At 37.5% G+C, this 72089-nt stretch overlaps 3 protein-coding genes and 1 pseudogene across 4 annotated transcripts; 1 reads left to right on the forward strand and 3 right to left on the reverse strand.

Moving 5' to 3' along the window:
- Positions 1-526: 526 nt before the first annotated feature.
- Positions 527-3438, reverse strand: LOC114276914 (uncharacterized). The gene is made up of 2 exons (XM_082869045.1): positions 2542-3438; positions 527-1335 (listed from the first exon to the last, which is right to left on the reverse strand). Exons 1-2 carry the CDS (start codon positions 3142-3144, stop codon positions 607-609), a joined length of 1332 nt encoding a protein of 443 aa, XP_082725171.1. The 5' UTR covers positions 3145-3438; the 3' UTR covers positions 527-606.
- An 11582-nt stretch (positions 3439-15020) lies between these two features.
- Positions 15021-31140, forward strand: LOC114276910 (vacuolar protein sorting-associated protein 2 homolog 1). Of its 2 annotated transcripts, none has more exons than XM_082869046.1 (5): positions 15021-15322; positions 27988-28118; positions 29473-29577; positions 30532-30792; positions 30889-31140. In XM_082869046.1, the coding sequence occupies exons 1-5, from the start codon at positions 15286-15288 to the stop codon at positions 31024-31026; spliced, it is 672 nt and encodes a 223-aa protein (XP_082725172.1). In that variant the 5' UTR covers positions 15021-15285; the 3' UTR covers positions 31027-31140. The 2 variants fall into 2 exon arrangements, with proteins under 2 accessions (XP_082725172.1, XP_028074551.1); XM_028218750.2 differs by lacking the exon at positions 15021-15322 and adding an exon at positions 24273-24575.
- Positions 31141-48003: 16863 nt separating this feature from the next.
- Positions 48004-50778, reverse strand: LOC145791468 (uncharacterized). The gene is made up of 2 exons (XM_082871820.1): positions 50276-50778; positions 48004-48130 (listed from the first exon to the last, which is right to left on the reverse strand). Exons 1-2 carry the CDS (start codon positions 50776-50778, stop codon positions 48004-48006), a joined length of 630 nt encoding a protein of 209 aa, XP_082727946.1.
- Positions 50779-65209: 14431 nt separating this feature from the next.
- LOC145791469 (UDP-D-apiose/UDP-D-xylose synthase 2 pseudogene) lies at positions 65210-66259 on the reverse strand (annotated as a pseudogene).
- Positions 66260-72089: the final 5830 nt, after the last annotated feature.

Below are 72089 nucleotides of genomic sequence, written 5' to 3' on the forward strand. Positions count from 1 at the left end.
ATAATTATAAAGGATTTGTAATTATAATAGGAATAAAACGCTGGGGTGTTACATAGGAGTGAGGATCCTCTCCTTGCAGCTTCCGTGCTTGCGTCCGTCCTTGCAAGCCTTCGGGTCTACTTTTAGGCCTAATTTTGATAATCCGAACCGTTCATATTTTATGATTTATTCAGTATATTGTACCTGTAAAAAATCAAGTTGATCGGATATCAGAAAGCATATGTTCGGAAAACTGTTGATTAAATTCTTTAAAAAATAGTGTTTAGTTTAATTTTTCAAACACATACTTTCTGATATCCGATCAACTTGATTTTTTACAGGTATGATATACTGAATAAATCATAAAATATAAACGGTTCGGATTATCAAAATTAGATCTAAAAGTAGACCCGAAGGCCTGCAAGGACGGACGCAAGCACAAGCTTGCAAGGAGAGGCTCTTGACTCGTTACATAGTCTCTCCCATCTCACTTGTGGCTGTCCATGTGGAAGTATTTTTCTCCTGGAAAAGACAAAAACTAAGCCGATTGATAGAGATCTGATGGGTTATTTATCTTAATACTAGTATAGTACATACAATATGTAGTAACTAAAAGATGTTGAGATTTCAAACTTGAACTTGCCCTTGTCGGTGACCACCTTCAATCTCATTTGTGTTTCTCCTGTTTATGCATTTGCACACTTTCCTGATGATCCAAATGATGAAGCGACAAATGTGGACAAGGAAAACTATGAAAGTTAGAAACAACCATGCCGACCCTGCCACCACTAATATCCAAATCTTGATACGTTCTGCTGCACTGGCACTCGCCAAAGAAATATAAGTGATTATCAAGGAGGTTATTGTCACCCACATTGCAACCACTAGAATCCACCTCACAATTCTATTCTTCAATGGTAACCCAGTTACAAGCAAAAACATTATGGTCAGAGAAGCAACAAAAGATATTGTGTTTGCAGCCCAAAATAATTCAATATTGGATTTTCCATTTGGTTTAAGATCGTCAGGTGGGGTAAGCCCAGATTGGTAAGCCATTCCTGCAATTACAGTTGCGGATATCAACAAGCCATTACGTTTTCTATTTAACCAATCATCTTTGTTTGTTGGGGGCTTCAACATGCCATTGACCAGCGAGGGTGGCTGTGATACTAATATTTCCCCATGATCACGCAGTTGGTGGCCAATGTGGCCTCCAGCTTGCATAAGCAATTTACTGATTTCCATGGCCTTTAAATCTCTAATTGGCATATGTTCTATGATATCCAAAGCCGTGATACCATTGCCATTCGCAGCATTCACTTCCACCGCAGTTTCTTGCAATAGGTATCTTATGGTCTGCACAAATTAATACAAAGGAATCTATATATGATGTATCTAATTAATTCTAATTATTTTGCTACAAATTATTAGAAGTATTTCTATTGAAATTTTGATTAGAAGTACGTATATAAAGCATGGTGTCTACCGTCATTTGTTAAGTAAGGTGTAATTTGATAAAACTCAAAATTAAAAATTGAAAAACATAAAATTAAAGTTATGAAAATTGAATGTTAAATTTTTTAAGTTGAAATGTTATTTGATAAAAATTTAAGTGATGAATTAAAATAAATTATACTTTTTATATAAAGTAGATACTATTACTATATGCATCCCTTTTGTTACTTATAATACAGGACTGGCCCATGTGTAAGGCCATTAAGATCATTGTCTTGGGTTCGAAAATGAGAAAGCTCTCCAATTTTCAAAAGGTAATTTACACATGGTTCACAGCACAAAATCCGCCAATAACTTTAGCTACATGTAAGAGTAAGTAGTGCCTTCAACCAATCATAAATATCATGACCTCCCATGTTGTTTCCCCACAACCCAACGCATAAATGTAGTTCCCACTCTCTCAACCAATGAGAGAAGAGAAAGGTATCACATGGCACTTACTCTATCTGCACCCAAAAATTTCTCGAGCAAAAAATTCTTGGGTCCTATTGAGCACAATGAACACCCATTTATTACAAAGTTAAAAGAAGTGCAAGTTTATAACTTTACTTGTTAAAAGTAACACAATTTTTCTCTCTTAGCAATTGTGTTGTGTGTTATTTTTTAATTTGTTATTTCTATAATTTCTATGTAAGGAAATAAATAAATAAATACAACGAGGAAACAAAATTACTTTATTTTATATGAATTTGACATTGATTAAATCTTAATTGCACTTGCATTATAAGTAAAGTTTATTTTATTTTATTTATCATATATGTAGCTTTATTTATTTTTATAATGAAATATTTTTATTTTTAATGTGTTAAATTAAGTTATTCTTGATTGTGAACCTATTTTGTATCAGATGATTCACTAATTTGGAGGCAAACAAAGAACAACCATTGTTAAAACTATTTGGACACTTATAAATCAAATTCTAACAAACTAAAAAACTTGGGTGAGGTGTTTTGTAAAGGATGTTTTCATTCAACAATTTTTAATTTTATTTTTTGTGGATCAGAAAATTAAACAAAAATAACAAATAATAATTAAGAAAACTTTTACCTCCACTTGCTTGAGGTTGGTAGCAATATGCAAGATAGTGTTGCCATTATCAAGTTTGTCATTAACCCATGTATCCTCAACTGTCGTAAATCTTATCAATAGCTTCAAAACCTCCAAACGATTATATTCTACACACAAGTGCAGAACAGTTTCACCTCGATCCAACTTGAACTTAGCTACTTCTAGTCGTGCCTGAACCAACTGGCTCACCACATCAACTCGGCCTTTCATGGCAGCCACATGAAGAGGAGTCCTCCCGTCTTCATCTCGCACGAGACAAACACTAGGGTTTGCCATTAACAGCACCTTCACTATCTCGATATACCCATTTGCAGAGGCCAAGTGAAGAGGCGATCGGCCCTTTGAATCTAAATCAGAGACCAAGTCTTTCTTGAGAGTCACAAGAGCTTTTGCAAAATCCAGATGACCTTGCATAGCAGCTATGTGAAGAGGATTCTCATCAAAACAAGTGAGTGAAGATCGGGACAGAGTGAGTCTATCTTCTTCAATCAACTTCTTCAAGGACTCAGTATTCCCACTCACTGATGCTTCATAAAGCATATTCTCTCTCATACCTATCTCAGTCTCATGAGTTCCTTTCATTTGTGGTACTTGCTGCTTTCCTTGGTGATAGGAAGTTGAAAACAGTGTCCTCTCTCTTGTGGCTTTGCTTGCTTGCTGTAGGAATTAGTATACTATATATACAGCGGAAATAAACGGATTTGTCCATACCTTTTATGCTCAAACTAAATTCATGGATTATTTGGGTGAATCACGTGTCTCCATTGATGTTTTTGAATAATTTCCAGCAGTGGAGTTGAACTACTAAAAAACTGCCCACACTATTCACAGTACAAAGGCACAATGGTTTATGGGAAGACACAACGTATAATTTTTGTTGTGTCAAATACAGAACTCAAGTTCTGTTTATATAAGAGAGTTAGGAGACCCATAAGATAGATGCATTATCCCAGATAACATCTATCTCATATCAACAATATCTAATTAATAATTATTATCTAATATATTGACAATTATTCATAGTAAGATTATCCCATATCAAGATTATCTCATATCTTGAAATATAATAAATTATTTTATTTGGATCTCTACTAATCGGGTCATACCACCATGGGTGACCCAATTGGGTCCGGGTTCTAAACCCAACCTAATTTCCAACATCTCCCACTTGAACTTGCGCTGGCATGACACTGCGCCTTTTGTATCTCAATCTATCCAATAAACGCAATCATACTAGCCAATGAATCATGCGATCATTGAGAACACTTGCATGTGGGAGCTCTACACCAGAAACTCAAAAAAAGCCAGCATAGAGACATCAACCCGAAAATAAAAATAGTGTCTAATATACCCTAGACCCATCTAATTACACCAGTCCAAAAAGCATCTCTAAACCCTCAAAAGAGCATGTTTGACCCTTTTAATTCTTGCAATATATTCACACTCAATCCGCTTCTCATACAGAACGATGTGAGTTGCCGGTAGTGAATTTATAACAGTGGTGTAATACTAGATGATATTTCCTTTGCTGTCATGCCATTTAGTTTAGGATTAACCTATTTCCCAATGATGTTCCTTAAGGCTGAATCATACATGATCGCAGGCAACATACCAAAGTAGTAGAACATCAACCCCTTACCTTATGACATAGTCAAAGGGCACAACAGGGTACATAAGTAAAAATCATATCAATAATGATACGTAAGACTCACACGGTGAAGAAATAAGGATCCATTCTCTCACCTCATTACTCGGTCGCCAAACACATGTAGTATGAATACATGCTATAGTGGAGTAATTCTTCCAAAGAGTGACATCATACTCGATACACCGTACAGATCTTAGTCTCGTCGCTTTCTAGCGCCTAACCCGAATCCTCTATTTGCTTGCCTTCCAAGCGCCAAATGAGATCTCACATCTGACTAACATAGAAAGTGAGTACTAGCATCCATGTTGTATCTTTAACATGACCTCATTTTGGTTGCAACCAAGGCGTCATACATAGTGGATAATTTAAGCCTCTCTTGGCTCCAAATAAAATAAACCACTAGTCTCATCCTTATTCGCTCCCAAGCGCCAAGGACGATTGCTCTTGTAAGTGAGTCAATCTTGCCTGCTAACATCATCATCTGCTAATCATTATAACACAAACCATAATTACATCAATATCCCATAATCTCACAAAAAATAAGTGATCGATTGAAAAAACACAACCACAGTCTGCGCAATTCTAGATTTCAAACAGAAGCCCTATCAGCACCTTTTGCGATAAGCATATATAACAAAATCCACCATGTGCGCTTCACATGAAGTGGTTCAAGATCACTACCTCTTGCGATATTACCTCTCTAAATATATTTTAGTGGCCAATTTGCGTTCATTCATGATGCACCCAACAAGCCCATTGAATCTTACAAAGGGCAAATTTATACACTACCAGTAGAGAGTAAACCTAGGCCAACCAAGTTAACTTCTATAAGCTAAGTCAATTTAGAGAGGAAAAAAAAATGCGTATTGGGATTAATTTGATTAGTATAATATAATTTTGCTGTAAAAATCTAAATTAAATAGTGCCAATATTACACAAGTCGCAAGATCAAAAATTCGCTATGCTCGTAATCATCTCTTGCGCCACAAATGGCAATTATCCAAAATTTGATTTAATTCATGCGCAAAATATTAGTTTTCGGGAGTAAATCTATAAAGATTTCTCTCAACCGAACGACCTCCCACTAACTATGGCATGTCTAAAGCATGATAACATATTTAACTCTGCATGATAACATCTCAGTGTAATTCATAAAAGAAAACATGCTAGAATATTTAATTATGAAATTAAAATTCACCAATATAAATAAATCATGCTATTTAAAATAACAACATTCTACAAGTTCTAATAATTTAAAAGAACTTAACATGTTATATACAGTATTTAAATAATGTCATAACATATTTCTATAATTTTTTCAATTTTATGAAATTTTCTAGAATTGCAAGTAACTAATAATTACACAGAAAATCAGAAATAAATATTACAAAATCCAGAAAAATAAAAAAATCATACCAGTAAATAAGATTATATAGCAGCAGTCTACTGTAAAAATTTCAAATCTAGAATCGAAGTCATGCTCCCCAAGAGCAATTTAACGTAAAAATATTGAATTATTCATTAATGAAAAATATTTTATTTTTCATAAAATTCTGAAAATTTAACAAATTGTAGACAAAGTAATTACGAATTCAACAGTATAAGTCATGCTTCAATTAGAATTATATCAAATAATATAGAAATAATTAGCGTAATCTTTAAATTTAAAACAAACAAATAAAGCCTTATACTTTTCGGCTCATGTGTCACCACTTACCTAAGTGGATGATGTCACGGAGATGACATTAGCAAATTCGTCTTTTTCTCTGTTTGTTTAAACTCTCGCCTAAAAATAGGATTTGAGTTTTCTTCTTAACCGTAAGTCGGAATCAAGCCCATAACATACCGTTTCGAATGTCTCGAAACAAGGATTTCAAATATATAATTTTCACAACATGAAAACAAATCATGTAAAACTAGCATGCAGTCAAAGTTATAAAAATCATATATAAATCTTTATTTTTCTCAAAAACCAACCGTCCAATTTTTGTAAAACTTTGCAGATATGGTCTAAATAATATAGACTACAATATATATGAAATTCAGAAAGATCAGTGATGGTTAGAAAAACATCAATTTTATACACAAATCATATCTTTACATATATTCATGCATACGAAAATACCCAACAATGACTCTGACACTAATATAGGAATTAGTATACTATATACATAGCGGAAATAAATGGATTTGGCCATACCTTTTACGCTCAAACCGGATCCAAGGATCATGTGGGTAAATCATGTGTTTCCATTAATGTCTTCAAATAATTCCCAACAGTAGAGTAGAACTACTATAAAACTATTCACACTATTCATAGTACAAAGACATAATGGTTTATGGGAAGAGAGAAGTGTAATTTTTGTTGTGTTAAATACAGAACTCAAGTTTTGTTTATATGGGAGAGTTAGGAGACCCATAAAATAGATGTATTATCTTAAATAATATCTATCTCATATCAATAATATCTAATTAATAATTATTATCTAATATATTGACAATTATCTATATTAAGATTATCTCATATCTTAAAATATAATATATTATTTTATTTAAATCTTTTCTAATCGGATCATGTGACCATAAATTATCCAATTAGATTTGAATTCTAAACCCGACTCAATTTCTAACACTTGCTAAAACATTTTGCACGCAAACTTTACTTTTGTCTCCGTATACCTTCATTCTCCATGTGGGTCCGTCAAATTATATAACCAATTATTTCAGGATTGGATTGCATTTTACACCACTTGTTTATTACCCTACTCGTAAACCACTTGTTTACGGACAACCACTAAACGGCTGCCACATCAGTGATAATATTTACACTGGTATTGATTGAGAAAGATTATTCAATACTCCCTGAATAATTGTCTTTTAAAAGTCTAACATGAAATTGCTAAAATGTTTTGCACGCAAACTTTACTTTTGTCTCTGTATACCTTCATTCTCCATGTGGGTCCGTCAAATTATATAACCAATTATTTTAGGATTGGATTGCATTTTACACCATTTGTTTATTACCCTACTCCTAAACCACTTGTTTACGGACAGCCACTGAATGGCTGCCACATCAGTGATAATATTTACACTAGTATTGATTGAGAAAGATTATTCAATACTCTCTGAATAATTGTCTTTTAAAAGGCTAATATGAAAATGAGTTATGCTAAGAATTTTAAATAAATTATTAAATTTATTATTAAATTTTTTATAAAGGTGTGAGACTCACACATATATAATTTATATAGATCCCATGATTATGTGAAAATTTTAATAATTCATTTGAAGTTCATAATAATTTCTTATAAAAATAATGAGGTTTGCAGTTTAGACGAACAACTATAACACATTGAAACACCACTAGGATTTGTTCAGAGCCTTTCAAATAATTTCTCATTGATTGAATTCAGTCAAATTTGACATCTCATAACGTTCTTATCCCTTATGACCTCTTTTTCTCAGCATCCACCGCCGCCATCCTCTTTTCTCTCCCAAATCCCAATCAATTAAGACTCTGCCACCCCTCGAGTTCCCGAATGGACTGCGGGCAAAAATTCCGATATTACTTAATTCGGTCCACTCAATTAATGATTTGTTTCGGTCTGTTTAAATATTCAATTTGTCTTAGTTTATAAAAGATGATTTAAGATTTTGAATAAAAATCAGTAAGTTAAGCCTGTCCATCAACTCCACCGATAAAAATCTGCGTAAGTCAGTCTAACCCGACTCAAATTATCCTGTTCAAAAATAATAATAAATTGATATTTAACATTTTTTATTTCTTACTTATATTTACCAAAATACCATGATATGTATATGTTAAGGAAAATGTTTGGTAGTTCAAAATTTTGTGGCTCAAATGGCTCAAATCTGTCAAAACGACGTCGTTTTACACTTATTTACACTCAAAACGACGTCGTTTTGAGTTATTTGAGCCATTTGAACCACAAAATTTTGAGGTACCTAGCATTATTGATATGTTAATAACTAGTTTAATTTTTTTTATTGATATTACTGATTCTATAGTAATTTTATTGTTTGATTATTTGTTTTGGTTTTGTTATTATTCTTCTATTTTCAGCATTTCTTTCCTTGTTTTTGTTTGTTGTTTTCTTGTGAAATAAAATGAATAATATTAGGGATCATGAAAAAATTATCATGAAAATTTTTCATTTTTTGATTAGTGTGTGGTGTTTTATTGTATGTGTAATCCAAAGGTGGAGAATCTTTTATGATCATTTTCATGATATTTTTTTTCAAGATTTCTAAAATTACTCAAATAAAATATATGTTACCAAAAAATAAAAATAAATAAGGGGATGCACCAATAAATCCCAAATTAATAACTTATACACTGTTTAGTCTTAAAAATTTTCTTATAGACTGAAAGGTCCCATTACAATGTTTCAAACATCAGATTAATGTTTCGAACATTATTTTTCGAACATCAGATTAATGTTTCGAACATTAGATTGATGTGCAAATGGGACTAAATGGAGCATAAGAAAACTTTTAGGACTAAATGGTTCAACTTTTCAGAAACTAGGACTTATGGGTAAATTTTCCAATAAATAAATAGCATCTTTTGTTTTAGGCTTGATTTAGGAATTTTCGGTTCTAAAGTTTGTGAACGGTTCTAGCCTTGTGTGATGCTGGTCTTTCCTTTTTTGTTCCCACTTGTAAGTGTTATAAGTAAAATTACATTATGTTCCTTGATTGTTTTTTTTTTTTTTAATTACATGAGATGTAAAATAATAATAATAAAAAATATATGAAAAATACTTGAATTATGTTGGAAAGTGAAAAAGAAAAAATAACTATTAAAAAAATGTGTAGAAATTAATAATATAAGTCTAATAAAAAATGTGTAACCCAATTCGGTTTGACTTTGGCCCATAAAATATTGGGTTAATGTAAAATTCAAAATCCCGCCACATTAGACTTTCGGTTAACTTACTGGAACCATTCAGTAGCACCCAACAAAAAAAAAAAAAAATTAAAAATTAAAAATATAAAAAAATATCAAAAGAGAACAAGTCACAATAAAAAAGTAGAAGGAAAAAAAAAAAAAAAAAAAAGAACGAGCCACATTTCTATTTCCCAAGTGTGCATCCAAAAAAAAAAAAAAAAAAAAAATTGAAAACTTTTTTTGATTTTTAGACTTAACCAAACAAAAACTCTAAAATTTTCAAAAAACAAGTTTAGAAAACCAAACATGTTTTCCATTCTAATATAATTCTGAACTATTCTCTCACTAGCCCAATTAAAAAAATAAAATATAAAATCGACAATGCTACGTAGCTCAAATTTTGTGGCTCAAAAGTGGCTCAAATGGCCAAAACAACGACGTTTTGAGTACAGAACAACATAAAAATGGCCAAAACGACGTCGTTTTGGCCATTTGAGCCACTTTTGAGCCACAAAATTTGAGCTACGAGACATTTTCCATATAAAATATCAGCAATTATTGAGGGCCACAATTTTTGTGGCTCAAATGGCTCAAAATTGTCAAAACGACGTCGTTTTGACAATTTCGAGCCATTTGAGCCACAAAAATTGTGGCCCTCAAACATTTTCCATAAAATATATGTATATGTCTTTGGGGCCTATTTTTTTTTTCCTTTTCTTTTTATGGCCCATTTATGTGTTTTTTAGTGGTTTTTCAAATATTTTACGCAATTTTATTTATTTATTTTGTAGATACATCTAATTTAGATACACTTAAAAACAAAAAAAGTTGCCAAATACAAAAAATATGAAAAAAAAAAAAACGAATTGCAAACTCAGATAATTAGTTTTGAAAATTCTAAACCAAACAGGGTTATTTTTATTTTTATTTTTATTTTTTATGAATATCTAAAAGGCCCCGAAAAATTATTTCGCCTTAGCCCCCGAAAACTCAGGATCGGCCTGGTGTGTGGGCAAGGATATGGCAGTGGTTGGGGTTGGGAGAAGGAGATAATAGAAGGAGGAGGCCATGGTAGTAGTGGTCGATTTGTTAAGGGGGAGGAAAGGGAAACAAGGGCAGAATGAAGATTTTCGATTAATATGTTTTCTCATTCAGATTCTTTTGAAATATAATTTTTTACAATAGTATAATTTCAAAAGTCTAATTGATGTGTAGATTTTATTACATTGTGTATTATTTTATACCTTTTGTTTTGATTCTTTTTTCTTGGATTTAAAATTAATAATATTCATGTTGTTAATTATATTATTAGTGTTAAAAGTGTAGAGGGTGAATAAAAATGATGATATAAATTATGCGTTAATACTAAAATGAATAATTCAGATATAAAAAAGTATCAATAAAAATAATGTGTAAATCCCCACCGTACAATAATTAAATTTAGACCACATATTAATTTTGCTTGGTACTTTTTTGTTTCTAATTTCTTGTTCTAAAACATTACTCTTTAGTTATATTCAATTAAAAAAGAGGAATTGGAAACTATTGGGATAAGTAAAAAATCTAAAAAAATTTAAAGGAATAACAAGAAAAATTATTTAGATTTTAAGGGGAGCAAATCAAATTTACTTAGAATTTAAGAATGATATACTAATTCTATTATAAATACTCAAAACTATGTACGGGTATAAATAAAATTTTCTATATTTCTTGGTCCCTTAACATTTTGCCCCTGTAAAAGAGAAGGCGGTGGTCGGCAGTGCATTCAGTGCGTGGAAAGGAGACGATGGCCAGTGCTGGTTGTGGATTTCCGATGACAATGGTTGTTGGTATTTGATAAGAAGAAGAGAAGATATTTAATGAGAGTAATATGGACAGTTGAGGAGTTATTAGTGCATTTAAAAGGTTAACAAGACTTAGGCCTCGTTTGGCAAGAGGCTATTTTAGCCAATTAGTCAAAAAGTTACTAAATTAGTCAAAAAGCCAACAACCCATACCAAAAAGTCAAAGATTCTCTTTTCTCTCTACTTTTTGCACATCTTTTCGTAATTAGCCAAAAAGTCATCCCAAACATACAAGTTTTTTTTTACATACCTTTTTAGCCAAATAGCCAAAAAGTTACTAAATTAGTCTGTTCCAAAACGAGGCCTTAATGATAATTAAGTTCGCTTTATGTGAGTAAAAACCCCTAATAAATTATAAGTTATAATAAACACCATAATAGTGGTGTTTGATAAAATCGAAAACTTAAAAGTAAAGACTGAAAATTAAGTATTGAATTTTTTAATCTAAAAAATTGTTTGAAAAAAATTTAAGTATTTAACTAAAAATAAATTGTTTGATATGTATAAGATCAAATTCGAATTTTATTATTTTCAAATTTTATATTTTAATTTTTATATTGTGATGGTGGTTGTAACAACCACCTCCGTAATTAATTAAGTTAATCATGTGATTTGTAATGATTATGTGATTTGTAATGATTATGTGATTATGTGTTAATTATGTGCCATGTGTTAATTGAATTGTGTTATTATGAACAGATATGTATAGATACGAAATGAACTTGTCTGAATAAGTAATTTAAACAAGTTAGAATTAAATATTTGGAATAGGCAATTAGAGCCTAATTCACATTAGTGTGATTCAATTTAGTTTAATTTAAATTAGATTATGATGTGTAAGATGAGAAATGAATTAATTTAGTTAATAAAACTTATTAGCTAAACTTGTAAGTAACTAAGGCTTAAGACAAAAATTAGTGAATTAAATAATTCCTAACTCTATTCAATTAGTTAAGAAAGAAGAGAAATGTTTGAGAGAGAGTAAGTTTGTTTTGTTAGGGGATATTTTGAGAGAGAGAGAGAGAGAGAGAGAGAGAGAGAACTCAAGAAAGGAAAAGAGGAAGAAAAAGAAGAACAAGAGAGATTTGAAGGGAAATCAAGCAAAACTTCACCAAATTAACCATCTAAGGTAACAATCCTCCTCTAATTTCATGAATCTAAGTTGTATTACTCATAAAACCATTGAATCAAAGTTGGATTAAGGAGTTTTGTTGTTGTAATTGGAGGGTTAGGTTTTGCATGGCTTGATATGAAAGATTTGAAGAAAGTAACTCATAATTTTGACATACATGGCATCATTCATGTTCAAACTTATCTTTCTTGCATGATGTTTGAGAAGCGAGGAGGAAACTCCATGAATTTTGGAAGATTGGAACTCAACATAGGCGTGCTTCTTGATTTTGCTCTTAAATTCAAGGTTGTGATTTTGTAGATAGAAAATTGAGTTTTGTTTTGAAGTTATAAGTTTTGTTGAAGTTAGGGATGTGAAATTCAAGATGTGTTTAAGGGTTTTGAGCCTTGTTTTGCATAAAATTGAAGCTGGATTTTGAAAATAATGAATTTCCATTCAAAAGCAAATTTTCGGACAGATTTTGACCCAGAACCACACGAACACAGAGCTCAGCAAGTCAAACATTGTGCTTTAATTGCACATGCGGAGCACAAGTGCGGTGACAGTACTGCACATGCGGCCAGTGCCCCCACGCGTGTGGTTTTCAGAGCAGTCTCGGATTCATTTTCTTTCCGTTTTTCCAACTTCCGGACCTTCGTTTGCATGGTTTTCACATGTATTTTACATTCATATACACTTCATGAACACGAAAGAAAGTAAAGAAAGAATACGAATAATCGAACGTACAAGTAACGAATGAACCAAATAGGTTTAAGAACCGATTAAATGAATGAAATGTATTTTAAGATGTTATGCTTGAATGTGTTGTGTAGGTCGCTCGCATGAAGAGTATCATCCGGCCAAGCACTGTGAGTAATGTCTTTGTAAAAATATTTTCGTATATGAGTTACTTTGAAAATGACTATGTTATTCGATAATTTGTGGAACCTATGTTTTGTTATGAAATGTTGATACAATAAGCTTGTGAACAAGAACTTTGGAACTCTAAAGTTAAGCGGTGAAACTCTGAATTGTGTATGATGCGATATGTGACAATCTGGAAAATGTACTTTGAGCTTCGGTAACTTCTGTTCTGTCTTTGATTCGTCATGGACGTTTTGTAAGCTATGTTGTGTTCACAAAATGTCCAATATGGCAAGGACTTCCTGAAATGTTAAGTTATGTTATAGAACTTCGATATGATTGTGATCTGACAAGTTTCTGAAAAACTATGTTGATAAGAATGAATGAGATTTCCTTTGTGATTATCGAATGTGACACCTATTAACATATGTTTTAATTTTCGAAAAGTTTTGCCTAAGTCAATCACTTGAGATCATTTTGTATATGTCGATCCGTTGCGATCGTTTTGTATATGACGGTGCGTTGTGATCGTTTTGTATATGTCGATTCATTGTGATCGTTATGCCTATGTCCACGATCCATTGTGGTTGTTTCGCTAATATGCTGTTCAGTACTATTGGTTTGACAGGTTTGATGAACTGAATGTATTTTAATTATATATATATGTTAAATGCTTTGTTTCATCGTGAACGTTCAGTGTGGTGTTCCGTCAAGTTTTGATAAGGCTATTAGGTGAGCTATTGGATAAGCTATGAAAGGTTTGATGATCCATATATGCTATTATACATTTTCGAAGTATGCTTTAATTATGTCAAGAACGTTATATTGTTATGACAAGTTATAAATCTCATTCATTTAACTTTTTTACATTGAGATTATTAAATGAGATTTAGCTCATTGTTTGTTTGTATATATGTAGGTGATCATGCACCGAACTGGACTTAGCAGCGTCGACCTAAATCCCCGTTTTGTTAAGCCAACTATTGCACCTCACCGTGAGGTTCCGAACCGTCAAGTGTCAAGGCTTAATTAGGTGGTTGAGGTCACCCTTTTGTTTTTGCAACTAAGTGTTTGAGTAGTGCGGAAACAAGTGTGTCTTTATATGATTATGATTGATGATAAAACTGACTTTTTGTTATCGGGATTAAATCCCTAAGCTATGGTTAAGGTTGGTATGGTCTACATGAATATATATATATATATATATTTTTATAAACTTAGTTTGTTCATGTAAGCCCTCACAGCTCACTGGACGACATATTTTATTAGTTATTGGCTTCCGCCAGCCCCTATTATTGTAATACTGTGATTATTGTTAAGCAGGCTTTTGATAATCTCGGATTACTAGCTAGTTACGACACTAAATCTACAGGAGCAAGTTTGGGTCATGACAGCGGTGGTGGTGAAGGTATGATGGCAATGGTGGTAGTAGTGGTGTTGGTGATAGTGGCAGTGGTGGCAGTGGCATGGCGGTAGTGGCATGGCAACAAGCAATGGTGATGGTGGTGGTAGTAGTTGCATTGATGGTGGTGGTGGTGGCGATGACAATAGTGATGGTAGTGGTAGTAAAATGATGATGGTGCTTATGATAACAATAACAATGGTGATGAAAGTGGTGGTAGTAGTGGTGATGGTGGTAATGGCGACGACGATGATGGTAGTGGTGGTGGTGGTAATAATAGCGGTGATGACGAGTATATAATAGTGTATATCGATTCTTATATTTAATATTTATAAATTTAGTTAGAATTAAGTAAATTTTATACAATTTAATTTTTTTTTAAATTTTAACATACATTTTAAGAAACACTTAAATTTTTAAATAATATCAATTGTAATTATTAAACATACTTAATTAATTATTATTCAATATATTCAATTTGAAAAACAGAATCAAGTTATCAAACACTTCATAAATCATAATCAAATAATAATAAACACCACAATTTAATCTTTAAAAAAAACCGCATAAAGATCATAATGTGACGAGCACTTTTTTTTTTTTTTGGGTTAAGGTACGTAGTATAGAATTTAGTTTAGGGATAAAAGTAAAATTAACCTATTTTTTAAGGAGAAATAAAAAATTAGTGGATGTTTAGTTTAGAAGGTTTTATTTTGTTAAAATTAATCAGAGCGGGACCCAAAAAGTTGACGCGTAATTCCGTAGTGTATTTGGGATTGTTTTCGGAACTTTCCTTGGTGGATTTGTCTGTCTGTAGAGATTGATTGTGAAACAGTTTATTTTCCTTGACGATCGAAGGCCCGAAGCAAACCCAAGATTCACATTTCGATCGAGCGAGAGAGATTTGTCGGAATTCAACGTGATCTTTATTGATCGATCAACATGAGTTTTCTATTCGGCAAGAGGAAGACACCTGCAGGTTCACATTTCGATCTTGTTTGAATTTTGTTGCTTGGGATATCACTCGTTGACAAATCTAATGATTTGGTTCGCTTGAAATGTTCTGTATATCCTGGAATTGTAAACAAATAGGTCTCAAATTTTAGTTTTATTTGTTTTAAGATGGTCCTTCTGATCACGATCGTAGAGGGCGTATGTAATCTCGAGTTAGGGTTTTTATTGTTTATCATTTCACTGAATTCTTGCTTCTCAATTTTGCTAATTGCGCATCAAAATACTAAAATTGATATAACTTGCTTAGGTAGAGTTTGCTTTTGTAATTCACACAAATGGAGTAATTCCTAAATTGGATCATGTTTTTGAATTCTTTGTTTTACTTAATTTAGTTTGTAAAGCTGCGGTGCTGAATTGGCTTTCAGTTTCGATATGTGCCTCTGTGTAAAATCAAAACAATTGAGATGAAAATAGAAAAAGAGGGAAAGAAAACCGGGGGCTTGAAACATTTTCTGGGTTCAATTAGTAGAGATGGAGATGGAGAACCCTTCTAAGCTCTTCACAAGTGAATTACAAGTTAAGAAGCACAAACACAGACACAATGTGGGCACGCATAGACGTAAATTTTTAGAAAATGTAGGACACGATACATTGGGAACACATGAAAAAAGTGTAATTTTATATATTTATTATGTGTCATATTTTTAAATATTTAATATGTATTTTATGTCAAATATTTAATTTTATCAAATTTATCAACTTTAGGTATGTTATTTTATTAAAAAAAAAATTAAAATTTTAATTTTTTTGAAAAACATGGTCCTTAGCATGTCTCCAGCGTGTTCCCAATGTGTCCTTAGTGTGTCCTCAGTGTGTCTGTAGCATGTTCCAAGTGTCTGACTCTTTCCAGCGTGTCCGACATTTGTCTGGAGCATGTCCGTGTCGGACTCTTGTACGTGACCTGCGAGAGTTGCTCGTGCTTTATAGGTTACAACTTACAAGATATTTTTCATTGACAATTGACTCTACAAATCACTTGCAAAATAGTAGGCTATCTGATAACAACTTACGCACTATCTATTACTAGTGCTGCAGCAGTACAAGACTTTGACCACTAAATATCTTCTCGAAACTAAATTGAAACTAAATTGTGAATTCTAATACAATGCAAAAATTACTGCAATCTCAATCTCAATTTCATAGTAGTTTGGATACATGACTATCTGAAAAGTATTTGATACTTCTCAAAATTAACATCGAGTATAAGATATGCTTAGGAAGTATTTGATACGTATCTGCGAGCATCCAATGAATGTCGGTATCTGATACAGGTACAATATGGATACTGATACGACTCTTTTTTAGAAGTATTCATGCTTCATTTTTAATTAGTGTTCTGTTACATTGACAGTAGTGTTATTTAACTAAAGTTCATTTTTTGCTCCTTATTACTTGACTGCAATCATTGTGTGATGTTTTTTTGTTTGCAAGCAAGAACTTTTTGTTACTAGGCATTGCATTTTACATGTAATGCCCTATTAGCATGGAAGACATTGACACGTGAAATTTAATCATCTTGTTCATATCAAAGCCTTATGATCTAGGTACGAATCAGCCTTTTGGGTTTGATTTTTTGAGTTGCATACTTAGTGTTACTAGAAAACGCTGATACCCTAATGATTGCATTTTGGAACGCACTTTTTGAAATGTGGTTTACTTTCATTCTAAAGTAGTAAATTCAGCACTTTGAAAAGTTTTGTTTTTTGTTTTTTGTTTTTTTTTTCTAATATATTTTCTTTTATCAAATATAATGATACAAAATATAAAAAATGGGTTATAATGCTCATAGAAATGTGTTGTTATAATATTAATTTAGGCCTCATTTGGGAACATCACAAAGTAACCTAAATGCTAAAAAGTTACTAAAAAATCCAAAAAACCAACAAATACCAAAGAGTCAAAGATTTATTTCCATTCACTCTACTTTTTGCACATCTTTTCATAAAAAAACAAAAAGTCATCCCAAACATATTAATTTTTTTCATCTCATATTTTAGACAAAAAATCAAAAAATCACTAAAAAAATATGTTCCTAAACGAGGCCTTAAAATAAATAAGCATGTTCCTAAATGAGGCCTTGGATCTAATTGTTAAAAAAAAAAACTCGACTGAAAGTACTTTAAATTCTTATAGCGCAAACTACACAAGTCTACCCATGTCGTACCACAATTTAGAGCAAATGGTGTACCAAGTTCCCATTTCATGTACCAAAACGATCCACATTCCAAGTAACATAGTCATATACCCGTGGAGCATGGCATGCACACGTCACTTAATTGGAATACTATTGGAGTGTTACCTTGGGTTGTTGTTCTGCATAAGGGTTTAAATTTTTATTTCTTATAATGATGAAAGGAACCTTAGGTAATAGTTATATCTTGCAAAACTCATGCATTGCATGGCATTTCATGATTTTGAACTCATATTGTTTTATTACTTTGGATGTTGGAATATTGGAAAGAGGGTAAATAGCATAGTAACCCAGGAAGTGAGTCGGTTTTGGAAATGTGTTGTGTATGGTATTGGTACCTGTGTGAGCAGTCAAGGTGTTCAATTATCCTGTCTTGTGCTTGATGCCAGACGAATGTAGGAAATGTTTTTGGGCGTCCACTGGCCCTGTCGTATTGTGAGCCAGCAAATGTGGAAAAGATATACGTTTTAGGTGCCCATCGCCTTGTTGTATTGTGAGTCGGTAAATGTTAGAATAATTTTGATATAAAATCTATATATATATATATTTATATGTAATTGACTTGTGCATTAGGATTCTATGGCGTATTTACCACCCTATGGTTGATCTTGAGTTTGATACTACATAAGTGCATTGAGCATCATCACTTTAAAAAAGGGAAAAAAAATCGTGGATTTTGTCATCACATGTGCATGACATGGTCATATTTATATCAAACATTTATATATTCTGTTAAAAGTATTTCTACTAGGCTATATTACTCATTCCTATTATAACAACATTTTAGGGATTAGTGATGTGCCTCCACCCAAGTGAAGGATAGTGGATATCTTTTAAAAGGAGCACTAAGGCTCTTTTGTTGTTTATGAGCCACAGCTATGGAGCTTATTTGTCTCGAGTTAGTGTTTCCTGATTTTGTGTAATTAAGGCCATAGCCTTGAAAGATGTAAGCCACCAGGGTATTTTTATTTGCATTTCTCTTACTCTTTGAACTATTTGTGTATTTATTTTGTTTTGTGGAAAGATCCAAATGCAATGTGAACATGTATCACTTTGGAGAAGTTCAAGGAGGAAGAGAAGTACTTTTCAGGTATCAGATTGATATGTTCCATATATTTCTTTGGTGCTTCTACTCATAATGTAAAATGAGAATAATTATAAAGGATTTGTAATTATAATAGGAATAAAATACCAGATTGTCTCTCCTATCTCACTTGTGGCTGTCCATGTGGATGTATTTTCCTACTGGAAAAGATAAAAACTAAGCTGATCGAGAGAGATCTAATGGATTATTTATCTTAATACTAGTATAGTACATACAATATGTAGTAACTAAAAGATGTTGAGATTTCAAACTTGAACTTGCCCTTGGCCGTGACCACCTTCAATCTCATTTGTGTTTCTCTTGTTTATGTATTTGCGCACTTTCCTGATGATCCAAATGATGAAGCGACAAGTGTAGACAAGGAAAACTATAAGAATTAGGGCCAAGCATAAGACCAACCATATCCCAGACACATCGATATGTTCTGGCGAAATGGCAATCATCAAAGAAGAATAAGTGATTACCAAGGTTGTCATTGTCACCCACATTGCAACCACTAGCATCCACCTCAAAATTCTTTTCTTCAATGGTAACCCACTTACAAGCAAAAGCATTATGGTCAGAGAAGCAACAAAATATATTGTGTTTGCAATCCAAAATAATTGAACATCTGTTTTTCTCTTGTTTATGTATTTGGATTTTCCATTTGATTTAAGCCCATCAGGTGGGCTAAGCCCAGATTGGTAAGCCATTCCTGCAATTACAGTTGCGGATATCAACAAGCCATCACGTTTTCTATTTAACCAATCATCTTTGTTTGTTGGGGGCTTCAACGTGCCATTGACCAGCGAGTAGGAATGGCAACGGGGTGGGCCGGGGCCGGGGATCACACTCCCCGTCCCCGATCCCCGATGGTGGAAATACCCCCGTCCCCGGCCCCGATCCCCGACGGGGAGCTCATAACCGCCCCCGTCCCCGTCCCCTAACGGGGATCGGGTTTCCCCGACCCCGAAATTCCCTGACCCAAAAATTAAAAAAAAAAAAAAAATCTAAAAAACATATTTCAACAACAAATCTAACAGATTTCAACAACAAATCAGAGAGAGAGAGAGAGAGAGATATTTTCAACAACAGATTTCATTTTCTTGATCTTCATCAACAAATAGATTAAAAAATCTAACACATTCATCAACAAATCTAGCAGAGATTAACATGTTCATCTTCATCATTTCTAGAACTGAAGAACAAAATCAAAAAACAGAGAACAAAATCAAAAAAACAGAGAGAGAGAGAGAGAGGGGGGAGGAGATATCGCGAGAGAGAGACAAGAAGATACCATGAGAGGGAGAGAGGAGGAGTTGCGGTGAGGAACGACGGTGCGGGAGGAGGCGTCGCCGACCAAACCAGGAAGGGAGAGAGAGAGAGAGAGAGAGAGAAGGAGATACCATGAGAGAGAGACGATAGCGTGAGAGAGAGAGACGAAGAAGCCGCTGCTGACCAAAACGGTGAGGAGGAGCTGCGGTGAGGAGCAGCGGTGAGGGAGTTCCGCCAGAGGAGGAGCGGCGGTGAGGGAGGAGCCGTTGCCGACCAAAATGGTGAAGGAGAGGCGGTGAGGAACGACCGTGTATGTGAGAGAGAGAGGGAGAAGATGTTTGTGCGTGGGTGTGCTGCGTCTACCAACAGCCCAAACCCTACACACTCCCACACATATATTATATATAGAAGGGGCAAAATAGTAATTTCACACCGGGGCAACCGGGGCGGGGATCGGGGACGGGGACGGTGTCAGGGTCGGGCCGGGTCCGGGGCTGAAACATGTATCCCCGTCCCCGGCCCGAATATTATCGGGGATTCAATTTTTAATACCATCCCTAGCCCGTTGGGGGTATTTTTCGGAAAATAACCGCTCGATTCGGGGTCGGGGGATCGAGTACCTGTCGAGCCGGGTTCCAATTGCCATCCCTACCAGCGAGGGTGGCTGTGATACTAATATTTTCCCATGACCACGCAGTTGGTGGCCAATGTGGCCTCCAGCTTGCATAACCAATCTACTGATTTCCATTGCCTTTAAATCTCTAATTGGCATATGTTCTATGATATCCAAAGCCGTGATACCATGTCCATTCACAGCATTCACTTCCACCACCGTTTCTTCCAATAGGTATTTTATGGTCTGCACAAATTAATACAAAGGAATCTATGTATGATGTATCTAATTAATTCTAATTATTCTGCTACAACTTATTAGAAGGATTTCTATTGAAATTTTGATTAGAAGTATGTATATAAAGCATGGTGCCTATCATCATTTGTTAAGCAAGGTGTTATTTGATAAAACTCAAAATTAAAAATTGAAAAACATAAAATTAAAGTTTTGAAATTGAATGTTAAATTTTTTAAAGTTCAAATGTTATTTGATAAAAAATTAAGTGATGAATTAAAATAAATTATACTTTTTATATAAAATAGATACTATATGCATCCTTTTTGTTACTTATAATACAGGGCTCGCCCATGTGCAAGGCCATTAAGATCATTGTCTTGGGTTCGAAAATGAGAAAGATCTCCAATTTTCAAAAGGTAATTTATAAGTGGTTCACAGCATAAAATCCACCAATAACTTTAGCCACATGTTAGAGTAAGTAGTTGAAAGGCTCTATTGAGCACAATGAAAACCCATTTATTACAAAGTTAAAAGAAGTTTATAACTTAACTTGTTAAAAGCAACACAACCTTTCTCTCTTAGCAATTGTATGTTATTTTTTAATTTTTTATTTCTATAATTTCTATGTAAGGAAATAAATAAATAAATACAACGAGGAAATTAACAAAATTACTTTATTTTATATGAATTTGACATTGATTAAATCTTAATTGCACCTGCATTATAAATAAAGTTTATTTTATTTTATTTATCATATATATATAGCTTTATTTATTTTTATAATGAAATATTTTTATTTTTAATGTGTTAAAAGTTATTCTTGATTGTGAACCTATTTTGTATCAGATGATTCACTAATTTGTGAGGCAAACAAAGAACAACCACGAGACAAACACTAGGGTTTGCCATTAACAACACCTTAACTATCTGGATATACCCATTTGCAGAGGCCAAGTGAAGAGGCGATCGGCCCTTTGAATCTAAATCAGAGACCAAGTCTTTCTTGAGAGTCACAAGAGCTTTTGCAAAATCCAGATGACCTTGCATAGCAGCTATATGAAGAGGATTCTCATCGAAACAAGTGAGTGAAGATCGGGACAGAGTGAGTCTATCTTCTTCAATCAACTTCTTCAAGGACTCAGTATTCCCACTCACTGATGCTTCATAAAGCATATTCTCTCTCATACCTATCTCAGTCTCATGAGTTCCTTCCATTTCTGGCACTTGGTGCTTGCCTTGGTGATAGAAAGTTGAAAACAGTATCCTCTCTCTTGTGGCTTTGCTTGCTTGCTAAAACGTTTTGCACTCAAACTCTACTTTTGTCTCTGTATACCTTCATTCTTCATGTGGATCCGTCAAATTATACAACCAATATTATTGCGGATTTTGAATTCCACCCCGCAGCAAGATTTCAGTATCATGATTGGATTGCATTCTACACTACTTGTTTATTACCGAGGAAATAAAGTCTACAAGTCTACCAATTCAGCCAGCAACAGCTACACATTGTAAGGCCGCAGCCGCAGCTAAGGCTGCAGTCCTTCCTATAAACAGAGAACACAGAGGGTATGTTTGATCGTAAGGATTAAAGCATGGATTAGGATTATTAATCCGTGGGCCCAATCATCCTATGTTTGTTTTGACACTTTGGTTTAGGATTATTAATCCAATGGATAATTAATCCAACAAATTTGTAGAATTATTAGTAATGGGGTAGGGGTGGGATAGTTAATACCACACTAATTTGATAGGATTATTAATACCTCATTATTAGTGTTGTGAATCAAACATGGCCAGAGGCAGCAATGTTTTCAAAACCGGATCGGTGAGCAAATCGAAAAAGAAATTGAGTAAACGGGTCACCGGTTCAATAGTCAGGTCAAAGTAGTCGAACCGTGACGTCATAATTAATATTATATAATTAAAAAATATAATTATAAATTATAAATAAATAAAAATATATATAAATAATCAAATAAAAATAAAAATTGTTTCGCAGTATTTATTAATAATATTTAATAAGGTCATAATTGATAAAAAAAAAAGTCACTTATTTTAAAGAAATTAAATTTTTTAAACATTCCCTCCAAATAAATTGATTGAATGCTATATTTAATTTTGGAGGGAAATGAAATTTTCAACTCTCCCTCCAATCAATATATTTCAAATAATTTGATTGAATTCCACATAGAATTTTGTAGATTTTCTTTGAAATTTTTTTTCCTATAAATAGGAATAGACTTTCATAATCTTCTCAAGCTTTCAATAAGACTCTTCTTTATGAGAGAAGACTCTTGAAATAAGAATTTTTTAGTCAAAATTTTGAAATATATATATATATATATATAAGAAAGAAAGAAAGAAAATAATAAATAAATAAATAAATCGGTCTGACCCTCCCGACCCGGTCCGGGTCACCGGTTTTGCCAGTTTGACCATTGGGTCACCGGGTTTTCCCGATTTTGGCCCCACTCCAGGTTTAGGGGGTTGACCGGACCGAAACAAGGCCCGGTTCCCGGTCCAACTGGTTCGATCGGCCGATCCAGTCCGAGTTTGAAAACAATGAGAGGCAGTTACATTGTAACGCTACATTTTAGGAAAAATGATTGAGAGTACTAACAGAGCCACTAATGATTTGGCAGTGAACCACACTCACTGCCTATGCTTTGTTTTTTTTTTTTTTTTTGATTTTTTTTTAATGGTATAAATTATTATTGATATTTTAGTTTGTTAGTGAGATATGATTAGGCAGAAATTTCTATGGTACATGAAATGGTTTTGATATACCCCATATGAATAAATTTAAACCATTAAATCTAAAAGTAAATAAATCTAACCATTGGTAATGATTAAAATTAGGTGTAAAAAACAAGATAGTATTCAATGGTTTTGAAGCCAAAAAATAAGTTTTCAACTTATCACAATAACTAAGTGCACTACTATTTGATATAATTATACTTACTATTTCAAATAATTATACTTACTATTCAAGTATTAACAAAATACACTTAACCTGCTCTTCAAGTAATAGGTAAATTTAAAAAAAAAGGTTATAATAAATTTAAAAAACCTCTAAAATAAATATGAAATCTATAAAATAGAATATGAGAAAGAAATATACAAAATAAATATGAATTTTATACATTTTATTATAATCTTTTACATTTTATGAAATATGATTTATTTATTTATCTACTTAATGACAATAAATTTTATATAATTTAAATTTTTCTTAAGTTTTAACGTACATTTTAAGAAATATTTAAATTTTTAAATAATATCAATTGTAATTATTAAACGAACTTAATTGATTATCATTCAATATATTTAATTTTAAGTACTGAATTAAGTTATCAAATACTTCATAGATCATAATCAAATAATATTTAACACCACAATTCAATCTTAAAAATTCCCCACGAAGATCATAATTTTATTATTATTTTGTTTGTTAAGGTACGTAGTATAGAATTTCCTTAGTTTAGGGATAAAAGTAAAATTAACCTATTTTTTGAGGAGAAATAAAAAAATTAGTGGATGTTTAGAATTTTTTATTTTATTAAATTAATCAGAGCGGGACCCAAAAAATTGACGCGTAATTCCAAAGTGTATTTGGATTGTTCGGAACTTTCCTTGGTGGATTTGTCTGTCTGTAGAGATTGATTGTGATATAGTTTATTTTTCTTGACGATCGAAGGCCCGAAGCAAACCCAAGGTTCACATTTCGATCGAGCGAGAGAGATTTGTCGGAATTCAACGTGATCTATATTGATCGATCAACATGAGTTTTCTATTCGGCAAGAGGAAGACACCTGCAGGTTCACATTTCGATCTCGTTTGAATTTTGTTGCTTGGGTTATCACTCGTTGACAAGTCTAATGATTTAATTCGCTTGAAATGTTCTGTATATCCTGGAATTGTAAACAAATAAGTCTCAAATTTTGGTTTTATTTGTTTTAAGATGGTCCTTCTGATCACGATCGTAGAGGGCGTATGTAATCTCGAGTTAGGGTTTTTATTGTTTATCATTTCACTGAATTCTTGCTTCTCAATTTTGCTATTTGCGCATCAAAATACTAAAATTGATGTAACTTGCTTACGTAGAGTTTACTTTTTTAATTCATACAAATGGAGTAATTCCTAAATTGGATCATGTTTTTGAATTCTATGTTTTACTTAATTTAGTTTGTAAAGCTGCGGTGCTGAATTGGCATTCAGTTTCGATATGTGCCTCTGTGTAAAATCAAAACAATTGAGATGAAAAATAGAAAAAGAGGGAAAGAAAACCGGGGGCTTGAAACATTTTCTAGGTTCAATTAGTAGAGATGGAGAACCCTTCTAAGCTCTTCACAAGTGAATTACAAGCTTAGAAGCACTAACAAGGACACAACGCTGACATGCAAATACGTAAATTTTCAAAAAAATGTAGGACACGACATGTTGGGAACATGTGAAAAAAATGTAATTTTATATATTTATTATGTGTCATATTTTTAAATATTTAATATATATTTTATGTTAAATATTTAATTTTATCAAATTTGTCAACTTTAAGTATGTTATTTTATCAAAAAAAAATCTTAAATTTTAATTTTTTTGAAAAACATAGTCCTTAGCCTGTCCTCAACGTGTCCGTAGCGTGTACTCAGTATGTCTGTAGCATGTCCCAAGTCGACTCTTTCTAACGTGTCCAACTGTTCCTAGTTTGTCCAACATGTGTCTGGAGCTGTCTATGTCGGACTCTCGTACGTGACCTCCGAAGAGGTGTCTGTGCTTCATAGATTACAAGATATTTTTCATTGGCAATTGGTTCTACAAATCACTTGCAAAATAGTAGGCTATCTGATAATGACTTAGGCACTATCTATTACTAGTACTACAGCAGTACAAGACTTCAACCACTAAATAACTTCTCGAAACTAAATTGAGAATTCTAATACATTGCAAAAATTGCTGCAATCTCAATTTCATAGTGGTTTGGATACATGACTATCCGAAAAGTATTTGATACTTCTCAAGATTAACATCAAGTATTAGATATGCTTAGAAAGTATTTGATACGTATTTGCGAGCATCTGATGAATGTCAATATCTGATACAGGTAGGATACGGATATGACTCTTTTTTAGAAGTATTCATGCTTCATTGTTAAGTGTTCTGTTACATTGACACTAGTGTTATTTAACTAAAGTTCATTTTTTTACTCCTTATTACTTGACTGCAATCATTGTGTGATGCTTTTTTGTTTGCAAACATGAACTTCTTGTTTCTAGTCATTGCATTTTACATGTAATGCCCTATTAGCATGGAATACATTGACATGTGAAATTTAATCATCTTGTTCATATCAAAGCCGTATGACCTAGGTATGAATCAGCCTTTTGGGGTCATTTTTTGAGTTGCATATTTAATATATACTAGTGTTACTAGAAAACGTTGATACCCTAATGATTGCATTGTGGAACGCACTTTTTGAAATGTGGTATACTTTCATTCTAAAGCGGTAAATTCAACAATTTGAAAAGTTTTGTTTTTTGTTTTTTTTCCAATATATTTTCTTTTATCAAATATAATGATACAAAATATATATATAAAAAAAAGGGGTTATAATGTTCATAGAAATGTGTTATTACAATATTAATTTAGGCCTCATTTAAGAACATCACAAAGTAGCCTAAAAGCTAAAAAGTCACAAAAAAATCCAAAAAGCCAACAAATACCAAAGAATCAAAGATTTATTTCCATTCACTGTACTTTTTGTACATCTTTTCGTAAAAAAACAAAAAGTCATCCCAAATATGTTAGTTTTTTTTATATCATATTTTAGCCAAAAAATCAAAAAGTCACTAAAAAAGTATGTTCCTAAGCAAGGCCTTAAAAAAAATAAGCATGTTCCTAAATAGGAATGGCAACGGGGCGGGGCGGGGCCGGGGATCCCACTCCCCGTCCCTGATCTCCGATGGCCAAAACTTCCCCGTCCCCGGCCCCGATCCCCAACGGGGAACCTATCACGGTCCTCGTCCCCGCCCCCAACGGGGATCGGGCTTCCCCGACCTCGAAAGTTCCCCGATTCAAATCCGTTTCAATATTCAACACAGAGACATACTCACATGTATACATTCAACATAGAGACATTCAACAACATTCAACAAATACATACATACATACTCACATGTATACATTCACAAGCACACACATACATTATACATACACACAGAGACATACACATACATGTATACACAGAGAGAGAGGACGACGGAGGAGATCGGCATAGATTGGCTGATCGGCGGCGACGAACAGCTGATCGGCGTAGATCGGACGAGATCAACACAGATCTGAGAGAGGGCAGTGATGGAGGTGGAGCGAACGGAAGAGTTGACGGAGGTGAAGGCTGCGCTGAGGAGGAGACGAATGGCGGAGACGACAGCAAGGTGGACAGCGACTCTGGCGTCGCGGACAGTGACAGCTGCGTTGAGGAGGCGGAGATGAGAGGTGCGATGCGAGAGTGAGAGAGAGGAGAGGTGCGAGATTGAGAGAGTGTAGAGGGAAGAGAGAGAGTGAGAGAGAGAGAGACAGAACAGAATAGTTGAGGGTTATATTATATATTAACTATTAAGGGGCATATATAATAAGTTTGATTCGGGGGGCTAACGGGGACGGGGTCAGGGCCGGGGACGGGCAGGGGTCGGGGGTGAAAAATATATCACCGTCCCCGGCCCGAAAATCATCGGGGATTTATTTTTGAGTACCATCCCTGGCCCGTAGGGGATATTTTTCGGGAAAAAACCGCTTTAATCGGGGTTGGGGGGTCGGGTCCCCGTCGGGCCGGTTTCAAATTGACATCCCTATTCCTAAATGAGGTCTTGGATATCTAATTGTTAAAAAAATAAAAAAAAAACCTGAACTCGACCAAAAGTATTTTAAATTCTTATAGTATAAACTACACAAGGCTACCCATATCATACCACAATTTGGAGCAAATGGTGTACCACTTTACCATTCCATGTACCAAAACGATCCACATTCCAAGTAAGATAGTTATATACCCGTGGAACATGGCATGCACATGCCATTTAATTGGAATACTATTGGAGTCTTACCTTGGGCTGTCGTTCAGGTTCCTATTTTTATTTATATGGACCAGGTAACAATGGTTATGCTATAAAGCTTGAAGTTATGATTACTCTAAAAGCTATAATGTATAAGTTGAATATGTGGTTGTAATTTCAGAACTTCTACGGGAAAATAAGAGGATGTTGGACAAATCTATTAGAGAAATAGATCGGGAGAGGCAAGGCTTACAAGCACAAGAGAAGAAATTGATTGCAGAGATAAAGAAAAGTGCCAAGCAAGGACAGATGGTATGTACTTGTGTAAAATTACCTCTTTTTAATATGAACTACTATATATTATATTTTAAAAACTTAGTAAAAAGCACATATTCCTTTTATGCTTTCCATGGGTGCAGGTGATCTTATTTTGAATGCAAGATTTTACCACCTTAATTAAGATGCAGATGCAAATATGTGGCATCTTTAATTCGAGTTATGTATTTTCAAGAGTTTCAAATCACCTGGTTGATTTTCCCAAGTATAGACTAATAGTTTATATTTGTGGATATTCACTTATTTGTATGCTGTGAAATATATTGAAAAACTGTATTTGCAATCGAAGCATAAACTTGCAGCTCAACCTTGAATATCATTTATAGTCTTTCACTAAACTCCTTCAAATGTGGGTGAACAAATAAACCAACACTTCTTCGAATGTGGGTGAACAAATAAACCAACATTTTGGATTGTAAGCATCAGTATCTTGTTGCTAATACATAGAAAGCTGCCATTGGCCTGATCACAAAATGTTGTTCTACCTGATTTGTTTAAATTAACATAGGTTTAAAGCATTATATTCATGGCACTGTGAAAATCAATTTATAAAACATTGTTCTCATCCTCCGTTGCTGTACCTGGTTATAGGGTGATGGAAACTTGGAGTTACATAAAAAGATTGTTAGGGCTGCTGGTGCTCTATCATAGTGTTGGAGGGGCATCTATTTTTCTTTACTGATGTTACTTGTGCAAACATGATATGAGTTATTCAAGCACTTTATTCAGGACATTCTTCTTTTAATAAGTTTTCTGCATGAAATTCTTTTATTCAGGCTCTGTGATTATATAGATCACTACGCTGAGAATCACTCAAAAATCAGCTGACAAACAGTGCATTGGGCATTTTTATCTTCAATAAGTCTGAGGAGCTTGCCTTATTTCCATCCATTCTCTATCCGGAGTCAGGATGTGATCTCCATACGCCATAACCTTATTCAGTTTTATACTTTTATTGCATGTAGCCTTTTGTCTCATATGTAGTTCCTTCCATTTACATGTACTTCTGTAGTATGTACTAATGCTTATATATCTATGTTCACCCGCCATTATTTTGTTCTGTTTTGGAGTTAGTTTTCATGTGTTGATGTATGTTAATAGAGTTACCTGCTTTTGGAATCATGATTTTTAATATTATCAGCAGATTTCTCGCCTCCTTCCCCTCTTTTTGGAAAATTAATTCAAAATTATAGTTTATTATTCTTCTAGATAGCCCCTGCTTGATAGAATTATTAAGTTTGTGGCATCATTTATGAATACAAATGGAGTGAGCTATGTACCCACATTATCTTAAATATTAAACATTTGATTGCAAGTACTGTTGTTCCAGGGAGCTGTTAAGGTGATGGCAAAAGACCTTATTAGAACACGACATCAGGTCGAAAAGTTTTATAAGCTGAAATCTCAACTCCAGGGTGTAGCTCTTAGAATTCAGGTATGCTTTGCTTTTGGTTAATTGTTCATTATTTTCATTAATATTTTTAATGTCATGTAACATTATTTTGTCATTGTCGCCTTTGTATTAGGGCCGAGTCATGTTGTTTATATGTGTCTTTTGAACATTTTGTTCAGAGAAATAATGGGAAAAAGTCATTGCTCTTGTTTTTATCGAAGGAAATTCAATATCCTTGTGTGCTTCTCGTTACAGAGCCTCTGATGAATATATTAATTGAAATTTCTGTCTATAAATGTGATGATCAGATATGGTGAAATGGGTTTTTGTTGTTCTTTGTTCTCTCTTTAGTTGAATCTACATCCTCTTTCCCTTTCTGCATCTTCAAATGGAATTTTGAGTTGGATTTTGATATAGCATTTTTTTTTGGGGGGGAACAAGTTTAGATTCATAAAGAGTTGACTTTCATATTTGGTTAAACATATAGTATGTTTATTTATATGCTCATCTATAGACTGTATATACCATTATATAAAGTGAACATGCTAGTTTGGTGTGAACACCAAATTGAAACTGTGTAACTCTTTTCAATTCCAAATTATCCAACAAAGATTTATCTTTTACTGTTTGAAAGTTTTATGTTGATCTTAATTGTGGGGTTAAAGATAGTAAAATCCACTCGTTCAGAACCATTCAACCTCAAAATATATGTGACTGTTTCGGCTACTTTATGATGTATTATGAACACATGCAACACGTGTGCCATGATCTCTAGTATTAGCTAAAAAGAACTGGCGATGACAAAAATATATGTACCGGCTGGCTAATAAAAGCCGAGACAAGCAAGAATTCGATCTGCGTTGGAATGCAAGTTCCAGGTTTTTTTTTTTTTTTGTCAGCTATAAGATTGTGTACCCTGACAAATTTATAGTAACTTTGCTAGTTATCTTCTTGTTGTACTAATATTTAGATTTATTTCTATTTAAAAAAAATTAGACTTTGAAGTCAACACAAGCTATGGGAGAGGCAATGAAAGGTGTGACAAAGGCAATGGGTCAGATGAATAGGCAGATGAACTTGCCATCGCTGCAGAAAATAATGCAAGAATTTGAGAGGCAGAATGAGAAGATGGAAATGGTTACTGAGGTCATGGGAGATGCCATTGATGATGCTTTGGAAGGGGACGAGGAAGAAGAAGAAACAGAAGAGCTAGTGAGTCAGGTTCTTGATGAGATCGGAATTGATATAAAATCAGAGGTACTTTTTCTTTTCACTTTGAGTCCCTCTATCAACTAGAATTTAGGTAAATAAGTCTTTTTTTCAATATTAACCATTTGGGTATTTGATGTGCAGCTTTTGAATGCACCATCATCTGCTGTAGCTGCCCCAGCTGCAAATAATAAGGTTGCACAAGCTGAAGCAACAGGAAGTGATGACACTGGGATAGACAGTGATTTACAAGCAAGGTTAAACAATTTGAGAAAAATGTAGTATTTTACTTGAAATACGAAAAATTGGTATGCGCTTGTAACTTGTGTGAAGACTTTGTCAATTCATGGTTTGGTACAGCTTATATATTACAATGAAACTACTTTTGATGCTTCATATTACCTTTCAATGCTTTCCTGAACTTAACCAACCTGCTTGCGGTACAGTTAGGCCTTTCTAGACATCCTTGGTTATTTAGAGGTTGCATATGGGTGGCTTTGGACAGGTCAAAATAGTTATGCATTAAAACAACTCAATCGAAATATGCCCGTTTAATAAACGGGAATTGGATATAGGTTGGACAAAATGAACGAATTGGGTTTACTTTGTTGAACTCTTTTTGTGGTGATGGTGGAGGTGCAGGGGATGGGTTTCTTGCTTTGTTGTTTGTTTTATCCAAATTCAATGCGTATTTCATGTCTAATTCATTTAAACTCAATTTTAAAAGGGCAAATTACAAACATCCCTCTCGAGATTTGATAAAAATACAGATTCTCTCCTGAAGTTTGAGAAATTATAAATTGGCCTATGAGGGTCAAATTTTCATAACAAATTAAGAAAAATTAGGAGAGAATTTGTATGAAAATAAAAATTTCAGGGGACAATTTGTTATGAACATATAAACTTTAAGGGGCGAGATGTAATTTTTCAAACTTCAGGAGAAAATTTATATTTTCACCAAACTTCGGAGGTGTTTGTAATTTGCCCATTTTAAAAAGTTCAGCCCATTTATTGTTTGTTTATGAATTTAGGTCATGTTTAATTCACAAAATTAATAGTAAAGTATTAATAATCTTATTAAATTAATATGGTATTTACTATCCAATTGGATTAATATCCATTAGATTAATAATCCCACCCCTGCTCCATTATTAATAATCCTACAAATTTATTAGATTAATTATCCATTGGATTAATTATCTTAAACCAAAATGTTAAAACAAACATAAGATAATTGGGTCTACGGATTAATAATCTCAATCCTATGCTCTAATCCACCCAATCAAACATGCCCTTAGATGATTTCAAATGGATGAAATTGAGCGAATTCACAATTTCGGGCTAAGTTTGTTGCCTCTTGTTAGATTCAAGACAGTGATTCAAGACAATGTCGCGCTAACCTTGGCCAATCATTCCCAGCCATTTCCCACCCCTTCTGCAACTTGTGAACCCTCCCACATTCCCTCTGCAACTTGTGAACCCCCTTTCCTTACCTTACCTTCCCTGCCCCAAACCCTAGATCTAAGGTTTTCAACTATAGGGTTCAGCGGGAAGAAAGAGAAGAATAGAAGAGGAGGGGTGGTAGATGGTGGGGAGGGAAGAGGAGGCGAAGGTGGCCCAGAGGCACAAGAAGAGAAGCCAAGGGCGGGCTAGGGGGTGACGGCTGGAGGTGGCGAGGGCGTTGGGGAGAGGTGGGGAGGGGGTTGTGGTGCTACCGGTGATGGCGTCAACTGTTGAAGCCAAAAGTGTCGGGGTTGGGGTTTTGAATTGTGTCCCTTTTAGTAATTTAATTTGAGAACAAAATGGTGTTACAAAATAAGTAAAAGTGGGGTGTCCAACCAACGTCTTGAATGCATTTTTAGAGACACCTTAGTCTGTGTACATGGCCAAACCGTCGATCTGGTTTGGCTCTCTCTTAAGAAAATGAAAAAGAGGAATAATAATAAGTGATCCATTGCCAATCTCTGTCTTTGACCATTCGAGGTTATGTTTCGAAAGTGGTTAAATTAACAAAAAAAAAAAACCCAATAAGTTAAAAAATTGTACAAAAAAGTTCTTTTTTAAAGAATAATTTAAGGATTATAAAAAAAAAAATCATGAAATACTTAATGAAAATTTTTCATCCGTTAATTAGTATGTGGTGTTTTATTATATGTGTAATCTAACAGTGGAAAATCTTTCATGATTATCTTCATGATATTTTTTTCATGATCTCTATCATTATTCTTTTTTAATATAACAATGTTATGTATCATGAAAGAAATATCAAGAAAAGCCTTCATAAAGATTCTCTATCCTTAGATTAGTTTGTAGTGTTTTATTGTATGTGTTGGTGAAAATACCAGAAAAAATTATATTTTATTGATAAATAATGCAAAGAAAATGAGATACAAATAGATTGGGCTGAGGCACCGATATCTTGTTTTCTTTAAGAAGATCAAGCACACTACGGTAGAAAGAACCCAAATACCGATGAAGCAGTCACAAAACTATGACTTGTCCCCTCCAAGATACAACAGCCCGACCACTTGCCATATGGTTCAGGCCAACTCTACATAAGATGGTAAATCCAAAGCTCCATCAAGAAAAATACCCTTCTTTGCTAATAATCTCTCTTGTATAGAAAATAGTTTGTGTGTTGGTGTAAAAAAAAAAAAAAAAAAAAAAAAAAAAAAAAAAGAGTAGATAAGAGAAACTATTTATAAGCCATTAGGACCTTACAAATTACACCAAAAAATAATGACGACCATTAAACTAGAGAAAATGGAGAGACTCCAAATAATAACTCACCACCAAGTTCATGAATTCTAATTAATCTCCATTCATGAACAAGACAAAATGTTACTAAAGCAATGAATTTTCATTCATGAACAAGATGAGATTCATAAATAAAACAAAAGAAGATTCATGAACAAAAATATATAAATAAATAAATAAATGATATTAAAATGGTCCAACAATCCCCCACTCATTTTAATATCAACAAGGACAAGAGAAATAACCAAACAAAGATAGACTAGTATGCATCATGAAGGTATGCTCTGCATTGAATCTTCATTAATGAAACGGCAATCTCTACTCTAGAGTCAGTAGTGGTCTCCGACTTGAACTATGACTACTTAGAGGGAATAAAGTATTACTGCTCACACATAATAATCCAGGTGTTGACATGAGCTTTAATAGCTAGCACATTACGCCCTTGTGCTTATCCTAGTTTTCATGAGCATATTTGAGAATAAGTCTTATTTTCATAGAAAGCGGCCCCACTTTCATGCTTACATAGGTGAAATCTGTCAAGGATGTTCCTGTAATTTACACACCCCACTCAACAAGAGCTATAGAATTTCATTAAGAGTATAAAAACTCAACTCTTCAACATTATAGGACAAATGCACTTACATCATAAAGATGAATAACAAAATATTAAAGAGTGCGTTTTTACAACCACCATATGATTCGTTCTTCCCATTGAACCTAGTTACAAGATCTCTGGTTCCCAAGTTGAGTATCCTCATACATGGTTTATGATTTTATAGGCTTCAAACCCATCCCCCTCAATGTATTTCAAACCCTATCTCTCGCCAAGACCTTGGTTAACGGATTCGCAAAATTATCACAAGATCTTACATAATTCACAATTATGACGCCATTACTCAAATAGGATCTCACACTACTGTGTTTCCTTCGAATAGGTCTGGATTTACCATTATAAAAATGGTTGTTCACTCTACCAATAGCAGCAGTGCTATCACAACGAATTAACACAGGAGGAATTGGTTTTTCCCAAAAAGGGATTTCATGTAACAAATCTATCAACCAATTCGCTTTCTCACATGCTGAACCTAACGCTATAAGTTCAGCTTCTATAGTAGAATTAGCAATTATAGTCTATTTTTTAGACTTCCAACATATAGCACCACCACCCAAGGTAAAAATAAAACCTGAGGTAGAGAGAAAATCACCTGACAAAATGTTCCAATCAGCATCACTATATCCCTCAAGTACCGCAGGATACTTGTTATAAAACAAACCATAATTTTTTGTACTAGATAAATATCTCATAATTCTTCTCATGGCTAGCCAATGATCTCGACTTGGTTTGCTAGTAAACCTGCTAAGTACTCCAACAGTATATGCAATGTCAGGTCTAGTACAGTTAGTAACATATCTCAAACTACCAATTATGCTAGCATAATCCTTTTGATTAATCACTTCTTTTTCATTTGTTACAACTAATAAATGTATGCTTGCATCAAAAGGAGTAGCAACATGTTTACAGTCTAGAAAGTTATATTTCTTTAAATTTTTCTCAATATAATGCGACTGATCAAGAAAAATGACATCATTAGTCTTGGTAATTTTAATTCCCAAAATAAAATTGGTTTCACCAAGATCTTTCATATCAAAGTGACTATTAAGCATATTTTTAGTCTCATTTATAATATGCAAATTAGAGCCAAAGATAAGTAAATCATTCACATATAGGCTAATAATCACATGTGCATTCTTACAAGTTTTATAATATATGCATTTATCACATTCATTAGTTTTATAGCCATTCTCAAGCATGTAGGAATCAAATTTCTCATGCCACTGTTTAGGAGCTTGTTTTAAACCATAAAGGGATTTAGTTAGCTTATACACCTTGCTTTCTTGGCCAGGCTCCACAAAACCTTCGGGTTGGTCCATGTAAATCTTCTCATCTAGATCTCCATTTAAAAATGATGTTTTCACATCCATTTGATGAATTTTTAAATCATGAATTGCAACCACTGCTATCAACAGTCTAATGGATGTAACTCTAGTAACCAGAGAAAAAGTATCAAAAAAATCAAGATCAACTTGTCCCTTAAAACCTTTAACGACAAGCCTCGCTTTATATTTATCTATAGTTCCATCCGGTGTAAGTTTTTTACGAATGACCCATTTACACCCAATAGTTTTACAACCTGGTGGTAAATCCACTAGCTTCCATGTTTTATTTGAAAGTAGTGAATCTATCTCATCATTTGCAGCCTCTCTCCAGAAAATAGTATCAGGTGATGATAAAGCTTCTTGCACCGTAAAAGGAATTTCTTCCACATTGTATAGATAATAGTCAGGGCCAAAATCTTTTTCAACTCTAGCTCGTTTACTCCTCCTTGGTTGGATTTGAGAATTTTCTTGTTCTTGAAAAACTTGAGATGGAGTAAAAGAGCTAGGCATGGATAAAATATTTTCAGAAATTATTTGACCTCCACTATTTCTAGATTTGAAAGGAAATTTATTTTCATGAAAAATAGCATCACCTGATTCAAAAATAAATATTATTTTCCATGTCAAAAAATCTATAAGATGTACTATGCAACGCATACCTAAAAAAAGTACAGGTGGTAGCTCGTTTACCCAATTTAGGTCGTTTAGGATTTGCAAGCCTCACAAAAGCTAAACAACCCCAAACCCTCAAATAACCTAGATTTGGTTTATGCCTCTGCTATAACTCATAAGGTACAAGTCTTTTTGTGTGGCACTCTATTTATCACATGGCAAGCAGTCAAAATAGCCTCGCCCCAAAGATTTGAGGAAGCACTTGAGTCAATAAACATTCGTCAAGTCAATTAACGCTCTATTTTTTCTTTCAGCTACGCCATTAAATGAAGGTGAATATGGTGGAGTAGTCTCATGAATAATTCTCAATGACTGAGCAAAAGAGTTGAATTCAAGAGATTCATACTCCCGGTAAATGAAGGTCAATTGTTTTAATCTTTTTACCGAATTGATTTTCCACTTCAAGAAGGAATTCTTTAAATTTCTCAAAAGCATCACTTTTATTTTTTAATAAATATACGTTTGTGTATTTTGAAAAATCATCAATAAAAGTCATAAAATATCGGTTACCACCCCGAGTTAAAATTTATTCAAACTCACACAAATCAGTATGAAATAATTCTAGCAATTCGGTATTTTTTTCAACACTTTTATGAGGCCTCTTAATTAGTAATTAGTAATTTTTGCTTTACTGCAAACTTCACATTTTCTCAAAATTTTTTGTCACTTTAGGAATTAATCTTAAATTACTCATGATTCCCACATATTTACTATTAATATGACACAAGCGAGCATGCCAAAAATTAATAGAAAGCAAAGTGTAAGTAGTGTCATAGTAATAATCATAAAATTAATCAGCAAGGCAATTTAAGAGATAAAAGCGACATTTATACTCATATGTATTATAGGAAGCCACCTTTGCTTCATGTGCCTTGTAGTCTTCATCATTCATCTCCTCGGTTAGGATTTTGTTTGGGTTCTTCTCGGTAAGAACATATGCAACTTTCAAAAGGCTAAGGTAAAAAAGAAATTTTCCTTTCAACCTCTTAAAATGAACTCTCTTGAACTTGAAAGGTTTGTTGAGATCTCCAATTCCATCATTGGTTTTTTCGGGTACTTGTTGCATGTTTGATCTCCTTAAAATTGTTGGTGAAAATACCAAAAAAATTATATTTTATTGATAAATAATGCAAAGAAAATGAAATACAAATAGATTAAGCTGAGGCACGGATATCTCATTTTCTTTAAGAAGATCAAGCCCACTACAGTAGGAAGAACCCAAATACCGATGCAGCATTCACAAAACTATGACTTGTCCCCTCCAGGATACAACAGTCCGACCACTTGTTGTATGGTTCAGGCCAACTCTGCACAAGATAGTGAACCCAAAGCTCCATCAAGAAAAACATCATTCTTTACTAGTAATCTCTCTTGTACAAAAAATAGTTGTGTGTTGGTGTAAAAAAAAAAAGAGTAGATAAGAGAAACTATTTATAGACCAGTAGAACCTTGCAAATTACACCAAAAAATAATGATGACCATTAAACTAAAGAAAATGGAGAGACTCCAAATAATAACTCACCACCAAGTTCGTGAATTCTAATTAATCTCCATTCATGAATAAGACAAAAGGTCACCAAAGCAATGAATCTCCATTCATGAACAAGATGAGATTCATGAATAAAACAAAAGAAAACTCATGAACAAAAATATATAAATAAATGATATTAAAATGGTTCAACAATATGTTATGCAATCAGCCTTGAATTAGTTTCATAAAACTTTTTATGATTTGTAACATTACTCTTTTCATGTTATATTTTAGCTAAAAAATTAAAAAATTACTTTCCAAACAAATTCTCAATAGGATCCAGTTTTTTAACCTCTCCTAAATATATATATATATATATATTTGGGTTAATTGTTGATGATACAGCTCGTTCCAAGGAACGGGTCGGATTGATCCACGCTCCTCAATCCTACGTCCGAATGACCAAGCCCACTAGAAGACCTACATAAGAGTTCAACGGGGAACGGAGAGTCCCCCAGCGAACCCTCCAATGAGCAAGTTAGAGAGAGAAGTAGAGTATAGAGATGAATTAGAGATAGGAAGCTTAACCTTCTTTCTGTCTTCAACCTTTACTTATATCCTCTGGTAATCATTTCGTTGTCCCTTCCGACCTGTCACCTTGGCCGAAAGTTTATGCTCTAGCTTACCTTGTTCATGGTAAAGGCATTCTGTTCCAATGGAGAGGGGTTATTGCAATAAATGTTGTAAGGGGCCTCATTAATGGCGATGTGTCGTGGCAATAACTTTGCAGATCTTTGTCTGCTGATGTGGCTTGCCCTTCTCTCGCCATATGTCTTGGTGTCATTGGTTCTTATTGCTACATGGGGCTTCAGCAGTGCTGGGCTTTAGCATTTGAGTTATGTATTGGGCTCTGAATGGTGGGCTATAATCTTTATGGGTTTACCCATGTCAATAGTCCCCCATTTCCAAGTGCAGCTTTAGTCCTACGAAGGGAATAATGAAGAAAATGAGGGTTGTGAGAGGGTTGACCGACCATGAGGAGGGCCGACCGCGCAGGGTGGTAGAGTGGAAGGACCGACCGTGAGGAGGGCCGACCGCGAATGGTGACCGATCATGAGGAGGGTCGACCGCGAAGGCGACCGTGTGTGGGGCTGACCCTGAGGAGGGCCGAGCATGAAGGGTGGCCAAGGGCAGAGACCGATCATAGGAAGGGCCGACCGCGAAGGGTGGCCGAGTAGAGAGACCGACCATGGGGAGGGCCGATTGCGAAGGGTTGGTGGTGTGGCGCGGGGCTCGAAAGGCGGCGGCGCACATGGTGAAGTGAAGTAGAAAAGACAAGAAAGGGGAAAGGGACAGTGGATCGTGATCGTACATGTGACAGAATCTTGTAGTAGGAAAGGTTAGGCGTTGGGCAATAAGTGAAACGATAGGTCATTATAGGGTGTTGAAAAGACAGTTTTGGCAAATTTTTGAAAATTTTCAAACTGGCGAAATTTAATTGTGACCCTTGGAATACAGGCAAACCTTGGGCCTTTGGTATTATTCGTTTTACCTACCTTTGTGCAAAAAATCAAAGCATTCCAAGTGTAGATCATTGCTAGCGATACACCCCTGCAACACTTTGTGAATTTTCTTGCGCCCGCATCCGAAGCTATTTGCAGACACACGAGAGAGATGGCCCAAGAGGAAGCAAGAGTTGATCCATTGGGTGACGATGATGCGGTAGAGTTGGCGGAACAATACCGGACGGAGAGGCAAGTGGGAAGCGAGGGAAAGCCAGTGGGGCGACCTCGTTCATCTACAATGATAGTGGCTGCACAGCCAATTAGCCAGGTTAAGCCAAATCATTGGCATACGAAGGCTGATAAGTCGATCGTGACCGCGGAGGAGTTGGTGGGTATATGCGAGAAATACCAGATTCCCGCAGAAATAGAGTTAAAGCTGCCAACAATGAATGAGAGGCCATCCGACGCCCGACCGGGGGAGTTTGCCCTCTATGAGGAGGCGTTGAAGAGAGGGTTGAGGTTGCCACTCTCGCAGGTGGTAGTGGATGTCTTAAACCGGTTGAAAGTGACACCGGGGTAACTAATGCCTAACGCGTGGAAGATTGTACTGGCCTGTGCAAGCGCGTGGCTGAGGGCGAATGAGGGAGTGGCTATGACGGTGGACGAGTTTTTTGCATGCTACAAGGCCTCGGGGCAGCAAGAAACGTAGGTCACTTTGCAGGCGACGGAGGGGAGGGGCCTCGTGGCAGGGTTGCCATTATCAATAAATGGATGGAGGCCTGTCTCGTCGTCTCAAGATCACGGGTCGTAATCTCGATTTGGGTATTGTATGAATATTGTGCGACGAAGGCCTCGGCCATTTCCTCCCAGCTTTGTTTCACTGAATTTTCCAATTTGGCATACCAGGTGACCGCAATACCTGACAGGGTCTTGCCAAAAATGGAGAGCTTCTGTAATCTTGTCAAGCCCATCGGGCGCAAAACATCTGAAAACAGACTCAGGTGGACCATGGGATCTCCTGACCCATCAAAACGGTCGATGCGAGGCATCTTGAATCTGTCCGGCAGAGTTACAGTTGCGTCGGTGTACCCATCCTCAATGTCCGGGATGGACTTTACCCCCTGGGATTTCTTAAACAACTTTTCAAGCTTGCTCAACTTCAACACTGTGGGGTCGACCTCGAACTCGGAGGGAGAGTCTGGTAGATTGGTAGGTGTTTTGGATAGTTGAGGTAAAATTGGGAGCGGAGCCGGCCCGCCTGGAATGTCCGCATCATCCTGGACGTTTGGCGTCTCCCCAGGTGCTGGAGCTCCTGCTGGGGGAGGAACTTGTTGTGAAGCGGACGCGCCGCTTTGCTGTTGTAGCTTGGTGATGAGCTCGGCCTGCTGAGCCATGATCGCAGCCTGCTGTTTGGCAAATTCCTCCTGACGGGCAGCATCCTGCTGCATGAGTTTCATACTTTCTTGCATTTGGCGCATCATTGCCTCCATCCCTGACGTGTTCTGCTGATCCATCTGACCAATTGGTATCTATCCCTGCAGTAGAAACTGAGACCTCAGCCTGACTGTTCATTGGTGGGGTGGATAAGGGCCACTGATCTGGTAACTGCTGAACTGGTGAGTTGTGCCCGACTAGCCCTTTTTACCTTGCCTCTGGCGAAGGAACACTGATTGCCCTTGAACTGAATCTCTGATCTAGCAAAGTCTATCAGCACAAGTTTGATGAACCTCGGGGGATATTGGAACCTTCTGAAGCTATGGTTCCCAGACTACCTAGCAAAAGAGAAAACAGACAGCATCTTAGCCTGATTCCATCTGAACAGATACGAGCATAGTTGAATGAGTGTGCCCTCTACTGAATTCTGACCCAAAATTCGGCCTCAAAATTTGAGTCTGATACCCACAAGTAAAGCTGACTCCCAAATACTGATAGTAATGCCCGCAGGCCTGATGCTCAAATTCGCAAACCGGTGCCCGCAGGCCTGATGCCCAAACTCATACACTGATACATGCATTCCTGTAGAGACGCACTCTAAAGCACATAACAGATAAGTGAGAGCCAAAACACCCCTATGAAGGGGTAGGGTTTCCCTGTCCTATTTTGTCAGGAGCTAGGGTTTCACTACGCACGCAGCGGTTTCAAACAACCTATAAACGGGTAAGCAACCTGTCCTAGTTTGGAATGGTCACTATGGATCCGAATATGCACTAGGTCGAATGGTCAAAGAGGGTGTCCCGGTAAAACCGGGGTTTGTGTTCCCATACTGGCAGAGCCCACAACCGGTCAGCCTTATGGTCATGCCTTGACAAGACAAGCCTCCGGCAAACCGTTCAGGAATAGCAGATGGCAAACACGGTGTCCTAGGCGCACCAATGCAAATGCAATGCAAAGAATCACACAAGTGTAGTAAAAAATAGATATCATGAGTTCGAGTCAAATTCTCTAAATCCCCAGCAGAGTCGCCAGAAACTGTAGACGTCCCCGAACGCCCCGGGAGGAACGAGCTCCCGTTCTGTTCATATTGGGGTCACTACAGCTCAGGACTCTCAAATTTGTCACGGTTCTAAATCTGAACCAAAGAGTTCAAATCCGGCAAATCGTTTTGAGAAAAAACAGATTTTTGAAAGAAGTGCCAAGCATGGACTGCTTTGCCAGATACAGAGTCGCCACCTAAATGTTTTTTAAATGGGAAATTTAGGAAACCCTGACTCGGTGCCAAAGGCCACGTGTCCGTCATCACCAAAGTTGCCTCGGCTCGGGAACTTGGGTACGATTGGGGAAGGTCACTTCGTGAGCACCCCCGCTCGCCCGATCAAAGATCGGCCTCTACTAACCATGATATCAATTTTTGAAAACTTTGTGTGTCCTTATTCCGGTTATTAGCCTAGGTTACTATGTGATGCACACAGCATATAAGTATAGACTGGGTCGCCCGAATTGGAACAAAACATTTCATGCTTGTTTATTTGAAAGCTGGTTTGCTACTCACAAGTAGGCTTAAAATGCAGATTTTGCCACCCGCAGGTGGGCTTAGAAGAGATGGTTTTGCCACTATCTAGTGGGCTTAAAACTCACAGTCAATGATTTGTTCCAATCCAAATAACCCAACCTTCACCCACAGGCATTCAGGCAGTTATATCACATAAGCAATTAGCCTCATGGTAAGCATGCTATTCATGGCATTCACTCACACGCATGCAAGGATGCTGAAGCATAAAACTTACCGAGTACTCCAAGCCAAAACAGACATTCATTAGAAATCTATGCATGAATCCTAAGTATACCGAAATGCCTAATGCAACACATGCAATATGCAACTATAGCAGGCTCGGCTATTCTAAACATGGCATATGAGATGCAACAGCTAACATGTATTCAATTTTGAATTGAAAGTACAATGCAGTTAGTATGATGCGCCGAGCCCGGTGCATGCAAAAACAGATGAATGATGCAAACATGCTATCATACTGTATGCTAATTGAAATATGCCCTAATCTAACCATCATGAGCGGATAAATAAAAGGGAGAAAGACGTGGGGTTGGAAGACATACAACACACACACGCACACTTATTACAATTATGCCCTCGTGCAGAGGGTCCGAATAAATATACAGTCCCAAATGAAAGAATATTACAGTCCAAATATTACAGTCCAAATAATATACAAATTCCTAATTAATTGACAAATTAACTAAGAAAAACTGTAAAACTGGCATGCAAGCCAGGGACTGCCTTGCTTCTGATAAATGATGCATATCCGGGTTGTCTTGCGCGGAAATCCACCGGGATGCCCCAATTAGCCTCTGTTTAGCAGTTATTCTTGAAACGCGTGCCAAGTCCCGGGAAGTTGTTGATTCTTCATTTTGCTGCAACAGAGGGCAGGAAAGGGGCATAGCAATGTATTTTCACAAATATATGCATGCCTCGATCCTCGTGCCACCAATCACGCATACCGAGGCATGATGGCCGAGGAGTCGAATTGCACTATTCAATATAGAATGAATGCACATGAAAACACAACAAGACCTAACTCCATCATGGATGATCCGGAGTGTCGGTGACTGGGGAGTTGAGATACATTCCGTCACACGGAGTACGAAATGCACCTCGTTTCCCGTGCCCGGGCTAACTCCTATCCCGAACACGATGCAATATGCATGACATGCATGAAATGCGACTAAGATACAATCCTAGCATGCACAATGCTATGGAATGACATGCCTCGAAATGCGTGCACACGGGCACGCAAACTGAGAAAATGCATAAATACGATCTAAGATACAACCTAGTATGCACTATGCTGTAAAAAATGAGATGCCTCGAAATGCGTGCACACGGGCACGCAAACCGAGAAAATGACAGAATGCGAATAACATGGAAATAGGATATGGGCTTACACTAACATGAGAGAGTCTCAGCCACACTCACAAAAGAGGCCGGTGGATGAAAATGAAGTGCCTTGAAATGCGTGCACGCGGGCACGCAAACCGATGCAATGGCATACGCAATGCAAATGTCATGAAATGGCATATAGAATGCAATATGGACTTATACTAACATGAGAGAGCCTCAGCCGCACTCACATAAGAGGCCGATAAATGAAAATGAAGCGCCTTGAAATGCGTGCACGCCGGCACGCAAACCGAGGCAGTGGCATATGCAATGCAATGGCATGGAAATGATATGCAAACATGCTAATGGATTTTCAGCAATGAAATGTGGGGGAAAACAGCCCCGAAATGAGGTGAAAACACACCCGATGCATGGAATCTCTCCCGAAATGCAAAATTAGGCACATAGAATGAACTACAGCTATACAAAGCATGCATAATTGGTACATGAGATGAAAAGAAAGAAGAAAGGCAGCCTCAAAATAAGCATTTTTACAGTACAAATCATGGCCAAGCAGCAAACAAAGATAGGGCAACAATGGCATGCAAAAATGGCCCTAAATATGAGACAAAGAAGCAACTCACAGCTGCTGACCCCAAATAGGTTAGGACCCTTCAACAACATTGAAGAGGGACCAAAAATAAGCCACTTTACAGAACTGTAAAAACCCTAAAAACAAACATAGATATGGCTAAGCTCTTATGCAAGAAAAAGGGCCAAAAGGTGGCTAAAGAGGCAAGTGATATATGCATAGCCCAAACTGAAAAATTCCCTTCTAAAACATTGAAGAGGGACAAAAAATAAGCATATTTACAGAACTGTAAAAACTCCAAAACAGTATACAAACATGCTAAAAATGCAATGCAAAATGAGGCTCAAAAGGTGGCTATAACACAAAGTATGCAAAGCATTCACCAAACATCCAAAGACCCTTGATGAAACATGTAGAATGGGCCAAAATAAGACCATTTCTAGGCCTGTAAAAAGACCAAAAACAGAAGCATGATAGGCTGCCAAAGCATGCAAGAAAATGGCATTCAAGGAGGATATTGAAGCAAGTGCAATATGGAGGGCTCAAACTGGGTTGAGCCCTTAATGAAACAAGAAAATGAGCTCAAAAAAATGACCTTTTCAGTTTCGGTCGGAGCTCAAATCAATAAGCATGTATGGCTTACAAAAGATGCAAGAAATGGACCAAAAAGGGGGAAATGCTACTCACCCTTGAAGACCAATGCTTTTGTTGCTTCTTGGACCAACTTTGATGACTCTAAGCTGCTGGAGTTCCTCCCCTTGCTTCTGAAATGGAGTGGTGATGGTAGAGCTTGAAGATGATGAAGAAATGGAGCCCAAAACTTGAAGGAAATGGGGTGATATGTATGTATATGCTCCAACCAATCATTCTAACCCTCTTTCTTGAGTTGGGAGGCCAGCAATCTATGTAAGAGAGGGAGAGAAGACCCCTAGGCCAAAGTGGAGGGAATTGAGGATCTTGTTCCCCCACAAAATATCCCCCGGATATAGATATTTTCTGGGGGAAACAGCTGTACAGCTGTAAAGTGTGCAGAGAGAGGAACATGGCCGGTCCATTATTGGACTTGGATGTGGCCGGCCAGCCACCCCCCCTAGCCGGCCGGCCAAGGGTCAAAAAGGCCAAGTGGCTTTAGTGGCCGGCCACCACATATTGGTGGCCTCCCAGGTCTCCTCTTCACAACCCTGTGGTTCGAATTTGGAAACTCTAAAACAGGAGAGAGAACAAGCCAATTTCAAGAGGGGTTCAAAAGGTCCAAATGGAATTAATGGCCGGCCATCAACTTTTAGGGTCCTCCCATGTGTGTACAACACAAATATGTGGTTCAAAGTTCAAGAAAAAGGGCCCAAGTTGTTCAACATTGGCTCGGAAGTGAGAAAAAACGGGTGCCGGAGGGCGAAAATGGAATATAACTGGTTGCCAAGATAATTGCTGGCCTCCCACCCTCCAGTGACCTTCCTGGTGATAAAACAGAGGCACCTGCCAAAAATGAACAAAAACCGATGCAAAACGAATGCTCGGTGGCCAAAACACGCAGTTCGGGGTCCCGAAAATGGGCTGCCAAGCACCGAAAGTGGCGTTCGGCCACGAAGTGGGTTTCTCAGACCCCAGTGTCCCTTGAAAGGGAGTAAATAAGTTGTATGCCAAAATTCAGAGCAAACGGAGATGGTTAAGCGGTCCCGAACCGAGGCACACGACCAACGGTCCCGAAAAACCGAAAACCGGGCTCCGAAATGGGCAAAATGGCCTACGGCCACCAAATGTAGCCCACGGCCACTGAGAGATGGTCTACGGGACCTCTCCCTCCCCTCAGGAAAAGAAACAGAGAAAATCGAGCCTGGTTCACAAACTAAGACAAGGCACAGAAGAGGGTTCGGAAGTCTGGAGGCAGGGCTCATGGCCGCGACTCTGAGACTTCTGAACAAGCACGTTATGCAATATCACCAAGCGCTCAACTGGTGATGTCTAAGTCTTAAGGTCGGTCAAAAATGGGGTGTCTACAGCCGAGGTGGTTCTACGTGTCCGCAAACGGAAGAGTTGGAGTGCGCACGGTGTGGAGAGTACCCACCAAGTCTGTAGAGCCAAAGCTGGGAGCAGTAGCTGAGGAGAGGGTGAAGAAAGTGAAGGCATGGAAGGAGAAGGAGGGTGTCAAATGGGACGAGCTCGTTCAGCCATCGGCCTTGTTTGCCACAAGGTTGGGCCCCTAGCTGACCGGTGGAGACTTGGAACCGGTGGAATTAGAAGCGAGAAGGAAGGCGCAAGAGGTGGAGGATAGGACCATTCTCGCGAAAGCCAGTAAATTCATCACAGGCAAACCGGCCGCCGCAGCCGATCGCGAGGGAGAGGATCCGACCGCGCCCCAAACTGCTGGGGGAAAAGAACTTGGGTGAATTTGAGCCACGACTGCCCCCAATTGATCCTTTGAAGGAAAGGGCCAACAAGGAGGTGGAGGCTGTGGCGAAGAAGAAGAGAAGGGTAAGGGAGAGGGAGGAGGGGCCAGCCCTGAAGAGGAGGAAGGAGGTGATGGTGGATGCTACTCTAGAAGGGGTGGCTGTCCTAGAGACGCAGGGGGACAAAGTACAAAGTAAAGGAGAACCCGTGAGTACCATGGGCCCCAAGATGCAAGTGGAGAGTAGGTCAACTGGTCCTGAAGAGGGGACGGAGCGACAGCCCAAGGGGGGTCCTGCGCCCCAAGGAGAGGGGGTCAGGTTGGGCGACTAGAGGGAGAAGAAGGCCCAGCGAGGGCGGCTACAGATCGCCTTTGTAGGGGTGGTGGACGAAGCAGCCGTGCGCTTGGTGGCCAAGTTCAATGAGGCTGAGCTATTCAGGGGGCTGTGCTCTGCCCAAATGGAGGCGACCACCTTAGCAGGGGCTCTGCTGAGAAAGACGGCGGCTGCAAAAGGTGAAGTGAAACCTCTGACGGCAAAGTTGGAGGAGGCGCAGGCCCAACTTGCAAGTTTGAGGAGTGAGACTGTTGGATGGAGGGAGACCACGCGAAGTGTGTGCGCCAGGGGGTTGGAAGAGGCCCAGAAGGCCAAGAAGATGCAAGTGTTGGCGATAGTGCAGGGGTACTCAGCCGAGCGAGCCAATGCTGAACTGCTCGCGACCAAGTTGGAGCTAGAAGCGGAACGCCGCAAGGTGGTGTCGCTTGAGTTCCAATTGGGGAACGAGCAGAAGAAATTAGAAGAGGCCCAGGCAGCCTGCACCATCGCCAACGATCGGTGGAAAGAGGCCATGTCTAGCAACGAGAATCTTTGAGCTCAGTCAATCGAAGAGAAAGAAGAGTTAGATCGGAAGGTTGCTGATCTGGAGAGGACGTTGGCGGATGAGCGGGCCAAGTCAATGGAGGAGAAGACGAGGTTGGAGAAAGAGTTAGGGGAAGAGAAGACCAAGGCAGCCTCTGAGAGGGCAGCATACCCCGACTTGTACGTCGCTGCAGTAGAGCAGTTCAAGGGGTCTGCTAACTTCTAGATGACGGTCGATGCTGCAATCGCCAGTAACTTGGCAAGGGAGGCGTCTAGGGGGGCTGGTCCGTCGGAAGCAACCGCTGGGAGCAGGAGTGAAGAAGAAGTAATCCAGAGCTTCCAGCGGTCGGACTTTTACAAACACGAGATGGCTGAGTTCTGGGACAGCGGGTGGAAGATGTTCAGGCGTAAAGCAGAAGAGTTGTTCCCAGACTTAGACTTCAGCAAGGTTAGGATTGAAGAAGACGATGTGGCCCAAACCCCCCTAGACGAGGGCGTTGATGAAGAAGAGCTCACCTCAAGTGAAGAGGAGTGAGTGGTGTGGAGAAAATTTGTACTTAGGATTTTGGTTGATGTGTGTTTTATTTGATTTTTTTTTTTTTTTGAATCACTGTAATAAGTACAAGTTTATGAATGAATAAAACTATGACTTGTGTTTGGCATACTGTTATTTTTATGTTTGTGACGCTGCAATGAACGTCAACTTATGTTTGTGTAAATCATTGTGAAGTATAAGATGTAAGAAAACCTCAACGCAGAGTGAAGTTTAAAATGTAAGAAAACCTCAATGCAGAGTGAAGTTGTGAATCATGACCCAGCAAGGAGCCAGTCTGACTTAAAAAACGTTGAACCGGAATTTGACTAAGTATGACAACTCTGCAACGATCATAAAGTTGTAATGGTGGCTCAGACTGGCTGAGGCTTTAGGTAACTCGTTCTGGCCGAGCTCTTCATGCTCAATCTGGCTGAGGTTTTAAGTAACTCGGTCTGGCCGAGCTCTTCGTGCTCAGTCTAGCTGAGGCTTTAAGACTCTGTCTGGCCGAGCTCTTCATGCTCAGTCTGGCTGAGGCTTTAATCAAGGCGTTATTGAAATGCCACGCAAATAACTGAGATAGAAGCTTGTTGTCATACAAAGTGCAGCCCATTTGATCACAAATTTACACCATATGAGGAGAGAATGAGAGCAAGCAAGTGCGTAGATTGTCAAAAAGAAAATACGACGATTGATCAATACAAGAATACAACTTTTATTGAAAATAACGCTTCAAATGCTCAGCGTTCCAAGGATGGGGGAGGTCTCGACCTTCCATATCCTGAAGTCGGTAAGTACCCGGACGAGGTCTGGCTTTCACAACGTAGGGTCCTTCCCAATTGTCTGCCAATTTACCTTCAGCCGGATTTTTGGTGGCAAGAGTTGATTCTCGCAAAACAAGATCTCCCACTGCAAATTCCCTCGGTCTGACTTTGCGGTTGTAGTGTGTTCTCATTTTCTGTTGGTATGAGGCCCGTCTGACTGCAGTGGTTTCTCGGAGCTCGTCAATTAGGTTCAGGTCTAACCGACGTAGCTCTTCAGTTAGTTTTGGATTCGGATGTAAACCCTTGGGGTAGGAAGATCGATTTCCACTAGGATAACCGCCTCAGCACCGTATGTTAAGCGAAAAGAGGTCTCCCCAGTGGGAGTTCGAGCGGTAGTGCGGTAGGCCCAGAGTATATTCGGTAGTTTCTCAGCCCAGAGTCCCTTAGCAGCTTCCAACTTGGTTTTGATGATCTTCAGAAGAGAACGATTGGTGACCTCAACTTGGCCATTGGCTTGGGGATGACCTGGGGAAGAGAAACATGGCTGGATTCGAAGCTTTGCACAGAATTTCCTGAAGTTGGCGTTGTCGAATTGTTTGTTGTTGTCGGAGATGATGGCTTGAGGGATGCCAAATCTGCAGACGATCAACTGCCAGATGAATCTGGTTGTGTTCCCCTCGCTAATTGTGGCAAGGGGCTCTGCCTCTACCCATTTAGTGAAGTAATCAATGGCGATGATGGCGAATTTGGTTTGACCTCGACTAGTGGGCAATGGGCCAACTAGGTCGATCCCCCATTTGACGAATCGGTAGGGACTACAAAGTGTGATCAATTCCGTAGGAGGAGCATGGAGGATGTTGGCAAAACGTTGGCACTTATCAGATTTGAGCACAAAGTCAGTCGCATCCTGATTGAGAGTAGGCCAGAAATAACCAGTGCGAAGTATTTTGTGAGCTAGGGACCGAGCGCCCGAATGATTACCACAGATACCCTCATGGACTTCCCTCATCACGTAGGTTGCTTGAGCTGGATTAAGGCATCGCAGATACGAGCGTGAAAAACCGCGTTTATACAAGAGGCCGCTGACAAGAATGTAGTTGGACGACCGGGCCCTCACTTTGGCGGCCTGCTGTTTGTCGGCTGGTAGTTCCCCCGTTGTCAGAAATAAAAAGATGTCGGCCGCCCAAGGAATGGGTTCATTTTGGAGGAAGTAAACTTGTTGCTGGTTTGGGGAAATGGCTGGGTGAGTCAGGTACTCGAGGCGGACACCGTGGCTGAGGTCTGACTGGTCTGCCGAAGCCAACTGAGCCATTTCATCTGCCTTGGAGTTTTCGATCCGAGGGATGTGCTTGATATGGAACCTGGTGAAGAGGCGAGCGAGAGAGAGTGCAATATCCCGATAAGCCCGCATTGTGTCTTCTTTGGCATCGAATTCACAAGAGGCCGCTGACAAGAATGTAGTTGGACGACCGGGTCCTCACTTTGGCGGCCTACTGTTTATCGGCTGGTAGTTCCCCCGTTGTCAGAAATATAAAGATGTCGGCCACCCAAGGAATGGGTTCATTTTGGAGGAAGTAGACTTGCTGCTGGTTTGGGGAAATGGCTGGGTGAGTCAGGTACTCGAGGCAAACACCGCGGCTGAGGTCTGACTGGTCTGTCGAAGCCAACTGAGCCATTTCATCTGCCTTGGAGTTTTCGGTCTGAGGGATGTGCTTGATATGGAACCTGGTGAAGAGGCAAGCGAGAGGGAGTGCAATATCCCGATAAGCCTGCATTGTGTCTTCTTTGGCATCGAATTCCCCCGTGATTTGACCGACAATGAGCTGGGAATCGCTAAACACTTGGATATGGCTAACACCAATGTCACTGGCGAGGCGGAGACCTGCAATCAACGCCTCATATTCGGCTTCATTATTGCTTGCATCGAACAAGAAACGGAGGGTGCATTTGAAATAACCACCCTCAGGGGTGGTGAGGATGAGACCAACCCCACTGCCTTCCTTGCGGGATGATCCGTCGACATTGAGGGTCCAGGAGTAGGGGTCTTCTAGTTCGGTAAGGGTTGGTGGGGGTGGAAGAGCTATGGTTGGGATAAGATTGGTGACTTCCAGGATGAAATCGGCAACAGCCTGCCCCTCAATGGCTGTCCGAGGCCGGTAGGAGATATCAAACTGGTTGAGTTTGACCGACCATTGCATAAGTTTGTCGGAGAGCTCTGGTTGTTGCATGATCTTTTTCAATGGTTGGTGAGTGAGGACCACTATGGAGTGGGCTTGGAAGTAAGGACGGAGCCGTCTGGAGGCGGTGACCAAGGCCAAGGACATTTTTTCTAATAATGGGTAATTCTGTTCCGCTCCCCTGAGAGCCCGACTGATGTAGTAAACCGGCCGTTGGACGGAGCTGTCTTCCTTGATGAGAGCTGCACTAACTGCAGTGTTTGACACGGCTAAATAAAGGAAGAGGGGTTCGCCCGTGATTGCCTGAGAAATGAGGAGGGGTTGGCCATGCACTGTTTCAATTATTGGAAGGCCTCTTCGGACTCGGTCGTCCACTCAAAAGTTTGTCGAAGAACTTTGAAGAAGGGGAGGCACTTGTCCGTTGCGCGAGAGATGAAGTGGTTGAGGGCGGTAACTCGGCTAGTAAGTCTCTGAACCTTCTTAACCGTTCTGGGTGACTGCATTTCAATCAAGGCCTTGATCTTTTTGGGGTTAGCTTCAATGCCCCGCTGACTGACCATGAAACCCAGAAACTTCCCGGATCCTACGCCGAAGGCGCATTTCTCCGGATTGAGCTTCATTTGGTACTTTCGTAGGGTGGCGAAGGTCTCTCGCAGGTCGGCCAGATGATCGGTGGAGAGCTTGCTCTTGACTAGCATGTCGTCGACATATACTTCCATGTTCCGACCTATCTGATGATGAAAGACAGCATTGACCAACCGTTGGTAGGTGGCCCCAGCATTCTTCAACCCAAATGGCATGACACGGTAATGGTAGGTACCACAGTCGGTGATGAAGGATGTGTGTTCCCGATCAGACGGGTGCATCAGAATTTGGTTGTACCCGGAGAAGGCATCCATGAAGCTGAGCATTTGATGACCGGCCGTGGCATCAACCAGTAGATCTATGCAAGGAAGGGGATAGTTGTCTTTGGGGCAAGCTCGGTTGAGGTCGGAGTAGTCGACACAGAGTCGTCATTTACCGTTGTTCTTACAGACCAGGATCATGTTTGACAGCCATCTAGGGTAGTCCACGTTCTTGATGAATTGTGCCTCAAGGAGCTTATCTACTTCCGCGGCAATGAGAGTGTTGCGCTCTGGATGAAAAATGCGTTGCTTTTGGCGGAAGGGTCGGAAATGGGGTTCAATACCGAGGTGATGGGTTATGAAGAAGGGGTCGATGCCCGGCATATCGGAGTGGGTCCAGACAAATACATCTTTGTGCTCGATCAGGAGGGCGGTAAGGTCGGCTTTTGCCTGGGTGGATAGTTGGCTGCCGATCTTGGAAGTTTTTGCTGGGTTGGTGGGATCGATGAGGACCTCGACAAGTTCTTCCACTGGTTTCCCTCTAACCAGTTCGTTCTCGTCTCTGCCATCGAGTCCTTCAATGATCATAGCCTCCTTCAGCTTGACTTCTTTAAGTGAGGCGACGTAACATTCTCTGGCCACGGTCTGCTCTCCCCTTACTGTCCCGACCCCAAGATCAGTGGAGAACTTGATGGTAAGGTGGTAAGTGGATGTGATAGCTTGAAAAGCATTTAGGGTGGTGCGGCCAAGGATGATGTTGTAGGCAGAGGGGCAGTCAACAACAAGGAAGGTGAGTAACTTGGTGGTCTGACGCGGGTACTCACCGATTGTGATGGGAAGATCGATGGAGCCGATGGAGGTCACCCGGTCGCCAATAAAACTGACCAAAGGGGTTTGGAGAGGAGACAAACTTTCTTCCTTGATCTAGAGCTGGCGGAAGCAATTAAGGAAGATGATGTCTAAAAAACTGCCGTTGTCGACGAGAACCCGTCTGACCTTGTAATTGGAGAAGAAAGCGGAAATGACAAGAGGGTCGTCGTGGGGGTAACGGATGCCTGTGCAGTCGGCGTCCATAAGGTGATAGGCTCGGTCCACTGCCGGGGCTGTTTGGGGGGTCGGTTCAATGTGGCAACTTCTTTGTCTGAGCCCTACTTGATTTTTCTGAGTTCTGCCCGCTGAGCCGAGCGGGATGGTCCTCCACAAGCAAGCCCACCGGAAATAATTCTGATTTCTCCAACAGGTGGGGCGGGGTTGCCTTGTGCCCGAGGTTGCTGTGGAGGGCGATCATGACCTTGGTTAGGTTGCGCTGGTTGTCGGGGAGGGGTGCGCCGGTGGTTGTTTCTGATTGGTTCAGTCCGTTGCCTCTGTTGAGGGCGAGTATCCGTGAATCGACTGAGACGTCCTTGACAAATCAAGCCCTCGACCTGATCTTTGAGGTTAACACACTTCTCGGTATTGTGGCCGTGGTCCTGGTGAAAACGGCAATATTTGGACTGGTCTCTCCGACTGGAAGGAGTCCGTGATGGTTGGGACCATTTTAGGGGGTAGTCCCGCTGAATCTGATTGAGGACTTGTTCCATAGGGAAATTGAGGGGTGTGTACCGCTTGAACCGCCCGGGTGGTCGGGCTGGTGCCGACTAGTCGGCTCAGGGGGGTCGGTCGATATACTGACTCGTTGAGTTATTGTACTGGGTATGTCTGGTTTCTGAGTCTTTTCACTTTTCCCGGGGGGTTGGGTTTTTTGCTCTAGGGTCTTGGCGAGCGGCTAGGGAATCTTCGGCATTCATGTATTTTTGGGCTTTGGAGAGTAGGGTTGCCATGGAGGTCGGTGGGTTTTTAGAAAGGGAGAAAAGAAAGTCAGATGACCGTAGACCGGCCATGAAAGCCGTAAGGATGACCTTGTCACCGTTTTCCGCTACCTGCAAGGCTTCGGTATTGAAGCGGGTAACGAAACTGCGCAGCGACTCCCTCTCGGTCTGACGGATGTTGAGGAGTTGGGTTATCGGACACCGCTGGTGCTGAGCTCCAATGAAATAGCTGAGGAAGAAGTCGCTGAGGTGCTGGAAAGTGGAGACAGAGTCTGCTGGCAATTGACTAAACCAAAGTCGAGTTGACCCCTTGAGTGTCACGGGGAAAACACGACACATGATTTCGTCAGGGAATGCATGGAGGATCATGAGGGTTCTGTAGGCCTCCAAGTGGTCGATTGGATCCGTCGTACCGTCAAAAGAGTCGATGGTGGGCATTTTGAACTTGGAGGGTAGAGGTTTGTCCCGAATGGAGGCGACGAATGGTGAGTTGGCTGTGGTGGAGGGTTTATGCTGTATGTTCTGCATGACCCCTTGGAGTTAGAGCTTCATGGCTCGGAGTTCTGCATCCCAGAGAGGAATGTTGTCACCACCGGAGGGCAACGGGGGCTGGACGCTGCTGGCCTCTCCTTGAGGGGTCGGTGCCAGGACCGATGGATATGGGGCTCGGGGTGGTGGATTTATATCTAGGTGAGGGGGTCATAAGCCTTCCAAGTTGGGTAGATTAGGCTGTTGGATAGTATGGCTTGGGGCTCGCTCTTGGTTGGGTGGGATATCTGGAGGTGGCAGAGAGGGCATAGGAAGGTTTCTTTGGAGTAAAACATTAATCAGGGCTTGGTTTTGCTCGGCCAGACGGTTAATGCTGTTGGTGAGCTCGGTGAATTACTGTGGTGGGTTGTTTGGATTGGGAGGGTCGGCTTGGTGGTTAGGAACATTGGGGTAGGAAGCCATGGATCTAGTTATGACCATTCACCTTTGCAGGTGGTAGGAAGGGGTTATTGGGAAAGGGCCTTCGGCGACAATGAGCACAACTGGCACACGGAGTAAGAGACTTCCCACAGACGGCGCCAACTGATGATACAGTTCATTCCAAGGAACGGGTCGGACTGATCCACGCTCCTCAATCCTACGTCCGAATGACCCAAGTCCACCAGAAGACCTGCATAAGAGTTCAACGGGGAACGGGGAGTCCCCCAGCGAACCCTCCGATGAGCAAGTTAGAGAGAGAAGTAGAGTATAGAGATGAATCAGAGATAGGAAGCTTAACCTTCTTTCTGTCTTCAACCTTTACTTATATCCTCTGGTAATCATTTCGTTGTCCCTTCCGACCTGTCACCTTGGCCGAAAGTCTATGCTCTAGCTTACCTTGTTCATGGTGAAGGCGTTCTGTTCCGACGGAGAGGGGTTATCGCAATAAATGCTGTAAGGGGCCTCATTAACGGCGATGTGCTGTGGCAATAACTTTGCAGATCTTTGTCTGTTGATGTGGCTTGCCCTTCTCTCGCCATGTGTCTTGGTGTCATTGGTTCTTATTGCTACATGGGGTTTCAGCAGTACTGGGCTTTAGCATTTGAGTTATGTATTGGGCTCTGAATGGTGGGCTATAATCTTTATGGGTTTACCCATGTCAATTGTATTAGAACTTTTTCAATTATTAATAAATTTCAATTTCATTCCTGTATATTTGAATTCGTATTTTAATTCCTTCCAAGTGTTAAAATTATACAAATACCCTTCTAAAGAGTGGATGAAAAGTCTTTGAATCTTGACAAACTTTAACATGAAAGTTCAAAATCTGATTAGTGATGTTCGGTTGTGTTTGAATTTGATAAATGATTTTTAAAGGAACAAATTTTGATATCCGTAAAACTATTTAGATTGTGTTTGAATTTTAAAAGAACAGAAGGGAAGCTAAATATCCAAATATTTAATAATATCAAAATTACTGGAGAAAGATTCCATTTTTCTGGAGAGACAAATAAGACACAGTGGCATCTTAATCAAACAAAAAATACAAACATTTATTTTAACAAATAATAAACAGTACCAAAAACTAAATGCAAACTTATATAACATAGATATAGAATAGATCAAGTCTAGTGTTGGATAGTATTTTCTTAAGACAAAATTTGTCCTCCCACTGGTACTTTGGATTTAATAGATGTCTATATGTAAGGATATAACTATTGACATATAGCAGAAGCAGTATTACCATTGCAAGCCTGGTGCACGTTATTGTGCATGCACTCTCTTTGATGAAAAATAAGACTTAAAAAATATGAAGAGTAAATGCAAAGAGGAAAGAAAAAGAGGGCAGAAATCAATAGTCGAATTTGATGTCAAGATTGAAGTGAGGGGGATGGATTTTATATATTAATTCGTGACTCTTTGAAAAGGTTGCAACCATCCACTAAGAGAATATGAAAAGTAAACGCATAGAGGGAGGAAGAACAAGGCAAAAACAATTTTATGTCAAAACTGAAGTGAGGGCGCTACATTTTATAAGTTCTTTCGTGATTTTTTTGAAAGGTTGCAACCATCTACTAAGAATAATGACCCTAAAAGAGGACACATCCTTTCAACTGAAGAGATACAATCATTGAAGTAAATTTTCATTCAAAATTTTCCAGCAAACATAACATTAAATTCCTTTGCAAATTCAAGGTCACCTTTTATTTTTATTTTTTCTCTACAAATTTAAAATTTAAATACAACATTAAATTCTTGAACTTAAGACATTTGAAAATTTGGACGGTCATTTTCATTTACTTTCCAATTTTCGACTATTGTTTGTTTAAGTCTCATTAAGAGATCATTTTAATGCTCCATTAGTTTCGATAGATAACAATTTTCTAAAAAAATGTTTTATATAAAAAATATTTTTAAGAAAATAGAAAATTTATTTTGTATTTGGTTGTGATATCATGGTAGAGGTGGTGGTCGTGGAGGTAACAATAAAGTAAGATATGTGTGGTAGTAGAGATAATAGTAATGGTGATAACAATTGTAGTGTAGTAAATATTTCACTCCGTAGTAAATATTTCACTCCATAAAATGTTTTTCACATTTGAAACAATGAAAAATATTTTTCACTAAAAATTCGATTTTCACAATAAAAAAGAAGAAAAAAAAAACTGTGTTATTCAATTATCAAACTTATATATTTTGAACTAAGAAACTGCAGTATATTAAAAATCAGAGAGTACGTCCAACAAAACTTGCTGCTTCTTCTTGGCCATGGCATCCCCAATTCTCCAGACATAGTGCTTGTAAGTATACATTACAAAAGTCCAAAGGTTAAAAAATTATTAAAAAAAAGTTTAAAAGTTCATACTATTTGTAAGAAGTGTGTGAAGGAAGCTAGAGGACAAAATCATAATTTTGCCATTTCAATTAGTCAGCCCAACAGTGCACCTCAATGTACTTTGCATATACATTTCCCAAGTCTTTACCACGTGGCACAATGCAAGCCACCAATTCCTATTAAAAAAATAAAAAATTGAAATGCATACCCTGCACAGTGTTGCAAGTCAATGTACTTTGTATTTACAATATTTTATTAAATATGTTTTTTTTTTTTTTTTTTTTTTAAAAGTTTAAAAGTTATTTCAAACAACTCGTTTTTTTCTTCTACTTTTTTTGACTAAAAGGTCAAAAAATGCACTTATATAATTTATTCCAAACAACTTCTTAAGATATATATATATATATATATACTATATTTAAAATAAAGAAATTGAGACAGCCTTAAAAATGGCCCCTCTCAAGTCAGACACTATTCACTGTGTTTGGTTTGAGTTTTCTAGATTAAGTTTTTTGAAAATTGACTTTTTTAGTTTTTGTGTTTTTTTATTTTTAGTGAATATTTTTTAAATTTTAAACATTTTTTTTACTTTTTTAGATGCACCTTACTTAGATGTATCTAAAAAGTAAAAAATTTGTGAAAAAATATTTTAAAAAATTAATAAATACATAAAAATATAAAAAATATATTGAATTCTTATATTTTTTTTATATTTTTGGTATTTAGTGAATTTTTAAAAGATTTTTTTTACAATTTTTTTTACTTTTTAGGTGTATTTATGTTAGGTGTGTCTAAAAAGTAAAAAATTACTTAAAATATTAAAAAAATTCAGTAAAAACAAAAAAATACGAAAAATAAAAAAGTAGAATTTTCTGAAAAGTGTTTTGAAAAACTGAAAACCAAGCATTTTTTTGGAAAATTCTATAGTAGTGGCCTTTTGAAGTATGTAACATTTGCACCGATTATGATATTTGTGGTATTTGATTATTTTTTTTGTTGTTAATTATGAATTATTATGATATTGATTATAATTTATTATTATTGTTATTACTTATAATTAAAAAATAATTTAATTATAAGCCTTTTCAGGTGTGTATAGAATGACCCTATATTTTTAAAAAGAAAAACTTTATTAAAGTGCATCTATATCCGCTTTAAAATGGCATATCACATAATTAAAATTTGAACCACAATAACTCTAAGTTTCACCAATTTGGGTCGTAACAAAACCAAATTGATTTGTAACAAAAACACTAAAAATCTCATAACCAAAATCATTTTGATTTATTATAAACTATCACATTACTTCATAATTAAGGCCACTTCAATTCAGAACCATACACCACAAATCTTATAACTAAAACTAATTTGAGTCATAACAAAAAATACCACAAGTCTTATATCCAAATTCATAATTTCGACTATCACAAAACCTTGTGAATAAGCACCAACTTGATTCATAACTAAAATCACAAATCTTCATAATTAGGGTGGTTCAACCTAACCTTGTAATTAGTTCTTTGGATCATGATTCAAGATTGCGTCCACACGTGAGATTATCATGTTAATCAACGTGGTAAGATTCAACAAGCTTCTATCAAAGCCAATCCATTTTAACTTGTACTTTCAATCTATCCATTCTTTTTTTTTCTTTTTTTGACGAAGAAAATTTAGTATAATCTCAATGTAATTTTTATTTTTATTTTATTTAAGTTAGAAAATATGCCTATAGTTTGTTAGATATAGAATGATTTTATTAGTTAGCAAATTTTTTTTTTTTCTTTTAAGTTTGGCCCCATCCAACTTAAAATCATGGTTCTGCTGATGACTGCACCACTTGTTGCGACACCTTACTTACATTAACATAAATAAAAAGGTTAACAAGGCCACTGACACTATCTAATAATTTTTCTAGAATGAATAAGGACTTGGCAGTTTGAAAAGATGGTATCGTAGGTTTCGGTCCTGACACCACCACTTCAAAACCTCCAAACAAGCTCTTGCTTCCGCTTCTGTGATTGTAGTTGGAAAAGAATCAGATGGATTTCTATATAGCACCATTCCAAATGGACCATAGAACTTTGATAGATTCAATGATTGCATTTTCATCAGGTGCTAGTTGAACCATTGCAAAAACCACTCCTCAACACTCAACATGGGTTTCCATTATCAGAATTCAAACCTAAACTTGAACCCCTCCATACATAATTGGAATGTGGAACTGCAAAAAAAAAAAAAAAAAAAAAAATCCAATGCTTCCAAAAAACACAAAGGGCATAAGATATCTATTAAAGATTGGCTTTGATTTTCTTTGTCAACAATGGCTGCTGATTAAAGACAAATGAAGAAGCTGAAGATTTGAGCTACAGATTCAGCCGAGCTACTCCATGGTAGGGTCCATGGTGATCTTCAGATCCTGTTGGTGGCTGCCATAAATGTTGTTGGTAGCTTGTTGAAGACTTTGGCTCTCCCATTGCATCTATAAATAGTTAGTGAATGAGAGGTGTTCGGTGTGGCAATCAGAAGAGAGCGTAAGCAGAGTATAAGCAACTGAGTGAGTGTGAGTAGAGTGAGAGTATTGTCTCATACTCCTCCGTTGTTGTAATCTTTGTATTTCTCTACATATAGTAAAATCCGCTACCCGTGGACGTAGGCGATTTGTCGAACCACGTAAATACTTATGTGTTCTTGCTTGTGTGTTTGTGTGTGATCGTTTTCTACCTCCTAGGCACAACAATATCAACCTCTCTACTCCTCTTCTCTGCAGTAAAGATTTAACGGGCAGAATTTTATGAAATAATTTCCAGAGAAACAAGAGACCATTTAGGAGGAAAGTGCAAAACACCCAAAGTTTTGTTGACGGGTCATCAGTCATCCTACCACACCTAACATGCAGAACTAAAGACGGGTGTTAAAAAACCCGGACATAACCGATTGAACCTCAACTAGACCACTCAGATTTCAAAACACGGGGAATATGAATGGCTAGAATATGAGAAGCTAAGATGGGTGGGAATAAGGTTTGAATCAAGGGTTCTCTCCATTCATGCTTCTCATAATCAATCAAATGAGATACCCGAAAATTTTGAAAGAGGTTACCTAAACTAAACCTCTGCCTTGTAAAATATTGTTCACAGTTGGTATCCATTGATCCTCAAAAAGAGTCCATGCTTTTTCCATCTCCAACCACCCACAACAACCCCAATTTGTAATCACTCAGAAGAAACAATCACAGAAAAGGGAGGATCATCACTCAGAAGACACAATAACAAAAAGCGAGGATCATATACTAAACAAGCTATTGTATATACCGCAATGATGAGCTCCTTCTATAGACAAGGAGGAGCATCTTAGAATCAACCTTCTTATGCAAGTCTCTACCCCACAAAATGCTACGCTAACCTGGGGAGCAGCCAATACTTGGTTTTACAATAAGAATTTTTGTTGTTGTGACAATACTTAGCTAGAAGCACTTTGATAATTAATGATTTGGGTTTTGTCAAAATCCTCCAAGCAACCTTAGCAAGCAACGCTTGATTGAGCTCACCTGGATCTCGAAAACCCAACCCGTCCAATGATTTATGCTGAGAGAGTGAGGTCCAATTTTTCCAATACAAACCTTTACTATCAATGTTTTTCCACAAAAACTGACAGACAAATTGTGAATCTGTTCGATAAAATAGTTTGGGGCTCTAAAACTGAAAGCAAGTAGATGGGTATGAATAATAGAGTGTGGTTAATCAAAACACATTTGCCTGCAAAGGATAAAGGAACACACTTCCAACCCTGTAACTCAGATTTGAGTGGCTGGAATACTTTCTTAAAGATGTCACCTTTTTAACCAAAAAAATACAAGGACGATCCCAAATAAACTCCTAGGTCTGCCCACCAATTTAATGATTATACAATTTCTAATCATTTGGCTATGATTGGCATAGTGGGGCTGACATATAGATTTGTGAAAGTTGATACCTAGTTCCGATTGATGACAGAAAGCTTTAAGAAACCATCTTAGATACCGAATATTGGTAAAAATACTAAAAAAAATTATATTTTATTGATAACTAATGCAAAGAAAATGAGATATAAATAAATCAGGTTGAGACACGGATATCTCGTTTTCTTTAAGGAGATCAACCCTACTGCGGTAGGAAGAACCCAAATACCGATGCAGCAGTCACAAAACTATGACTTGTCTCATTCAGGATACAACAACCCGACCACTTGTCGTATGGTTCACGCTAACTCTGCACATCCACCAAGAAAAACACCCTTCTTTGCTAATAATCTCTCTTGTATGAAAAATAGTTAGTGTGTTGGGGTAGAAAAGAATAGATGAGATGAACTATTTATAGACCACTAGGACTATACAAAATACACCAAAAAAAAATAATGACCATGAATCCAGAGAAAATAGAGAGTCTAAAAAATTAACTCACCATTAAGTTCATGAACTCCAATTAATCTCCATTCATGAACAAGACAAAAAGTCACCAAAATAATGAATCTTCATTCATGAATAAGACAAAAGAATAGTCATGAACAAAATATATATATATAAATAAACAAAAGATATTAAAATGGTCCATCACCAAATATCTTCCATGATGAAAGGTAGGAAGATAAAACAATCATCAACAAAGAAAAGATGAGAAATATTGGAGGTCCCCCGACAGATTGAAATACCACAACAAACCCCTTGATTGTCAAAGGTCTCAAAACCAAAAGATAGAGTTTTGGATAACCAGAAGGAATAAGTATGGAGATAAATGATCTCCTTGTCGAAGTCCGCACTAGTTTGGATTTTTGGGAATTAACAAGAATAAAAAAGGAAACAGTATTGACACACTATAAAGTCAAATTAATCCAGTGTTGACTAAACGTTAAAACCCTCACAACCTTTTCTAGAAAATCCCATTAAACACGATCATAAGCTTTGTTCATGTTCAACTCAATAGCAAAGAAGTCTTTCTTCACCTACTTTCTATGATGAATGAACTCAATCAATTCATGCCCTAGTAAAATATTATGAGAGATGGTTGTGAGTAATTAATTGATAAAGTAATGTTGCAATAACCATGTTTATATACAATATATTTAGTTTATCATGTGATGTGTTATTACTGTATTGATAATAGATATAAGTACAATGGATCCTTTCAATCAATACAATTATAACAAATGAAATGATAAATTCAATATGAAATATAGACATGGTTATTATAACATTAGTGTTATGGATTGTTGACATGGAGCCATTACATTCATGTGGTTTGAATCGTTGGCAACGTGTGCTTTTAGTTTCAATTATTAGCAACAACTAATAAACTACGGGATCAAAGAGCCTAATATGGCTTAATCACACTTTTCACTCATATTGTTTGATTCAAATTTCATTGAAGACTTTATAGTTTAAAATTGAATAAATCAGTCCTTGCATTTTAAGTGTAATTTCAATTTAGTTATTCCGTTCAAATTAAAGGTCAAAATTAATAATTTTTGGACTTTTGTCAATTTTATAATATATATATATATATATATATAGATACACGTAGACAAAATTAACAAAATTTTAGACAAAATGATCAAATTAAAATTAAACTTAAATTAAAATAATAAGGACTAAAGTAAAATTTGAGTAAAACTATAAAAATAAAAAGTATAATTAACCCACCCATTCTCTACCGTGGTCTTGCCACCGCCGTCACCCTCCTCGCTCTGTTCATAGTGCTTTAGGATTGTGGTCTCTCAATCATAAAAGAGGGTGAAAACAAAAGAAAAAAGAAAAAAAATATCAAAATGATTAAAATGACGCCGTTCTGGCACTAGTGGAAGTGTTAAAAATAATTATAAATAAGTGATCAGTTTTATAAATATTAATAATTACAAATATAAATTTTTTCATGAATCTATAATAAGTTTTTGAAATTACTGCATATTATTAATTACCCTTAAATATATGCAGGAATAAAATTGTCAACACTTATAACACATGCAAAAATGGTGTCCTTAAACTTTAAAAAAGTTTTGAACTAATGATTTTAACCATTAAAAACTATTGAGGTGTCTTTTTCTCATTAAATAATAAGTTACAGTTGGCACACAACCATTCAAATAAATAAAAATAATAAAATAAAATATTTATTATATATTATTTGTCACTTAAGTTATAAGAGTCTTCTTTAAATTTAAAATTCAATATTTGAATCACACTCCTTTCATCTATATAATTTTTTTTTAATTAAAAAAATGTGGAATACATAACATGTAAAGAAACAAACAAAGATTAAATACCAAGTACAACTTTCACTTAATATAATTAGATATTGATGTTTACCGAAACTTTTGACCAAATTTCTCTTTTACTCTCTTAATTTGTGTTAAAATAAATTGATGTATATTATTGATTGATTGATAGATGTTGTTACAAGATTGTTGTCTATATTTTGTATATTACAAGCTATTATATAGGAGAGGATTTGGGAGTAGGTGAGGTAGGTGAGTGGTGGTAGTGGATGGTAGTGGAGGTGGTGGGTGGTAGTGGAGATGGTAGGTGGAGTTGGTGGTGGGGTAATTTACACAATTTACAATTTACATTAACAGCCCCCCTCAAACTCAAGGAGGATAGGCACTAGCCAACTTGAGTTTGGAAAGAGTTACAAAACAGAAAAATAAACTGATAAATAAAACAGGATAGGAGACACGGTATGGTCGTGTCAGACCGATGTAGCAGACAGTTTATGGGGTCATGTCGGACCGTTGTAGCAAACAGTTTACGGGGTCATGTCGGACCGTTGTAGCAGACACTGTGTGGTCGTGTCAGACCGATGTAGAAGACAGTTTATGGGGTCATGTCGGACCGATGTAGAAGACAGTTTACGGGGTCATGTCGGACCGATGTAGCAGGACAGTTTACGGGGTCATGTCGGACCGATGTAGCAGGACAGTTTACGGGGTCATGTCGGACCGGTGTAGAAGACAGTTTACGGGGTCATGTCGGACCGTTGTAGCAGACACTGTGTGGTCGTGTCAGACCGTTGTAAAAGACAGTTTATGGGGTCATGTTGGACCGTTGTAGAAGAGGTTGTGGTGGTGCACCAAGGGGGGCGACTTAGGGAGTGCGCCATGAGCGACTTATACATGATACTGTGTATAACCCTCCCTCAAACTCAAATAGGTGTGAAGATAGAAACCTATTTGAGGTTGAAACAAAGGGATTGATAAAGCTGACCAGTGTAGAAGACACTGTATGAGTGTGTATATAGGCTGCCCAAAAAATATACATGGATGTAGATATCGAGCCCTCAAAAGTCGTGCCCTCAAAAGGTGTGCCCAATCTGTCAAAAGGCGTGCCATCAAAAGGCGTGCCCGATGCATCAAAAGGCGTGCCAGATATGATGGCGAGGCACGTGAGTGCCTTGGCTGGCGTGCCCGTTTGTCTGGCGTCAAGAGGCACGCGATGCGCGTGGCTGCCTCGGCTATTTAACCAAGACGGAGCCTGAGGCCGAGGTAGAGGCAAAAAACCCGCGAAATCTTCTGAAAAACTCTTCGTTGTGCTGAGAGAGAGAGTCTGTAACACTCTGTTGCGAGAGATATTCTGTAACACTCTGTTGCCCAGAAAATGGCTTCGTCGTCCCGTGGTCTGCTCACTCTCTTTCCCGACCTCAACGAGTCAACAAGAGAGATAACGGGTGCGGTGGCCCCTGAACCTCAACCAGGCGCCCCAGGGTTTGCGCCGTTGAACTTTCCGATGCGGTCTGTGGAGCAAAGAATGGCAGTGCAGTCGGATGTGGAAGCCAATCAGTATACATTGAAGTCATGTGTGGAAACCATGACTGCGGTGACAAACTTGTCAAACCGGCTGCAGAGTAGGACAAATGAGGTGCAGCAGTTAAACTCCCAGCTGGCTCTGCTCCAACGCATGTATAAGGATGCGCGAGCAGAGATAAGCGTGCTAAGGGCAGAAAACAAGGAGCTGAAGCGGAAGGCCACCGTGATGTTCCGATTTGGAGGGCCGCCATATGCTGCAGTGGAGGAGCAGGGAGTAGTGATCGTGCCCAGTGGAGTGGGAAACACGGAGGCAACACCGGCAAGGGCCGCCCAGGACGGAGGCAAGAAGAAAAGACCGGCGGCAGAGTAGAGAAGAAAAAATCCCGCCTCTGGATGAGGTGGTTGGGTGTGGGTGGTTTTTTTTTTTTTTTTTTTGTTGTTTTTTTTTGTTTTTTTTTTTTGGGTGTAAAATGGTGATCGGGGTTGATCCCCGGCAGGAAGAAATGGCAAGTGTGTGGAATGTTTGTGGTTTGATTTTGGTGTTGTTGTGTTGTAGAATAATAAAAATAAAATAAAATAAAAAAATATATAAAAGACAATATTTGTGGAAGGGTGATTTGAGAAAGATCGGTGTGAGGTTTTTTTTTTTTTTTTTTTTTTTTTTTTGTTTTAATATAAAAATATATATATATTGTATATATTCTAGTGGGATGAATGATGGGTTGTATGAAAAGATGGGAACAAGCCCATGTGGGTTAGGGAATTGCGATGATAATGTTTTGTGGGTGGTGGAAAAAGTAAAGTGAGAGAGAGAGAGAAAATGTGATTCCCGGATTTGAGAGAGAGAGAGAGAGTGAAAGAGAATGGCGTCGGCAGCGAGAGTAGATCTGGATGGAAACCCTATCAAGCCGATAACGATATGCATGATTGGTGCCGGAGGCTTCATAGGTTCGCATCTCTGCGAGAAACTCATGGCGGAGACGCCGCACAAGGTGTTGGCGGTGGACGTCTATAACGAGCTTGAGCGGTTCGCGTCTCAGAAGATTATTACTAAAGCATGCCAAAACTCTTGGAACACCCTCACTGGGGCCATCGATGCCGGGAATGAAGTCCATCCTAGGACCAATCCAGTTAAAAGGTCTAACAATAGTGAATTCGAGACCGTTCTCCGCACCCTCAGCATAGATCAGCCTCTCAATCAATTGCTTAGCGCAAGCATAGGACCACCTCTGCTTCTCAATAGGGCCAAAAATGCAGGGGGAATCATCTTCTTTAAGAACAAAATAAGCAGGATCCAGCCGTAGAGGGTGATCTTTAGGAAGAAAGCATCCAATTGTTTTCCCATAGACTTCACAGGTAGAGAAGTGAATGATACGCTTGTTGTTTTCCGAACAGTACTTAACCACAGGGAGAGCATCAATGAAATTGCTGTAAATTGTATCAAGAGGACGTGTGTTGTAATCTGCCGGAGTACAGATCGCCGCTAGATTTATAGTCAGATCTGCCATCTTGATGAGGCCTTCGAGCCTGGAATCGTTCTTGATGTTGATGCAGTGGAACTGGATACGATCAGACCAGGGGAGGGTGGCCGACGGTGGTTCACAACAGTCGACGACGGTGCAGTAACGGTGGTGGCTCGGTGCACAGAGAGAGAGAGAGAACTTCGGAGATGAGGCTACCGGTGGTGTTGGTCGCCGGTGACAACGACGGCACCTGGAGTGGCAGCCATGGGCAAGCTGGGTTTTGCCCCTGTGGAGAGAGAGAAGGTGATAGATAGAGAGGTCATGCATGTGTCTCACCAAAACACACTGTCTCTCCCACCCCCAGTTTTACCTTCACCATTTTCGTGTATCAAGAAGCATCTGCTTCATCTCCAAAACAAAGTTGAGAGATATGTGTGAGAGGTCTCCGTGAGAGAGAGTGGTAGAGAGAGAGAGTTCAGCCCCTCCTCTATTAGCTTCTGGACTGAAAACAACCCATGCTTGGATTGTTACATTGACAAGGCACCGAAAATAGAGAGTCTGTAGAGCTATCTTTGAGTGAAACGGAGAAGAAGATGATGGTGAGATGGTTGATCCTGGCAGTGGTCATTGCGAGCAGTGCAACACGACAGGTGTCCGGCGAGGTGGTGAAATTGTTGTATGCGTTTGCAGAGACTTTTAGCGGACTAGGTTGAGGTCCGGCGGGCGGCCAAGGCGAGGTTGCCGCCCGCCGGTGAAGCGAAAAATACTAAGTGCTTAACCTTGCTCTGATACCATGTTAAAATAAATTGATGTATATTATTGATTGATTGATAGATGTTGTTACAAGATTGTTGTCTATATTTTGTATATTACAAGCTATTATATAGGAGAGGATTTGGGAGTAGGTGAGGTAGGTGAGTGGTGGTAGTGGATGGTAGTGGAGGTGGTGGGTGGTAGTGGAGATGGTAGGTGGAGTTGGTGGTGGGATAATTTACACAATTTACAATTTACATTAACAATTTGAACACGTTAAGTCATAACCACAACTATTTCAGGATTGTGATAACTTTTTCTTTTGGGTAAAATTTTTAGAATTATGCTTTTAAACAATAAAAAATTTGTGTTTCAAGTGTTAATTAAATTGAAAAATAAAAGCATACAGTAATTTTTTTTTGGTACAAAATAAATTTACATAAAAAATATTTTTTGATGAAAAAAATTTCATGTCAAAACAAGCAAAACTTAAGAGTCATGGTAAAAAAAAAAAAATAAAAAAAAAAAAATAAAAAAAAAAAAAGAAAAAAAAAAAAAGGGTGAAAAAAACATGATTGATGTACATTTTGACGGTCATTTTCTCCGATCCAGCTTTATCACACATCTCTTGTCTCGCCCAACGCAGATTATATTTATTAAATATATTTAGCCTGTGTTTGGCAAGTAGGTTTCCAGATTTTTTTGGTTATTTTAGTCACAAAAAATAAAATAGGCTATTTTAATCATAACAAACAAAACATCACATCCAACCCATAATCATTACATTCTTCTCTCACAAAAAAACTCAAAAAAGCCAAAAAGCCCTTCCCAAACCAAGCTTTTAAGCCCAGGCTAAAATAGCCAAAAAAGTCAAAAAGCCAAAAAGTCAACCCACTTCCCAAACGGAGGCTTATATATATTAAATATATAATTTAATTTTTTTCATTATAATAAAATTTAAATACTAAAATATTATACTTAGGTCTCGTTTGGGAATAGAGTTTTTTTAGTAAATTTTTAGTTTTTTTTGTTAAAATATAATGTAAAAAAAAAAAGTAATATGTTTGAGATGACTTTTTAGTTTTTTACAAAAAAAATGTGTAAAAAGTAAAAAAAAATGAAATCTTTGATTTTTTAGTATAAGTTGTTAGCTTTTTTATTTTTTTAATGACTTTTTTATTTTTAGGCTAAAAAGTGATGTCGCCAAACGAAACCTTAATATTAATTTTTACTTATTTATTTTTCATCTTATATTTTATAATTATCATTAAATATAAACCATTTTCTGTAATTTGCTATATTATTTATATTTTTTATTAATATTTTTATTCTTTAACATAAGAACTTAACCCATTTCTCAACCTATCTCCACCAAGTCCGATTTATCTCGCTTCTAATATGATGCGTGACGGGTATGGATTACTATAAACTCTAATCTTTATTCTTCTCAAATTATTGGGGGAACTGTGACCATCTTTAATTATTTGAGAAATTTTACTACACATCTCTTGAAAAGAGTGTATTATATGCAATTTTATTTATGTCATTTTTTTTAGTTATAATAAAAAAATTTCTTTAGTTATGATAACATTTTAATTATAACTCATGAAATTTTTAATTATGTCTCAGATAGTATTTGATTATAATTTTTTTTTTTTTAAAAATAATGACTCAAAAAGTATAAATTTATACTATTTTTTTAATTATAAAATACATATGCCACACCATCTTTTTCTTAATGACATTTTTTTATCAAACACTATTAAAAAAAAGTCACTAGTTGTTAATTTTCAGATATAGTTTGAAAATTTTGTCACAAAAATGTCATTATTATAAATTTTAGTTACAGTTTAAAAAAATGTCCGTAATTTATAATTTTCAGCGATAGTTTAAAAAACTGATCATAGAAAAAGTCATTAATTTTAAATTTTAGTGACAATTTATAAAAATTATGACAAAAAAAGACACTAATTGTTAATTTTTAGCAACATATATAAAAAAAATTATTTTATTAAAATTTATTTTTAATAGAATTTAATAAAAATTAAGTCAAACTATTAAGATGTATTGATAATTTATCCTAATATTTATTCTTCTCAAATATTAAGACATGTGGTAAAAATAAAAAAAATAAAAATATATTATTGGGCACGTGACGAATTCTATTATTATTAGTAGTAATTAAGAAAACGACAGTTTAGCTGCGGAGGGAGAAGCCTACCAAGCTGATTCTTCAGCTCAGCCCGCCAATGCAGACCGTCTCCTATCCACCTCCCGAATCCTTCCAGCTATTCAAAGTTTTCTTCAATTTTACAGTTTATATATGTATTTGGCAAATGCTAAAGTTTGTTTAATATTTAAGTTATATATATATAATATTAAAAAATGTATTAATGAAAATAAAATGGTTTAATTTTTCTCAAATATAAATTTGAATTTGAGATAATTTGAATGGTAAGCTCACTACGGTCAGTATATCATCTAACAAAAAAATTAGATTAATCTAATAATTATAATATTTTCATTTTATAGTATTTATTTTTATAAAAATAGACGACAAATATATTGAGACAAACATAATAAAATAAAAATATTATGATAATTAAATCAATTTAATTTTTTCATAAACGATTTATACCAAATATTTTATAAAATAAATGATTCAAATTATTAAAATAAAACTCATGGCGCACTCACAGGCTCTTCAAACTTGTCTCAATAATAGACAACTATTCAACACACTTGGTTGTTCTAATGAAGCCTGTCTTAAGGAGCCTAAAAATCTCCTCTTTCACTTTTTGAACCACTTCAGGGCTCATCCATCTTAATTTCTGCTTGTGGCTTGAAATTAGGCTTCATAAGGAGCCTATGTTCTACTAATGATCTGTCTAATCCAAGCAGTTCATTATAAAACCAGGCAAAACAATCCTTATATCGCTTTAAGACTACCAACAACTAATTCCTGTCAATGGGATTTAACCAAGCACTGATGTAGGTGGATTGCTGTGTAGAACCTTCCTCTAAGTTGACTTCTTCCAAAAGGTCTTGTACCTGAGCACTTACTGATGCTTGTCCTTTGACTTCCTCTGTGTTCAAAGCAACTTTTTAATTTTGTTCTGCTCCTACCTTCTCTAGCTCAACATCTTTGCTTTCTTCCTCATAGACAAAACCTGTCCATAAAGTTTCTTCTTCATGTATTTCCTGGACTTTTGTATCGATATCTAATGCACAATACTTATCAAAGGCCAAAGGCTTGGCCTTTTGTTGCCCCAGATTATAGCCAATCACCATGGCTTCCTTATCTTGTACCTGTATCTTCTGAACTATTGACTTTACGTCTAATGCTGAAAACTTGATTAAAGCCAAGGCTCTAGCTTCTTGGTTCTTATCTTCTTGCCTACAACCAGGCATCATTGTCATCTTTGGTGACGAACTCTTCATCAGCACTCTCCTACACTAAGTGTTTCAGGTGTGCCACTTTCTCATCAGTCGTCACTTCGGTTGTTGCATCAGGCTTCCTCAGCACACTGAGCGGTACAACTCCTTCAATGTATAGCTTCGCCTCAGCAAAATCAGCACAAGCAATAAAAGGCTGCAAATTTGCATTGATTTCCTATATTTCCCCATTGCACAGAGCTATCATCATCTTCTGATATAGAGAGGAAGACACACATTTGTTAGTGTGGATCTAGTCCCTACTAAGAAAAACATTATACTTGGCGTTACTATCTATAACAAAGAATGCTGTCATGCAATCTCTGGTTCCCACACTTAGGTTGATGGGCAAAATGCCCTGAGCTATTTGCTTATCCCCAGCAAAACCAGCAATGGTTGTATTGGTTGGAATCAATCTAGGGTTTTTTTTCCCCAACTTCTTTAAAGAAGACCTTGGAAGCAGGTTTACTCTTGCACCATTGTCCACTAACACCTTGTTCATTTGTATCCCATCGAAGTAGGCCTTGATGTACAAGGGCTTAACATGCTGAGTCATAGATATTGTGGGGTACTCGAAGGAATATGAGAGGTTAATACTCACCTCCTCACTTTCTTCATCAGTTTCCATTGGCGTGGCCACTTTTGACTCATCTTGAACCATACTGGCTTGTGAATCTTCACTAGAAACTAGAATGGGGTTATCTTCCTGACCTTCTTAGTTTCCCTCTTCGGCTTAGAATTCCTGTGGCAGCACATATACCATATTGACTGGTGCTGGGGGGGAATGAGCCAAACTAAACTAATGGTTGTACTTGTTTCCCTTCCAGGTTAGCTTGTTCTGCTGTTTCAGAAACATCTTCCATGCTGCATTCTGGTACCTCTATGCTGGTAGGTTCCTTCGAAGCAGCCTGTTGGTGATCTATCTTTGTTGGCTTGTCAACCAGAAAGGTCTATTCAGCCATGAAAGCCTCAAACATTTCATCTTCAGCCACTGATCTATCTTGGCCTAACTCAGTCCCTTCATTTGTCTCTCCATCATTTTCCATTAAGGCCTTCTCGAGGCCTGCTAAACTAGATTTTTCTTTGGCTCTCAGTTCAGCATGAACTTTAGCCAAAATGCTGACACTCCTCTTGATCTTAGAAACAATCGTTGAACCTGTTCTCTCATCTGCCTGGTCTTTTTCTTGTGCCATGGAAGTGCTCTCTCTACTTTCTTTCAGATCCCTCTGATACTGGATGTATCTTCGTTGAATCTTCCTCCTTTAAGACTTGGAAATCATAGGAACCACTTTTGGCTCCCTTGTTTTTGGGTTCTTTAATAACACCCAATTGTTTGGAGCCACCAAAGGAGGTTTGATCATTCTTTCCTAGTCTCCAAAAACCTTTCTTTGGGTAGGCATTTCCTTAGGTTTGTTCTGCATGACAAACCAATCTGGAACTCCTGGGACCTATGGGCCTACTGGTCTGGTTGCTAAATCTGCTGTCTCACTCTTTGAAGCAGTCCTTGAGGGCCAATCATCAGTCCTAGTCCCATGCCTTACACTAATCTCATGCTTCCTATCAAGCTGGTTGTCTACCTTGTAATGATTGAGTGGCCTAGTTTCATACAAAGGCCTCTTACATCTTGATTGCATCTTGGTATCTGGTAGACCAGCAAAAGATGAATGTTGTCTAGGACCAGTTGGACATGGCATTTTGTTGTAGGTGCTGGATGGTTTTCGATCCTTCTGTACATCTTTATAATATTGATTCCCATCAACTAGGAGCCCCTTTAGTCATTTGTAACTCATCTTGTATCTAGGACACATCCCTTGCACTGCACTGCAGCTGTCTTGAGGGAGTCATCATTTAATATCTCCTTAGTAGAGTCTCTAGTGTTTTTCTTGAAGGCAGCCTAGCTAGCCACATGCATTTGCTTAGTAACTTCCTCCAATTTCCTTCGAGGATAGGTTTTAGAAATTTGGCATGCCAACATTGGCTGCAG

The sequence above is a fragment of the Camellia sinensis genome, chromosome 5, assembly GCF_055761805.1.
Source record: "Camellia sinensis isolate YWXY chromosome 5, ASM5576180v1, whole genome shotgun sequence".
Lineage (NCBI taxonomy): Eukaryota > Viridiplantae > Streptophyta > Magnoliopsida > Ericales > Theaceae > Camellia > Camellia sinensis.

Coding starts and splice junctions, on each gene's coding strand:
- LOC114276914 (XM_082869045.1), bottom strand. CDS start 3,144: ATGAAAGGAACTCATGAGACTGAGATAGGTATGAGAGAGAATATGCTT. Junction 1,336..2,541: donor CCAACCTCAAGCAAGTGGAG/GTAAAAGTTTTC, acceptor TAATTTGTGCAG/ACCATAAGATACCTATTGCA.
- LOC114276910 (XM_082869046.1), top strand. CDS start 15,286: ATGAGTTTTCTATTCGGCAAGAGGAAGACACCTGCAG. Junction 28,119..29,472: donor GTGCCAAGCAAGGACAGATG/GTATGTACTTGT, acceptor CTGTTGTTCCAG/GGAGCTGTTAAGGTGATGGC. Junction 29,578..30,531: donor GTGTAGCTCTTAGAATTCAG/GTATGCTTTGCT, acceptor AAAAAAAATTAG/ACTTTGAAGTCAACACAAGC.
- LOC145791468 (XM_082871820.1), bottom strand. CDS start 50,778: ATGCAACAACCAGAGCTCTCCGACAAACTTATGCAATGGTCGGTCAAA. Junction 48,131..50,275: donor CTCGCTTGCCTCTTCACCAG/GTTCCATATCAA, acceptor TGATCGTTGCAG/AGTTGTCATACTTAGTCAAA.